General features: G+C 40.4%; 1 protein-coding gene across 2 annotated transcripts; it reads right to left on the reverse strand.

Moving 5' to 3' along the window:
* Positions 1-15,228: 15,228 nt before the first annotated feature.
* On the reverse strand, positions 15,229-35,639 carry SLC35B3 (solute carrier family 35 member B3). 2 transcript variants are annotated; one of them, XM_040249445.1, is made up of 11 exons: positions 35,538-35,625; positions 33,121-33,250; positions 31,118-31,411; positions 28,418-28,539; positions 24,515-24,669; positions 23,158-23,265; positions 21,783-21,880; positions 19,141-19,233; positions 18,610-18,721; positions 17,488-17,557; positions 15,229-15,911 (listed from the first exon to the last, which is right to left on the reverse strand). In XM_040249445.1, the coding sequence occupies exons 3-11, from the start codon at positions 31,316-31,318 to the stop codon at positions 15,761-15,763; spliced, it is 1,110 nt and encodes a 369-aa protein (XP_040105379.1). In that variant the 5' UTR covers positions 31,319-31,411; positions 33,121-33,250; positions 35,538-35,625; the 3' UTR covers positions 15,229-15,760. The 2 variants fall into 2 exon arrangements, with proteins under 2 accessions (XP_040105379.1, XP_040105378.1); XM_040249444.1 differs by lacking the exon at positions 33,121-33,250 and having other exon boundaries at positions 35,538-35,639.
* Positions 35,640-72,089: the final 36,450 nt, after the last annotated feature.

Genomic DNA, 72,089 nt, shown 5'->3' on the forward strand with positions numbered 1-72,089 from the left:
CCCAGGTATACACACAAATTAGACCTCTCCAACTCAGGAAAGGTAATTCTAAAGTCACTAGCAATAGTATCCCCAAAGGACTCAACCTATGAATATAAAAAACCATTTTGCTATCTCAAAAGCATTTACCTTATAATGTTTTATTTTCATCTGAGTAGAATCAGAAGGATTGCTACTTGAACATGTCAGGGTTTAGATGATTATACACAGTGAGTGAACTGAAGACAAGCAGAGTTTTAACCTCCAAGTTACAAGGTGTCTGAAACTGCTGTCTTTAAAAACGTAGCTAACATTTGTTTTCTCATTGAGAAAAAAAATAGAGTAGGTCTTTGATTAACTGGAAATTACTCATGGCAATCCACTCCAGCACTCTTGCCTGGAAAATCCCATGGACAGAGGAGCCTGATAGGCTACAGTCCATGGGGTCGCAAAGAGTCGGACATGACTGAGCGACTTCAATTTCACTTCACTTTCACTCATCATTATAGGCTAATATCGTAATGCTTTTCACTCCCTCTTTTATTCGTATTTAAAATTTTGTGTTTGTAATTATCATTTGCCTGATATTTTTAGGAAAAGAATATGTTTGGACAGATTTCCATTTATCTTAGACATGTAATTAACTGACCCTGATACATTTTCTTTTTAAATCAGAAGGCATTTTATAGCCAGTCTATAGCCATGATTCATTCTAGGGATGTTTTCAGTTTAATTTTCCTATTCTACAATGAGGAAGCACATGGAGAGATAATTTACAGTGGAGAGAGTTGACATAGCAAAGATTCATGGTTTATGCAAATGCTATGTTTAAAAAAATAGCTGTGATGAGTTGTAATGCAAATAATAAATTTAATTTGCCTTTATTTAGTATCTAATAAAAATATGGTTCAAGAACTACTGCCCAGGTGGCCCATATACTCCAATGTCCAGCTCTGGCATCCAGTGACTTACAGATGCCCTTCCTGCACTCTCTGTTTTACTGATGGCTCTTGACTAGAGTGCTCCGATTTCTTGAGTCAACCATTGAAGACCCGAGCACATGCTGGATTCAGACTTTGGCTAGACCGTAGGCTTCCTGAGGATCGAGACTGTGTATTTCCTTATTTGTGACTTCAGAGCTCAGCTTGGTGTCTGATGGACTGATGAAGATCTCTCAGCTTACAGGCTTCATTTTGATGAGTTTGAGATAACCAATCAATAATCACTTGTTGCTTCCCATCCCTTGTCCTCCCCTCAGTGAGGAGGTTATTACACAAACGTTGCCCGCTTGGTTGAGAACCAGGCTTACATCCTGGAGTGAATGCTGTTGTTGGGTTCAGTCGCTAAGTTGTGTCTGACTCTTTGAGACCCCATGGACTGCAGCATGCCAGGCTTCCTTGTCCTCCACCATTTTCTGGAGTTTGCTCAGACTCATGTCTATTGAGTTGGTGATGCCATTCCACCATCTCATTTTCTCCTTTTGTCTTCAATATTTCCCAGCATCAGGGTCTTTTCCAATGTGTAGCCTTCAGATTGTGAAGGAGTAAATGTCTGTAGTTGGAGCTGTCCAGTGTGGCCTTGGTTAGGGAAACTAATTCACGGTCTTTCCTGGTTTTATCTCAAGCAGTTTCTCCTCCAGTGTCCTGAGGAGGAGACTGGCCCGGGGCCCCACCCCTGCACAGCTACCTTGGGTGGATTTTTCTTCATCGTTCATATGCTGACATACATGCCATATGTCTTCCAGCATGCGCTCTGATTCTGGAGACTGGGAAGACTCCAGACAGTGCCATCTTATTTTCTTGTCAATACCACCTAATCAGTACATACATATGGATTGACTGGTTGTAGGAAGAATGCATTTCAGGGCTTCATATTCTCTGCCAAGTGTGCCAGATGTGTGTGCATAAGTCACTTCAGTCACGTCTGACTCTTTGCAACCCCACACACTATAACCTGCCAGGCTCCTCTGTCCATGGGATTCTCCAGGCAAGAATACCGGGGTGGTTGCCATGCCCTCCTCCAGGGGATCTTCCTGATCCAGGGATTGAACCTGCGTCTCTTGTGTCTCCTGCACTGGGAGGCAGAATTTTTTTTTTTTTTTTTTTTTTACCACTAACACCATCCAGTTGTTGGTTGTGTTAGGTAGCCCCACAATAATTCTTGTCCTTAGATAAGCAAAGCAGGTTTCACTGCAAGCCTGCGTTAGGCATATAGTGGTGCTAAGGCTTGTGGTTTAATACGGATGTTTGTAAATTCCATTTTGGGGATCCCAAACTGTGGCAACAAGTGAATCTTAAAAGACTTGCCTTTAAATTTGCTTTGAAAATGTTGAACTGCTTATTTTATTTGATCTCTCAGCCCTCTTCCATCCCAGTGGGGTAAGCAAAGATTTTGTTTTTCCTATTTGAAAGATTAAAAAATGAGGTTCAGAAAAGCCCTTAAACAGCTAGAAAAGCATACAGGAAGCTCCTGGGACACTGACCACCAAAATCGCAACTCACTCCAATATGCTTGTCTGGAGATTTCCATGGACAGAGGAGCCTGGTAGCCTACAGTCCACAGTGCTGCGAAGAGTCAGACACAGCTGAGCATGCGTGCACGCGCAGGTCCTGTGATGAAATCACCCCTGAGTAGTTTTCAAAGGAGGAACATCTTTTCTCTTACATTTCTCTTCACCCCTTAACAAAAGTCCCCACTGAAACATGCATGTGAACAAGCCAGAAACTTTCTCAGCTCTCTATGCCACAACTTCTTAGCTTTAGAACCAAAACTTGCATGTAATCTCTGTAGAATTTCTCTGGGGAGAAATGACCTACTTCGTTTCCTATGTTCTTCCTTGTAATCCCTCTGAGTCTTGGGAATTACCTTGTCCATGTATTTTTATTCAGAATGAATGCTTTAATATATTTCTTTAATCATCTGTTGCATCCGAGAATATTGTTTCATGCATATTAAAGACTTTGGGCATGTAATAGACCAGGGCTCTGACTAATAAAAGTACTCAAAGCATGTCACCAGTTCTTATTGCTTTTCTTGGCTTCAGGATAGATGTGTTTTATTTGGCAAATCAAAATAATAATAATGAAAACAATAATGATGATAATCATGCTTATATTAAACAAAGGGAATCATTTTATTTTGTAAGAGTGCTATGGCCTTATACAGATCACTATTCTTTTGAAGGGATTGACCTTCCAACCTATTTCCAGAGTGGAAATCAATCCGTGAGTATTAGGAACCTCCTATGGCCATATAGAGAGGCTTCTCAGGTGGTGCGGTGGTAAAGAATCTGCCTGCCAGTGCAGGAAATGCAAGAGACGTGGATTTGATCCCTGGGTCAGAAAGATCCCAGAGAAGGAAATGGAAACCCATTCAGTATTCTTGCCTGCAAAATTCCACGGATAGAGGAGCTTAGGGGAGTACACGACTGAGCACGCACACACACACACACACACACACACACACACACACCCCTCTACTAGAAGTAAAAAGTCTTCTAGTCTGGTTTGGGCCTATGGGACTTTCACAAAATAAATAGTTAAATGTACAAACCACATGCTCTAGGAAAACAGAGAAGGGAAAGTGTTTCCCAGGGGATGAGGTTTAAGTGTGGTTTTGAGGAGAGGAGAAAGAGCAAGATGACTGAGCAAAAGGAGAAGGGGATTTGGGGCAAGGGAGGAGAATTTAAAGGTAAACGCAAAGTTGGAATCACTGAATAAATGTTTGCTGTTCTACTCATTGTTCTAGGTGAGGCGGCCCCAAAGTTGAAAGATGCCGTCCTGATTCTAGACTTATGAGCAGAGAAGACCCTTGGAGGTGCTGGAGGCAGAGTGGGAAGTACCATGTTGGGTCTGAGCCAGGGATGCTCCCTGACCTCAGAGGAGGCTGCACCACACAGCTCGGGGAGAAACGAGAGGACATAGAAACCTTTCTCCGAGTTGGTAATGGCCAAGAAGAAACTTAAGGCATGAAGGAATTAGCCAGAGGAAGGATATTCCAGGCAGATGGAATCGTTTGGTGAGAGCAGGAGGGAAGAGAAGAGAGAGCTCATCACATGTCTTAGTTTGGCTGGAGGGGGCATGTGTGCCAGGAGAATAAATAGTGAGGCTGGGGGACCAGGGCGATTATAGTAAAGAATCCTGACTTTACCCTGAGAGCAGTCGGAACAAATGCCATATTGGTAGAACAGCTGGAAGAAAGAAGGTCCGATTAGAGCACAGCATTCTGCAGAGGTTAAAAAAAAAAAAAAAAAAGAAGGAAGAAAGAGTGTGGAAAGGGAATGAGAAGGAAGACTCCACTGTCTTTCAAGAGGTCAGGATTAGAGCCAGGAGTTTGTGTGGCCACTGCAGGCTCATGTTCTTGCTCTGGCATTTATTTCTGTGAGACCCATTTGATGTGACTTTCATGCGCGTGATAACACACAGTCAAAATAATCAGACCAGATTGTGTGAACAGGGGCCATCAACATCGTGCTGTCTGATTTAGCTAACATCATCTAATGATGACAGGTGGAAAATTACTGTTATGCCCTTCATAATCTCAATGAATGCCAATCTTTCTCAAATCATGTTTTGTCCCAATTTCTGATGTGTTGAAACTCCTTGTATAGAAGAGCATGTGCTAAAGTGGACCTGAACATCACAAAGGGTATATATTTCTTTCTTTATTCTTAATTCCTATTTGTAGATTCAAAAATCTTTGGGAGCAGGTTTACCTGGTCATGGTTTAGTTGCTAAGCCATGTCTGACTCTTGAAACCCCACAGAGTCTGCCAGGTTCCTCTGTCCATGGATTTCCCAGGCAAGAACACTAGAGTGGGTTCTCACTTCCTCTCCAGGGGATCTTCCCGACCCAGAGATGGAACCCGGGCTTCTGCATTCCAGCCAGAGTCTTTACTGACTGGGCCATCAGGGCAGACATAGTCTCCTTTCCTTGATCTCAATCAACCAAGTACGTTTGGATTGTCTTTTAACATTCAGGTAAAGGAAAATGGAAAAGTTCAAGAGAGACTAATAATGGAGTATTTCACCATGATCCTTTAGTAGGATTCTGAAAATAAATTCACACAATCTTGCTGTTCAGTTTACCAGCCAGTAAAATGTCCTTAACAGCTTTCCTACACAAATGCCCTGGGGATGGATGATGCAACTAATGGCAAATTTCTGTAAGACTTCAGGATTTATTGCTGAAAAGGGAATGCATTGTGATTCAGAGTCTTCCTGGAGTAAGTAACTATTGTCAGTATGTATCCGCCTATAATTTAGAAGTGGGGTCTTGATATGAGATGAGACAGGTAGTAGCTCTATAGTCCAACAGGCTTATGCAACAGACAGAAAAGCTCATTTTCAAAGAATATTAAAGGATCAAGGTTAAAATGAAATTAAACTGCTAAAAGTTTGGTGTAATGAAAATATAGGGTTTTATAAAACATAGAGGCCACTTTGAAGGAACTCTGAGATGTAATCTGGGAACCACTGTAATCTGAGAAGCAAAAAAAAAAAAAAAGGAGAAAAAACCCCAATAGGTCAGTATTCAAGTAAATGGCTTTATTTCCATGGCCCTGTTATGTAGTCAGTTCATTTATTTAAAAGTAATTTAATTTTAATTACCCCAGTACTGTTTCTGCAATGCTCACATTAAAAAGGACAGATTAAATTTCAACTCTGTGTTGGGAACAGAATGTTTTCTTTAAAAGCAACAGTTTCATTTAGCAAATGCAGTTCTTCATTTATTAGATAATTCAAAATAGGTACACTTCTATGGGACATGTGTCATCACAGAATGACATGGTATATGGCTAAAATTTGTACTTTTTAGATTTAATGTGTGACATCCAAATATGGCAGATGTCAATCAAATTGCATGCCTTACTCAATTTCTTTCTCAAAGGATCATCTCCCATAGGCACCACCAGTCACTATTAAGAGATGGTCACATGGACTGATTAGAGCCCATCTCGTAATCTGACCTGAGAACTGCTTAGTCTGGCATTGATTTGAGCTCCGGTGTTGTGCAGATGTAGTACCTGGATCTCCTTGAGGGGTTTTCTTGGGAGGGGCTGAGAAAGCTGCTTTGCAGGAAGAAAACCACACACACACAGAGAAGCCGGAAACAGCCACGTGGGCAGAAGGGACGGAGGAACTGCCTCGGGTCCTGGTGGCTTCCTTTATCCTTCTTGTCCCGTGGGAGGCCAGTTTGCATTTCCTGCTCTCGGGTTCTTCTAAGAGATAATTCGATGCCCTGGTAATAAATCCACTCCCACACTCTTGACAAACTACTTAAATATGACTTTGTAACACGTGTGCTCACCAATCCCTTTATCATCAAACTTTATCTTGGTGAGCCATCCTAGAATTTAACCACGTTTTTATTATTTTTTCAGCCAGTGTCCCCTTATTTGCTCCTCCCCTAAAGCGATTGTATATAAGTTGTTTAAATAGTTAGCAATATTGTGCTAATCTGGCCAAGCATGGCCATAGGCTGGATTTTAATGAGCTTCTAAGCCCAGTTAGTGCTTCCCAGGTGGCTCAGGTGGTAAAGAGTCAGCCTGCCGATGCAGGAGACACAGAAGGCGTGGGTTCCACCCCTGGGGAAGATCCCCTGGAGGAGGAAGTTGCAACCCACTCCAGTATTCTTGCCTGTAAAATCCCGTGGACAGAGAAGCCTGGTGGGCTACCGTCCATGAGGCCGCAAAGAGTCAGACACGACTGAGCACAAACACACACACAAACCCAGGTAGTAAATTTGGTACAATTTCCAACAAATGTATAACATTGGTTAAAAAGAAATCGTTAGGTTTTAGAAAAGACGTATCATTGCAAATCTATCAGTTGGAAATCCAACCGAAGATGCCTGATGCGCGTAAGTAAGTGTCAGTACGGGAAATGAATGATGCTCTTACCATGTCTGTCTTATCTATGAAAACATTTACATCCACAAATGCTTTACGGTTGATTCCTAAACCTCTGCAAGGTTAGAATTACCCAGGAACGCTTTGTAAACATTAATTCCTAGGTCTGTCCCAAAACTATAGAGTAACTATGTAGGGGACATGTGATCTGGAAATCTGTGTATTTACAGCTCTGTAGGTGATTCTAAGACTCAGCCAGCTTTGAGGATCACTGTTCTAGAAAACATATAATGTCTAGGGAGAAGCTTGCCATTGAAAATAAAACACCAATCAGTATAGAAAAAAATCAATTATATTTCTAGATATCAGCATTGAACAATTGCAAACTGAAATTTTAAAAATTGTAGTTTATAAGAGCACCCAAAACATGAAATACTTGGGTATAAACCTACTGACAAGTGCAAAATATATGTATTCTGAATGTTATTAAATACTCATGAAAGAAATCAAAGATCTAAATATATGAAAATAAGTACAATATTTATAGATTGGGAAATTTAATATGGTTAAGATATCGATTCTTCTAAATGGATCTGTTGTTCTGACTGAACACCAATTGAAATCCTAGCAGCAGGTGTAAGTTTCAGGTGTGCGTGTGTGCTAAGTTGCTTCAGTTGTGTTTGATTCTCCAGGCAAGAATACTGGAGTGGGTTGCCATGCCCTTCTCCAGGGGCTCTTCTCCACCCAGGGACTGAACCACTGTCTCCTTTATCTCCTGCAATTCTTTTTATTCTCTTTGCTTATCTCTTTTATTACAAATGAGTGTGTATGTATTGAACCCAACCTCCTAACTTATCCCGCCTCCCCTTTCCCACCTGGTATCCATGTGTTTGTTCCCTATGTCTGTGTCTCTCTTTTTGAATTTTTTAAGTTAGCTGTAGATTTTTTTTTCAAGAACCAGGTTGAATTCCTACTCCCATTAATGTACAGTGAATACATCGTGGGTCAACCCAAGCCATCGGTGGGAAAAAGGTCCTTGAGAATAAATGAGGGTCTAGACACACCCAGAAATGCCAAAGAGGGTCACTGGTTTCTCTTGTCTATAACCAAGTTGCAACCAGCTGTAGTGTCCCTTGACCACATTCTAGACATTTGATGAAAAATAATGTTCTATCATGGAAAGATAAGGAGTCCACATGGGATAAGATCAAAGTTAAAAGAGAAATTTCTGTTTAATGGATGAAAGCAAGATGTTTTGGCCAACTTTTTTTTTTTTTTTAATGGTAAACAAAAAGAGGAGTTGATGTTAGAAGCAGAGTGAATTGTGTGACCCATGGTTTGGAAGAGTGTGGCCAGCTGAAAGCTTAAAAAAATTAATACTTTGAGAGTGCTTTACAGTTTTTCGCTTTCTGTCATCATAGCTCCTTTTTTAAAATGTATTTTTTAATTGGAGGAAAATTGCTTTAAAACGTTGTGATGATTCTGCCATACAGCAAAGCAAATCAACCATAATTATACATATATCACCTCAATCTTGAGCCTATGCATTCTTATCAGATGTGTCGGTACTATAACTGTTTTAAGAGCATTTTAAGATTTTGCAAATATATTTCTGAGAGTAGTAGAGTGATCAGAAAAGATCCTGTGGTGACTATGTAATGGCTTTCTTCTTCTTTGCTTTAGTGAAATGCTTGAAAGCCTACTCTTTGTGCTGAAAGGATGATTTGCTATTTTAAAACTATTATAGACTCAGCGAGATGGAGTTTGCGCATGCATTTTAAATAACCAGGGCCGACTCACGTGGGACGAGGGTGGTGGATAAAATACATGATTCATGATAAGAAGCTGCTGCCTTGATCACTTCTTACCATAACACTGGCCACTTCATTAGAGTAGTAATTAGAAAGAAAGAAGGAAGGAAGGAAAAAAACAGACAAGGCCATTTGAGGGGGAAATTAGCGTTTAATTTCCAAGACTGTTTTATTTTAATGAATGCAACCCTGGCAGGATTTTGTACTTAAACTGGAAACTGAAGAATGATAAGGCTACTGTTTTAGATCTGTCTTCTAAATGGAAAACGCTTAATGAAGAATGTGATGAAAACGTATCTGATGAGTGAATTCATCCCTACAGTCAAATATAGTGTCTTTGAAGAAGGATTTAAGAAATAGATATATGTAGGTAGGCATGTGTGTGTAAGTCACATCCATTTAATCAGTTGCTACTGTCATTAGGCAAAGAAGGACTCTTTCAGGATACACCTTTAGCTTGCTAAAGGTACTGTTAGGTCAAACCTTGCGTATTTTTTTTGGCTGTGCTGTGTGGGGCGCGGGATCTTCTCCACAACCACTGCTTTGGGAGCACAGGGTCCTAACCACTGGACCTCCATTGGATTCCTAGATCAAGTCTTCTTAAGAGAAGACATTTCATTTGACTTCTTTACTTTAATGACAGATGTCAACATCAAGACAGTGCTGAGATTTTATCATTTTGTGCTGCTTAGCAGAGAGATTGCAGAGAAACATTCTATCAATTAGAATATAGTTAAAAACTAGAGAAAAATGATTACTTATCTTTATGAATCTTCTCTGAATATATGTACAAAATATATTCTTAACAGTTAGGATACGTATTGATAGTAATGGACATTTTCAGAAGGTACAAAAAAATCAGTCCCCAAATGGTCATACTCTGTTGAGTCAGATATGAAATTTCACCCAATGTACATTTGGTGGTTCAGATGGTAAAGAGTCTGCCTGCAATGCAGGAGACCTGGGTTCAATCCCTGGGTCAGGAAGATCCCCCAGGGAAAGAAATGGCAACCCACTTCAGTATTCTTGCCTGGAGAATTCCATGGACAGAGGAGCCTGGCGGCCTACAGTCCATGGAGTTGCAAAGAGTTGGGCACAACTGAGGGACTAACACTTCTATACACTTGTCATTCTTTCCTTTCACTGTAACTGGCATTAGGAGGGGAAAAAAAAGAGAGGGCAGTGAGATCTGAAGGAAATCTAGAGCAATCAGATGGCAAGGTCTCATTCTATCATTCTCTATCGTGAATAATTATCCACGTTTTACTTATTTCATCTATTTAAATCTTATCAATCATGTCAAACTGATTAAAATGGTCTAATTAATTATGTTTTAGAAATTTTGGGGGGTATCATAGGATTAAGACATTTAATAAAACACGTTTTGTGATTAAAGTCTCCGAAGAATCCCATAAGTGTTAAGCCCTACTTCCTGAGCCCCCTATAATGAATATACAGTTCATTCTGAAGCAGTGGTAAATCATTGCAGTAAACGTTTTCTTCATAATGTCACTGCAAAATAGCACAAAGAGTATTCTAACTACATGCCATGAAATTAAAACAAGAGACCATGACTGGTAGGAAATTATGGGTTTATCTTAACTTTTGTGAAGATTTTTAAACAAGCAATGTTTATGGAAAAAGTAATGAATATTAAATCTTTCATACACCTGCCATGATTAAAGAATTCTTTTCACTTATAACAGCAGTGACTTTGCAACATGGTAAGATTTCCATTCGGTTTGAACAAAGAGACTCAGACAAATTAAATAGGCTCAGGCCACACAGAACAGTGAGTCTGAAAAGCAAGCAGGAGTCCATCAGGTGAAAAGTATTCAAATAATTCCAGATGTCCTGATATTGAAAACATCCCGAGTCTGTAGCTAAGACCTCCACCCTGGAGTGTGGTCCGTGGACCAGCAGAACCAATGCCTCGTTGGTAAAATTTCAGGCCCCAAGCTAAATCTTACTGAATTAAAATCCTATTTTCAAAGAAAATGCTCAGGCGATTCATCTGCATACTCAAGTTTTATAAGCACTCCCGTTGTGGGGAATTATCAATTATCATTCAAGGCTAGTAAGATCTTCCTGGAAGGAAATCAACATAAGTTTATGTATTTTTATATAGTTTCTATATTTTTATGTAGACATTACAGCAGATCTTCTCTAGAATGGGTGTACCTTAAGAGGTTCTTTATGTGTGGAATCTAAAAGCAAATGATACAAATGAACTTCCAAAACAGAAAGAGACTCAGATTTAGAGAATGAACTTAAGGTTGCAGTGGGCAGAAGGGTGAGGACAAGGGGAGTTTGGGATGGACATGTTCACTGTGCTGTATTTAAAATGGATAACCAACAGGGATCTACTGTGTAGCACATGGAACTCAGCTCAATGTTATGTGGCAGTCTGGATGGGAGGGGAGTCTGGCGAAGAATGGATACATGCATATATGTGTGGCTGGGGCTTCCCTGGTGGCTCAGAGGGTAAAACATCCACCTGCAATGCAGGATACCCAGGTTCAGTCCCTGGGTTGGGAAGAAACCCTGGAGAAGGAAATGGTTTCCCACTCCAGCATTTTGCCTGGAGAATTCCTTGGACAAAGGAGCCTGATGAGCTGTAGTCCACGGGGCCGGACACCACTGAGCGACTCACACTTTCACTTTGGCACTTTCGCAAGTATGACTGAGTCCCTTTGCTGTTCACCTGAAACTATCACAGCATTGTCAGTCGGCTACACCCCAAATAAAATACACAGTGTTTTCCTGAAAAATGAGGGCTGTATTTGATTCTTTTTAATCCATGAAAACAGTGAAAGTGACAGTTGCTCAATCATGTAGGACTCTTTGCAACCCCATGGACTATACAGTCCAGGGAATTCTCCAGGCCAGAATACTGGAGTGGGTAGCCTATCCCTTCTCCAGCAGATCTTCCTGACCCAGGAATCAAACCGGGGTCTCCTGCATTGCAGGCAAATTGTTTACAAACTGAGCTATTTTTTTGGCTCACATTTGGTTCCCTGAGAGTGAATGAACAAATGCTGTTAAAATAAAAATAGAGCAGCCAAGGGATTTCCTTGGTGGTTTCCAGTGGTTATGACCCCGTGCTTTAACCACAGGGGGCGCAGGTTCAATTCCTGGTCAGGGAACTAAGATCCCTAAGATCACTCTTTGAGGTGTGGCAAAAAAAAAAAACAAAAACAGTCAAGTCAGTGATGTTACATTTGTTAAAAATGTTAGGATGGTTGGTTCAATGGACAAGTATTGATACAAGGACATTCCATGGGCATATGAGAAAAGCAGAATGTGTGCAAATGAGACAGTTGTGCTCAAATGAATAATGGAAACAGACCGTTATTTAATTAATTAGGAAGAAAGCACACAAATTTTGAGCATCACTCTGCTTCACCTGATAATTTGAAAACCATGTCATTTAAAGAGCAGTTGTGACACCAGGATGCATAAATATTTTTTCATCATGCCAAGTCATACTGTTGGTTCATAATCTTGGTCAAACTTTACTAGAATTCTGTGTTCTTTGACCAAGGAAAATCTAGAATGTAAAATGGGTTAAAGATAAAAATCACTACAGGAGGGAGTTCAAACCTGGTTCTCTGTGGCAACAGAGAGGGAGGGGATGGGGTGGGAGGCTCAAGAGGGAGCAGACATATGTATACTTAATAGCTGATTCATCTTGGTGTATGGCAGAAACTAACACAATATTTTAAAGTGATTATCCTCCAGTGGAAAAAAAAGACACACACACACAAAATCACTGTAGGAAATTAAGAGACTCAGATAACAGTCCAGAGAATGCTAGAAGTTATTTTCAAACATCTGTTAAGCCTGAAACCTGCAGGGTAGTCCTATCTATCTGCAGCAGGGTAAGTGTCACAGGTTAGGGGCGCGGCCCCCACAAGACTGCCCTTGCTTTAGAACCAGCTGCAAGCCCCGAGGACCCCAGGCCACCAACCAGTAATAAATGTGGGGAGTTTCCACTTCCCCCTCAGGTTCCGGACTTTGCTAGAACAACTCACAGACTTCAGGGAAGCACCATACATTCCATTGCAGTTTTATCACGAGTGTGCTGTTCTGCGCTCAGTCGGGTCCAACCCTTTGTGACCCCAAGGCTTGTAGCCCGCCAGGCTCCTCTGTCCACGGGATTCTCCAGGTAAGAATACTGGAGTGAGCAGGCGTGCACTCTTCCAGGGCAATCTTCCCAACCCAGGGATTGAATCTGAGTCTTTTATGTCTCTTGCACTGGCAGGCGGATTCTTTACCACTAGCACCACTTAATCATAAAGGGTACAAATTCAGAACAGACAAAAGCCCCGTGGAGTGAGGTCTGGCAGGATTACAAACACTAAGCTTCAGTGTCTACAGGAGCATCGCCCATGGCACATCCATCCATGGGTACCTCCAACCAGGAAGCAGTCCTAAGCCTCAGTGTCTAGGGGTTCTATTGGCTCTCATTACATAGCCACGATTCGTTGAATCACTGACCATACAATTGAACTCAATCTCCAAACCTCTTACTTTCCACAAAGATTGAGCTGATGTCCTGAGGCTCAAAACCCCGAATCGTAGAGTCACATGGTTAGTCTTTCCAGCATGGCCAGCCCTGCCTCTGGAAGCACCACGACTGGACCGCCAGGGAATTCCCTGGGAATTCCTGTAGTTAATATTTTAAATTCCCTTATTATTAATTTTTGGTAGTGAGGCTACATGATATAATATCTGAAAGATATTTTAAATCTGGCACAAAGTACACATTCAAAAGTTGATTTCCTTTCCTATAGAAATTAGTATGTATTTTACACTACCACTATTCCACGGATACAAGTGAGATAAAGTTTATCTCCTTCTGATGGTAGGTCAAAGAAGATGGGAATACAGAGTTAGCCTGACAAACTGACTTTCAAATAACATGCTGAACTGTTTAAAATTGGGGGTAGGGTGGGTGGGATGGGGAGTTTGTAACCGGCAGACAGTAAAAAAAATTAGAGAAGTATGGGGATAAAAGGATGGATAAGTTAAAACTGTAATATTTCATCAAGGATTTAGAAAAAAAAATTTTTTAAGCACAAATCCTTATTGTCTTAGAATTTAAGGCAGTAGTATAAAACAGAACAAATTAACCTTTCCCTTTAAAATATGAAAAGTTTCAAAATGATTACCATTTGGGGAAAAGAGAGACCCACATTATTTTATTTAACAAATGATACATGAGCCAACTCATTGGAAAAGACCCTGATGCTGGGAACGATTGAAGGCAGGAGGAGAAGGGGATGACAGAGGATGAGATGGTTGGATGGCATCACCGACTCGATGGACGGGAGTTTGAGCAAGCTCCAAGAGCTGGTGGTGGACAGGGGAGCCTGGCATGCAGCAGTCCATGGGGTCGCAGAGTCGAACACGACTGAGAGACTGAACTGAACTGAGGGAGGCCTGGCGTGTTGTAGTCCATGGGGTCACAGAGAGTCAAACGCGACTGAACAACATGAAAATGAGGCAGAATTTCTTGGGCTAGATCCTTAATTATCATGCATTCTGTTGTACCCATGTATCCATATAACAGGTTAAGGTCACCATCAGAATATGATGGAATTTTAAGAATGAAATTAAATATTCCAAGTATACTACACTCACAAAGTATAAATGATATTACTAAGAGCATGGATATCAAGCTGTTTTAGCCAGTATTACTTAGAGTGAAAATGAAGATTAATAGGATTTAATACAGTTAAAGCAATTCTAAAACTCAGGGCTAAAAAATTAGGGCCAAAATCCTTCTGAACTTAAGACTCAAAACTGTGCAAGCAACATACGTGCAAATCTGCTAAATCTACTTGTGCCCTCAAATTTATCTCGTTTCATCTTCAAGCTGCCAAATTAAATTTCACTTTTAAGAGAAACTATGATAATTTTATTATTATTTAAGAAAACAATTACTTTCCCTTTGGGATTCCCTGGTGGCTCAATGGTAAAGAATCCTGCCAATGCAGGAGACATAGGTTTGAATCCTGGGTCAGGAAGATCCCCTGGAGCAGGAAATGGCAACTCACTCCAGTATTCTTACCTGGAGAATCTCATGGACAGTGAAGCCTGGGAGGCTACACTCCACAGGGTTGCAAAAGAGTTGGACGTGACTCAGAGACTAAACAACATTTTCCCTTCACTTTAAAAATTCAGATCAGGACGTTTCCCAGCACCTTTGGTGAATAATAGGAAATCTGTCTTGTGATATATATACTTATAGGACACCGGATGACAACTCTTCCTCTATCCCCTATATTCCACAGAAAAATTAAAGCACATTTTATTTAGTTCCCTGGTGGCTCAGACAGTAAAGCGTCTGCCTACAATGCCTACCACGTGGGAGACCCGGGTTCAATCCCTGGGTCAGGAAGATCTTCTGGAGAAGGAAATGGCAACCCACTCCAGTCTTCTTGCCCAGAAAATCCCATGGATGATGGAACCTGGTAGGCTACAGTCCATGGGGTCTCAGAGTCAGACATGACTGAGCAACTTCACTTCAAATGATCAGAGAAAAGCCTAAGGTTTAAAGTTTAAGTATACTTCACTTTCCCTCTTCATAACAAAATCCAACCTTTATTCCCCCTCTTTATAACAAGATTTCATCAAACACATTCTTTAAAAAAAAAAAATCACAGAATAATTTTTATTTATAATGAAGTTATTCTCTCTGGACTTTAAATCATCAGGTCACTCTTACAACAGAGATTCAATTTAAATAAGACCGCCAAAATGGAATGGAAAAAGGAAAACAGTCTATTTTTACATATCAATTTCTTTGATATGTCATAATGATACACAATCAGTCTTGCAACATGGTCCATTTCCAGTGAAATTCTCAACAGACTGTAAGCACTGAGTCCTTCCTGTTGACATTTCAGTCCAAGCTGTGCCAGGCGAGGCCCTCTTGATTGCTCTGGAGGTTAGACAAACAGGGTTCTGAAGAAAGGCCAACTTCATACATAATCCATCCACAAATGGATAGCATGCCTTCAGAGCCTTTGGTTTTTGTAAGTCCCTTTGGAAAGTTAATTGATTGATGAATTAATTCTATTTTACAAATAGAATTTTACAAAACGAATCACTGCCTATACAGTTTGTGCCAACGTCCTTGACTTCCTTAGGTCCACCATTTTGTTTATCAGATCATATGGTGACGGCAGTCTTATTTTATCCATATTTTTGCTGTAAACATTGAGAAATATACCAAGGACAACTAAGAAACCAGACCACACATACCTAAGAGAAAGAAATAAGGGGAAAAAAGATTAATGTCAGAGTAACAATTTATCATTAAACAGAGTTTGATGGATTTCACAAAAATTCTTCAATAAAATATTTTGCTACTGGATACCTAAAGTAATCTAAAATAGTACTTATTTTAGGTTAATCTAAAATAGCACTAAAATAGTATTTATTTTATTTTACAAATAATATTTAGGTCATAGTAGATGGAATTCTGTATTTTTAATGTTAAGTATGTATGTCGGAAAAGTATTTTACAGAATTTTAAATATAGTGCACTTGAATTTTGAGGATAATAGTAAATCCAAAGTCCAACATCTGCCAGAAGGCTCATTAAGTATGTTTAGAGCACTGGACACGTAAATCTGTCGGGGAATTTGACGCAGCGGCCCAGCTAGTCACCCCGGAGGGGCTAGAATTTGCAGACAGAAAGGGGTGCGTCCTGAGAAGGCAGAACGGCGTGGTCAACACAAGGAGCACCTGAGCCCCGCAGACGGGAAGCGCCGATGGGAGACAAGCCCACAGCCGCCCTGCCGCCAGCAGGGCACCGGCCCCAGACCAGCCCTCCACCCAGAGGGCATGCCGATCTGCGGAGGCCAAGGTCTTTTATATAAAGTGGATTTGCATATGTGCACAACCGTGCGTGTACTGTAAATCATCTCAATTATTATAAGACCTAACACGATGAATCTGCCATGCAAATTCAAACTGCACCTTTTGCAACTTTCCGGAATTTTTTTCTCTTGAATATTTGTGCTCTGCCGTTGGTCGAGCCTGCAGGTACCTGCGGATACGGAAGACCGACTGGACAGGGATGGTGGTTTGTTGTGTGGTTACCTTTATGCTTATACACCTGACACTTGAACAACACAGGTTTGAAAAGCACAGGTCCACTTATATGTGTGTTTTTTTAAATAAATACACAGTCGGTCCTGTGTGTGCATATGTGGAATCCATGGATGCAAAGGGCTGACTGAAAGGGATGTCAGCATCCTTGGATTTCAGTCTTTCGGGTCCTGGACTGGTACTCTGTGGATTCGGAGGGATGACTGTACAATGACCGTGTCTAAGTCTGAATCTTCTCAATTACCAACCAGTATAAGTTTAAATGATGCTAATTTCAAATACATACCAGACAGTAAAGAAAACAGTCAGTGCTTCTACCAGAAGCCAGAAATTGAGAAAACCATTAGGGCACAACTTACAGAATATTTCTCTACCTCAAATCCTTTGTAGGAAAAGGCAGCAAATAACCTTAAGAACCATCTATGTAGATATTTATAATTTATATATCTGCACCAGGGCAAGGGGAATCCCTTAATCTCACCACATCATTCACATTCATTTATACGAGAAACAGGGTCACAAGTGCATTGGGACTGGTTAGGCAATTTAAGTGTACAAAATGATTTCTTCAAAATAATTACATACATTTCTGAAACAGCAGAAGACACATCCATAAATGTGGGTCAAGATGAAAAGGTTTCTTTACAGAGAAATTAAGGCTGTTTAAGAGGAAATGTAAAAGTACCTAAAGGTAGAGAGACGTGTTGAATTGAGAAGTACTTACTGGAATGTGAATGGTTTGGCAAAGAATATAAATGAAAGAACAATGGTCATTGCTTTTCTCCCTGTTGTCACTGTAGGGAGAAAAAGGTTGGTTTTAGAAGGTGCCTCCTAGCTTGGTAAAACTTTGGAAGTCATCTATTTGACAAATCTTTACAGAGCCGACTGTGCACCAAGATCGACACGAGGTGTCAAGGAAACAAATTAAAAAAACAACAACAGAAAGTCACTGCTCCTGCAACCATGGAGTTCACAATCAAGCAGGTTACAGACATTAAATAAGAAGGCTAAATTTTACAGTGCAACTGTAGTAAGTACTTGACGGAGGCCATGTTGCTATGGAGCTTCACCATCTTTTAGAGAGACATTCTTATTCTGGCAAGAAATACTTCTCCAAGGAAGACAGGATTAGGTAGACGGGGGATATTCTTTGAAAGTGACAATCTACAGGACATCCTAACACTCTAACGGTGGGCACAGCCGGATAAAACCATGAACATCTTTCCTGTCCTCTGTTCACTGTCCTTCAGGGGTTATGGCCGGAAACGTTCCTCCCTGGTCCCACCCAGGGGGAGACAGGAACTCCGCACGTGGCTCCAGGACACCTTCCTCCACTGGACTGTGCTCTGCTCAGCTCTTCTCTTACTGGTCCTCCATTCCCATACTATAGTTGCTGGTACTTAAACGTTCAAAGCATGAATGAATGAATACCAGAACTATTTTGGAAATACGTGTCAGAACCTGACTCCCCAAATCTATTTTTCCTTCTACCTTAGTAAAAGGATCCCATTTTTTAACCAGGACACCTGCCCAGCCTCTCCTACAGTTGCTGTGGTCATGGAACTGGGTTTAGTCAACCAAGTGTCAATTTAAGTGTCAGCAGAAGTGCTATCTCTAGGAGTGTGATTTCTAGGGAGTTTACATAAAGAGACGGATGTGTCTCATGTTCTCTCCACCTTCCTGCCTGGAAGAAGGACGAAGATGGCACAGCAGAGAGACAGAGGGACTGGATTCCCAAGGAGCTGGAGCCACCATGCCAGCTTGGGTGGCGCAGGGCCTATGGCTAAGAGGACAGGCCTGGAGTCACATGCTTATTACATAATCTAATTAAGCACATCATTCTTACCTGTTACAGCAAGAAGTGCACCGAAAATTTTAATCAAAGCCAGAACAAAAGAGATTCCAAAATACCCAGTGAGGGAAAAAAGGAAAGCATAACCATAGGTCCGAATTGGATCCTGTAACATATAAAAAAGCCTTTTCTAACGAAAAATGCAAAACAAACTCTGAGGTATTATAAATGAAATAAAATTACAGATTTTAACCAACTTCTTGAGCAATAACAAGCCAATCAACAATGCAGTTAAGCAAAGATTCTTATTTAGTTCTGATTTAATGGAAAAATAATGCGAAATTAAAAATCCCCAACTTATACATTATGAATAGTTTAAAAGTTAACTTATAGAAAAGAGCAAGGACAAAATAAATTTACATATAAATCATTTCATTTCTAAAATAATTTCTGATCTACATATACTGCATTAAAGGAGCCGTCAAGCTAAACAAAATACAGTCTTTTTGAACAAGGAGAATCAGAAATACAGAGGAAACTATTTAATGGAAGATGTTTATTTTAAAAAATGTGATTAGTGTTTACCTTTGAACAAAATGTTACTGCAGGGCCTAATCCACTAGTGCATGTCAATCCCAATAAAATGTACACAAAACCGATTGAATACGAATACAAAACCTAGAGAAGAGAAAAATAAAGTTGAAAAATGTGCTATTTAACCAAAGGTGGACATGAATAGTTTTCAATATGTGGGTCACTTAATCTATTCAATTAAATGTATAGAAGAAACCATTTTAAAAGTAACATCAATGTTTCAATATGGCCTAATTTTCTGGAAACGATGGTTGATCCTGTTTATAAGTTTTAGGTACAACATAACTTGTACAACAGAGAAGGCAATGGCACCCCACTCCTGTACTCTTGCCTAGAAAATCCCATGGACGGAGGGGCCTGGTAGGCTGCAGTCCACGGGGTCACTACGAGTCGGGCACAACTGAGTGACTTCACTTTCCCTCTTCACTTTCATGCATTAGAGAAGGGAATGGCAACCCACTCCAGTGTTCTTGCATGGAGAATCCCAGGGACAGAGGAGCCTACTGGGCTGCCGTCTATGGGGTCGCACAGAGTCGGACACGACTGAAGTGACTTAGCAGTAGCAGCAGCAACTTGTATATGAGAACTCAGCAGTACTAATCCTTTCATACATGACTACCTAATTATTCATTTTTTGCTTAGCTTAATTACTGAATTCAAACCAGATTTTAGTGTTGGGATCCTAAAACATACACAAAGATACTCTGAAAACTACTTATTAAATATGAAAAACCCAAACATTAAGCTTGCAAAGACTATTAAACTATAATGAAAATAAGCAGTAGATGGCATATTTATTATTTAATTTCTCAGTTTTCCTACCAATCTTTCTATCCTGGTTTATTATGCTCCTTATAAGCAGAATCAGCGTTACTGGCAAACTTCAAAACCTGCTATGTGTCAGGTACTGTGCTAATGATGCTCTATATAGATTAATCCTTTTTATTTCTCACAACCAGCTCAAGAGACAGGCATGCTTTTTTTTTTCAGGCTATATATATATATATATATTTTTTTTTTTTTTAAATCTTTTAATTTTGCATTGGGGTATAGCCGATTAGTTTCAGGCGAGCAGTGAAGGGACGTGGCCATACACACACAGGTATCCACTCCCCCTCATCATCCAGGCTGCCACATAACACTGAGCAGAGTTCTCTGCGCTGTCCAGTAGGTGAGTCAGGCACTCTTGACCATCATTTCCTACCAGTGTGTGGATGGGAAAACTAAAACTTAAGAGATGGTAAGTCATCTTCCCGAAAGAGGAGAGCTAGTACAGTGAGGATATAAACCAAGGCTATCTTAGATCACAGTGTACGTTTTAACCACTGTATTGCACTAACTTTCTAGTTACCTACAGTTCCTTAATTCTCCGCTCTTCCCCTTATCTAGGAAGAGTGGTGATGATCAAGGAAACTCCTGACCAAGATTAAGTCCCGTTCTCAGGGACTCCGCACAGATGCCGACTCTGCTCCCAAAGTAACCAGCCCTCTGTATCCTTAACGCAGTGAGCTCTGTCTGTCTAGCAAGGTGGTCGGCTGTAAAACTAAACCAAACACACATATAACGTATTTACTGGATACAAATACCAACCAGTTAGAAGACACATGGGAAGAAAAGGTATTTACAGTAATAAGCGTAAAAAGATGAAACACCTAACAATAATTTCAATTAAAAAAAATACCTGGATTTATACAAAGAAAACTTTATAAAGTCTAAGGGACATTAAAAGGAAACACTTGAATAAAAGGAAACTCATACCTCATTCTTGGACTGAAAGAATCAAGTGTATAGATGCCATTCTCCCTAAATTAATTTGTAATTCAATACCATACCAATCACAAAACCAGTGGGATTTCTAGTTTATCTGGGGATATGGACACCCAAGAGTAACTACCGGTAGTAAAATTCTGAAAAACAAAAGGAGCGACAGTGGCTAGTCCAAACAGATGGTAAACGTCTGGTGATAAAGCTGCTGTCATACGGGTCCAGTGCAGAAATAAACTGGAAAAGATAAAATTCTAAACTCTGCATCAGAACATTAGAGGATGAAAGAAGATATTTAAAATAAAAGTTGGGAAAGTGAACTATTCAATAAGTGATACTAGGGCAAGTGGATAGTCATGTGGAAGAAAATTTTCAGAAAGCTTTGGCTGGATCGAAGATTTAATAAATAAGGAGATTATAAAACTAGGAGGCTACTAGCATAAAATTCTTAAAATTTGAGAGTTGGAAAAGCCCTTTTCAATAATAATGCACAGCCATAAGCCATGAAGCAAAAGATAAGCTAAACTACATGCAAATTACAAACTGCTAGATGGAAGATAATACCAGATACAAAGAGAGAACAGACATGATGCAACGGAGAAGATTTTTTACCATGCCCCAAACCCCATGAATCAGAGGAGAAAGACGATCAAATGCTTATCATACGGTATTAGTGGTGGTAATGGTATTTTACTTTTTACCTTCGTATGACACTTGAGCATGCTATTTTTATGAAAACAGTGATGATAAACCAGTTTAAAATGCAATGCAAAAATGCAAGTCTTCAGTACTATAGTTATGTCATAAAACTAAGGACATCCTCATTTTTGAGTCTGTCTGATGTGATGAAAAAGCACAAGAACATTTACCATTTCTGAATTAGAAGCATTATGCAGCTTCATAACTTTCTCTTGGACATTCCCAATGACAGCATCTGCACACAGGGCCAGCGAGATGAGGACCACACCTTCAAGAAGGCATAAGAAAAAAATAACCTCCTCATTCAAATGTATGAACAGTAAACAAGACTTATGAGGAATTTGGGCTAAAAAAACAGCAGCCCTTAAATTACACTTGCTCAGTAGAGTACTTTTATCCACATCCAGCTGTAACAGGCATGTAGACGATATTATTTAAGAAACAAAACTAGTACTAATAATTGCATTGATGCCATCACCTTATTGTGTTTAATAATCACGTCAAATAATAGTTTTATGTTTAAAGTACTGATTTTTAATAGGACTTGAGATCATTATTTTGAACAGTTATCCTGGATTTTATATGTGAAGTAGCTGACATACACAGTTTTGTTTTAAAAGGCTCTTTTGGAAAGGCTCATAATGCACAGAAATGAAGTCAGGCTGTTTAAGAACTTTAGTGATTAGGTTACAAGTCTGAAAGAAACACTGTACTAAACAAATATGGTGAGAAGTTACAGAGCCACTGAAACCGCCTTTCCTCCTCCTCGTCATCACCCACACCCCCATGTGCAGGCGCTTTCACATCCACTACTTCAGCATCTCATTTCTACGCTCCCACTACCTTCGTGTGAGGCAAGCTATTATCTCTTTTTTACGTGAACCACTCCTATCCCTGGTGGCTCAGACGGTATAAAGAACCTGTCTGCAAGGCAGGAGACACAGGTTTGATCCCAGGGTTGGGAAGATCTCCTGGAGGAGGAAATGGCAATCCACTTCAGTATTCTTCCCTGAGATACTGCATGGATGGAGGAGACTGGAGGGCTAAAATCCACGGGGTTGCAAAAGAGACACAACTTAGCGACTAAGCACGCACACGCCTCTAAAATGACTTTTCCCCTCAGTCTCCAAATATAATCTTCCTTTTGCAGGTGCGGACACAATGAAGCTAAAACAATGAAAAGTAATTGTGCACGTTCCTTTTTTCTTTTTCAAAAAAATAACAATTACTACTGTGGTTCTGTAACTTGTGTGTATAGTTCCAACTCAGTCCTTAAAAGACTGATCTATCAAGTACTTGAAAACAGGAGATTTTAACGAGGCAAACAGCCTCCTGTCATGCCCAAATACAAGAGTACTGAAAACAATGGTTATGTTTCAGAGTTGTGACACTTTTACTACATCTTATATGAGAGTCCAAAAACTTTATGCTAGATATGAGAACCACAGATGTCACACCATCATGTAAAACCCTAATAAAACTGTAAAAATTCTTACTCTGAACTGAAATGCTGACAAAATCCAAGAAGACAAATAAATTCCTTACCTGTCAGGTTGAAATTTGGCGCAACCGTGCTGTCGGCTAGCGTAAACCATATCAGGCCAAGGCTCATACATAAGGCAGCAGACACGTCTACAACGTTGTAACGCTTTCCTGTGTGTAACAAAGGGTAAGTGAACCTCATTATGCAATCACCCACTCAGCAGAGTGCTGGATCTAGGTGTCTAACAAGCTCAGCAGGGGTTGCTTCTTATACACAATGTCAGAAATTATCAAGAACATTTTAATCAAGGCATGGGATAGTCACAGAAGGGTTTCTGAAAATTAAATTATCCTGTGAGCACCAAAATGTCCTTAAAATTAGACACAAAATCCTTCTTTCATCTGCTATGATAGTGATTAAATTAGAACATTTAAAAGGTTTGTGGAATTAGTGCTTCTTTTATTTTATAACATAAGCCTATGAATTCTTTTATAGTTTGTAAGTTTACAAAATAACCAGAATAGTTATTCAGGCTATATATAAGTTTGCAAATACTACAGTCAGATAACTTCTAAATTGGTGAGGTTTAACTTATTTCAGTACATCTACATTTAAATAAGGAAATTACACAGTGTAACTTTTTAGAAGGATTGTAATGAAATATTCTTACACCGGTTAAGTCATTCACAAAGTTAAATGTGATTTTTAATAGGAATTGAGATCATTATTTTTTCCTATGTGAACAGTTATCCTGAAATTATACGTTTCAGTTGACATACATATTTTCATTTTAAAGGGCTCTTTTGGGAAGGCTTATAATGCATAAAATGAAGTCAGGGCTGTATGAGGAACCTCGTGTTATCCAAACAGGAATGTTCCTCATGACACTCATATGAGCGTGCTCCACAGCTTGCCACTATCACTGCTTCCTCTCTTACTCCTGCCTTCATAGGCCTGTAACTTAGTTGGGGCTCAGCAAAGTGGGTTAAAGAACACTTTTGCTCAGCTTAAGCTTTACTTCATCATGAGAATTATCCATTTGCACAACAGAGGTGGACAGTGGAGCCCTGGAGAGTAGGAAAATCAAAGAGTTGAAAACAGCTTTCCAGGTACTTCTGAGGTAAGCCTTCAATATGTGAATATGGCCTTTTGGCAATGTAGTAGACTCCAGGCAAAAAGAATAAAACAAAATACTATTTTGATTTTCCCCAAGTCCAAAGATTTCAGATCCTGAGGTGTATCAGGGAAGTATCAGTGTTTTTATAGTATCTTATTTATATTAGATTATCACTCAGAATTGTTACAATACCTAGAATGTTCATTAAAGATATTAATCGGAGTTTAATGTTTTTCCTAATGCTAGATGTCACAGCATATCCTGTTAGCTTCAAACAGTATGAAAACATATCATTACTATACCTTGAATAAAAACTCCTCCTAGCATAACAGGAATCAATTTGCAGCACTTGAAGATGACTTGGGTAGGATAATTCAGGTAGCCCAAGGAAGTGTTTGATAACCCCATAGTACCCACAGTTAGAAAAGCTATTATCATGTAGGTTTTTCCTGGTATTCTGTAAAAGACAATTTTCAAAATCTTCATTTTGGGACCCAATTATACTACTGTAAGAGAATGTGCTTACAATGTGTAAATTCCTAATTAATCTTCTAATTTCTGTTTAATACTTCTAGAAATATTGGTAAAATATCACTATTCTTAAAGGTATAGTACTGCTTACTTGTACAAGAGAATGCAGTAAAGTTAACAGTTCACCCTTATTTAATGGACTGTAAGTGAGGACTCTCAACTGTGTGAAATAGTAGTACATTAGAGTTACTTAGATTCTTACTGAAAATATAAATGTTTGTTACATTTAAGAGTTTTTTTTAACAGTAGTTACAGTTACATACAAAAACCATCTTGACTAAATGCAGAAAATAAGAGTTGATTTTTAAGAAATATTGGTTTCTAAAATGGTAAAAGAGCAGCTTGCTGTTGCTGCTGTTGTCACGAAGTTGTGTCCAACTCTTTTGCAGCCCCATGGACTGTAGCCCACCACGATCCTCAGTCCATGGGATTCTCCAGGCAAGAAGACTGGAGTGATTGCCATTTCCTTCTCCAGGGGATCTTCCTGACCCAGGGATCCCACCTGGGTCGCCTGCACTGCAGGCAGATTCTTTACCATCCGAGCCCCCAGGGAAGCCTTTGTTAACGTTCAGCTCCTTTTAACTCCTAACTGCTGTTCTATTTCCTAATGTTTCCATCTAGCATTAGGAAAAATATATCTGTCCATTCTGCTCGAATAATCAGAGCAGAATTTCTCTAGGAAGTCCATGGTGGTTTAAAACCCTGCTGCTGCTGCTGCTTTTTATTACCATAATGTCTTATGCCTTATCTCTAATGCTATTAATTCTATAAATTGTTAAAACAACCAACTTTCAGATGAGGAGTCCAGCTCTCTCATGATCCCAGATGTTTTACTTTGGGTTCTAATTGGACTTCCTAAAGGAGATTCTTAATATGGTACCTTCAGAATTTTGAGCTATTCTTGGGAGCATATGTTTACTTTGAAGAGATACTCAATGGTCTAAAATAATAACCTTGTACATCCACATAGTTCTAGTATGTTGCATTTTTAGATTTATGTTGCAGATTTAAATCTAGTTTTCATTTGGGGATTTGGGCTCACCTTTAAATCAAGGCAACAAAATTCCACATTTTTTTTTTTACATGGCTATGCATAAGACAAAATAATTTACCAGAAAAGTTCAATTAAAATGTATCATTTCCAATTCCGTTTTGAGATCTTTGCTTATATTTAACTACGAACACAGTGGTCAATGTTCAGAACCCACGAGGAAATAACTGGGCCTGCCCATATGCATCAGTTGACAGCGTCCGTAGTGTTTAACCCTCAGTGGGGGTTACAGCGAAGGGGGCACAGCACGACTTCTCCAGGAGATGACAGCAGTCAGAAGGGGCAAATTTCCTCACTCATAAATTTGCAAACAGTGGCCAGAAAGTTCAAGTCAGGAGAATCACAAGATTAGAAAAGCAGTGCAGTAAAGGAGAAGGAAAACCAGCCTGCAACTCACGAAACCTAAATTCAGAAGGTTCCAGCGTGGGGCATGAGCTCATAGAAATCCCAGCTCTCCTCCAGGCCTGCTTTCTTACTGGTGAAACGAGGCTAGATTTCACCATCTTGCCTCTAGGACTCTCAGCCGTTTCTACTTGAATACCCCAACTACTTACTACTTTAGATATGATAGTGAAGCTGTAACTTTGAAAAGTCCTTTGAAAAGCAATTTGACAGATCTCCTTTACTGAAAACTCAGTAAAGTAATTAACACCAAAAGCTACAAGGTCATCTTCGCTGAAATAACAAGGCGTATATTTAAGGTATTCTAGACTGTGAGATGTAATACCACACATCGCCATAGTTTATCTTCAACATGAAACTTCCCTGAGGAATTGACAGAACTAACAGGAGGCTCAAAAACACATTTTCTAACTCCAAAATCTGTACTCTTACAAGCTCACGGCTATTCATATAAATATAGGAAGGGAGAAAAAGCTAAGCAAAGAATTCGACCAATTAGAGGTCTAAAGAGCAGTGCCACTTAAATAAATTCAGAGATAGATACATATACTTGGAAATAAATTCAGAAATATGCGATTGGGCATGTTTTCACTGTAATACACCTTTAAAGATCTTTTTTTTTTTCTAAAAAGGGTTTTAATGTGCCTTGGAATGAAAAGGTTTCAATTCATAATTACATTTTCTTATAGGCCTATAAATTCTTCTACCTAATTTCTTCACCTGTGTTTACATCAAACACAAACGACTTTATCTTTAAATGTGTTATGGGCATGTGATTCGAAGGCTGGGAAAAACATGACTGATGGCTCACTCTCTATCTTTTGGTAGCTGAGAAGGAGCTGTATCTTTTTAAAATTTACCACTTAGGAGGATGCGTCATCTTGTGTTTTTTTTATCTAATAAATACAGCATTGTGATTTTTCACTTTAAAAGCAATCAGAGGTTCAGCAGTTTGCAATATATAATAAATCATCAAGCTTCCACGTGTGTTAGTCCTGACAGATGCATTTACTTACTTTCTATTCTATCTATGGCTGAGCTAAGTCTTGTGGAGTTTCAGAGCACGAAAATAATAAAGATGATCTTGGAATCAAACATTTTTAAAATTGCTGCCATAATAATTTATTGGCAATATAGAGGTTGAGAGGTAAAATTAGACCAATGATACTGATGTTGCTCATTTAAATATTTAAAATTTTATAGTCATGTTCATACAAACATCAAAAACACTTATTTAAGAAAAAAAGTAGCTATGAGAATTTTTTATTTTTACTTGAAGATTAAACATTTATATCCATGAAGATAATGTCAACACTGTTATCTCCTTGGCACACTTAAACTATCCAATATATGCATGAAATACTCACATTTTAGGGTCTGGCATGACAGGATAACCACACTTAAACTTACCCAGAAAATACTATATTCAAATTCCCCACCCCCTTCTGATAGAAGAGACGAGGTTTTCATTGCATATTGTTCACTGTGCCAGGAAAAATATTTCAAGATATTACTCAAACCTAGGTGGTCATTAATTTAAAAGATACTGTCATATAAACTCTTAAGTTTTGATGGGAAGGAATATTATGAAATTTCTCTAATGTCCATGAATATAATCCCTACTGCTGGTCATTACAAATGTGATAAGTGGAACACATCCCACAAAACAAAGTATTAACTATCCATTTCAAAAAACCAGTATAAAAATAGGTATTGACATTTCATATCAAGGCCACTCTTAGGTAAAATTTTCAGTAATCACACCTATTTCCATTATAAGAACATGTATGTACATCTGAATACGTTCTGTTTTAAGAAAATCTATTTTATTATTGAGTGTAAACAACATTTTGTTTTTGGCTGCACTGTGGCTTGCGGGATTTCAGTTGCCTGACCAGGGATTGCACCAGGGCCCCTGCAGTTAAGTGCAGAGTCCTGACCACCGTACCATCAGGAAATTCCTTCAACAATTTTTTGGTAACATTACACTTCAGGGGATATTACTTCTTTCAACATACAATGGAAATATCAAATTTACCATTTTTAATACATTGACAACCCTAATGAAAATTCTTGGATATTAAATGTTTTATTAACGTAAAACATATATTTCACATATAACATACTCCATGAGCCCAAAATAATAAAACAAAAAAAATAACTACTAGTCATGTACTTAACTGCCAAAAAAAAAAAAAGCAAAAACAAGCAATCCACATACCTCCTCCTTTTGTCCTGAATTAGCTGAAGTTCTATTAGGCCAAATATGGAGTAAAATGCAAACTGCACTAGAGTAAGATACCATCCATAGGGCTTAAAACCCTCCACTGAGAATATTAATTCCTGTTAAGAGATACATGGAACACTGTTAAGTTCAGCGGTGCCGATCTCCTCACAGTGAATTCATGTAAGCACAGCATTTTAATAGAAACCAAGCGTCACCCCTCAAAACAGCAAAATGAACCAAAAAGCATCCAAACGTAAGGCTTCTGAGAGGTAGAATCAGAGAGGCTCAGAGGCCTTTAAAAAGACACGCCGGCAGACATCCAGCAGCACAGCAGGAGCGGGGGAAGAGCTAGGAAGTGAGCACGCCACGTGCTTAAAAGAGCCAGACTAGGAGAGCTGCCCACAGCAAGGAGGGAGGCCGCTGACTCAAGAACTCACGTGCTTTTTAAAAAGCAAGTCTCATTACAAGTCTACTACCTCAAGCCTGTTTTCCTGTATTAACATAATCATTCAACTCACTAAGTAATGGTTTTTTTTAGAAGTCCTGCGCCATGGATTACATAAAAAACTTTCCCTTAGAGAAGAATGGTTACTCTTCCTAAACATAATGTTATATCATGAAAAATATTTGTTAATTATTAATAAGCCATTCTTAATCTCATTAAGTAGTAGTCTAATAAAGTTATCTGGCTTAACTGAATAAATCATCTACCACATAGATAAATACTGAATAATATATAGTATAAATAATATATATTTCAGCTATAAATAAATTTTAAAAAGATGAAACTGATGGATAAATTTATGTTCAAAGAAAAACTAAACATAGGCTCTAAAAAAATCCTGAACTGATTTTGTCCATTTAGGATTCTGTGCAATTTGTCAAATTTAGATTTCATGTTTAAGTAAGTCTGTGAGTTATTTAGTAGGAGTTGTCTGGTTTATAAAAACATAAAAAATATCTTTATTAATATCCTGACACTAGGTAAATATTTCACTTTCTATATTGCTAAATTTACTACAAAACCCCATTTTCTTTAAACTATTTTAATATGGAGTTTTATGGAAGAGTTAGTAGCAATGTCAGTTCTCACAAAAAGTAATGTTACAATTTAATCAGTTTATCTAATTTTAAAAGAAACTTCGAACATACTAGTTTTTAGTTAAGATCCCTGATCATTTATCAAGTAGAAAAAAAGTTAACGAAATCTGTAAATTTCTAATTCATTTTCCATTACAATGGCTAACTTTGCTTCCAAGCTATTTGGTAACAATGGTATTTCAAAGGAGAAAAAAATGCTTCTCAAGAAGAAATTCCAGAATCTGATAAAAGTTACCATTTTGTGTTGTTCTTCATTGTTATACCTGAATTTTTATATCATCTTCAAGTAGAAAAATCAGTTAGCAATATAAATATTAAGATTTAAAAATTCATGTTGTTTTACACTAAGACACCTTATATAGCACTTTTAGAAGCAAAGGAATAGTCACAATTCTATTTTCTATTTTTAAACTTACTTTTATATTTTATTTCTATAAGATAAAGGAAAAGCAAAGAATAATTTTTAAGATCACTCTGATTATAAAGAATATCAGAAATATTATCTACATTTAAGAAAATGCATCACTTTCCTTTTCTTGAATTATAAAGATTTCTCATGAAGGGAACTGCAAAGAAAAAGCAAGTTGGTAAAGGCTGAAAATATCCACTAATGAACTGATAACTGAGAATATGTCTGCTGTTTACACTAGCCTGGACTGTCATCCATCCACCTCACGTCTTTGAAGGTCAGGACTTTGCTGGTCAGATGTATACAACTATCCCATAAAACAACACAAATACAAGACAAATTGTGGCAATGCTAGACATTTTTTGCAGAGGTAAAAATCACAGAAAAATAAGGTTCTGGCAAAGCTGGCTTCCCTTATAGCTCAGCCAATAAAGAGTCTGCCTGCAATGTAGGAGACTCAGGTGCGATTCCTGGGTAGGGAAGATCCCCCGGAGAACCCACTGGCAACCCACTCCACTATTCTTGCCTGGAGAATCCCATGGACAGAGGAGCCTGGCAGTCTACAGTCTATGGGACTGCAAGAGTTGGACACAACTAAGCAGTAAGCACAAAGTTAGTTTATAAGAGGAAACCACCAAGGATGAGAACACCTCAGATGCTTAAATAATGATTCAAATAGTATAGGCTTAAAGACACACCCTTGGAAAAATATTAAACATCCAGATATATTCTTGCAAAATGACCTCTTACTGAGCTCCAGGAATTAAAAAATGAATGGGAATATGGCTTTTGTGCTGTTGTTCAATTTTATGTGAAAACTGTGTTCCAAAATACTAATCAATACTTGAATCATTTTCTTTCAAATAACACATGGTTATAATTACTTGTTATACATTTTCCAAAACATAACACTTCATATTTTTTCTTAACTTTAGTTTTTAAAAATTGTCTCCGGCTTCCCTTCCCCCATGTAAAATACTTCACTCTAAAATTTGGATCCCTGTTTCCAGCCAATTTTATCTTAAGTAGCCTTTTTCTACTAGTATACTAAGAAACTCAAATTTGTGAATCAACTTGCTATCCTATGAAGGGAAGTCTCTTGGACAAAACTGTTGGTAGTACCCATAATGAGCTCAACTATTACAAATAATTAACATATTATAAACAAATAACTAATTTTTTACCTGTAAATATCCATAAATTAGGTAAAATACAAAAACTCCAGCAACACATATGAAAAACTGAGTCAGTTTGTTGAATCTGCTGAGATTTATGCCAAGCACGACAATGTCATCTATAGACTTGATGTGTGGTGACATTGCTTGGGTTTTGGATGGAACAGTGATGGAAATGTATTTCCTGGAGCTGTTGAACTTGAGATCCATTGTTCTTATTTTGCCGCATTCAGTGCTACCAAAGTTATCTTTGTTGATTTCCTCTCCTTTGTTCAGTCCTCCTTCTGCCTGCTGAGCCAAGTCCTACAGAAGGAAATAAACAATTCAAGCAAAACATTTAGACCATCAAGTAAAGTGCTATGCTCCAAATACTATCTCAGATCACATTTTGAAATTTATATAGCTAAGAGTCATTCTCTCTGGATTTTAATACATTAATTCTCTTCCTCAAGCTTCCAATCGACCAAAATAGGTTTACTCTCCAAACAATTTACCTTCACCTGATAAAGACCAATATATCACTAAATGCACACCATTCTTATCTCCACAGCAACAAATCAAAAGCTAACCTTGTATTTATTTCAAAGTAGTAAAGAAGTAAGGGTGCCTTTATTATGCTTCTATTTGTAGTGAGGATATAATTTTTAAAGCCCACAACAGTATATGCAGAACGTCTGCAACATTAAAGTCAATCTCTAATTGTAGAAAAAGAGTAAAGAACAGCCCAAACTCCTACAGCTGCTAAGCCATCGGTAAAATTTATTTGCTAATGACACTGTAAAATAAAGTCAAACATATGTAAGTTATGTAAAAATCCAGATTTATCTGAGATTATAGAAAAGATACTATGCTTTAGCAACAGCATCTCTTGAGTTAAAAGGAAATGTTTTCTTCCTTTGAAAACATTATTGTAATTTAAAAAGTCTTTGGTATAGTTGTTCAGTGGGTATAAAGCTTCAATGACACCAGCTAACTCTGGTCCTAGACATCACCTGTTGCGGAGACCCTATAACACAGTGCCTATGGTTAACTATGTGGGGCTGTGCACTCAATCATTTGTTAAGCAGGTAGATCTCAAGTAAAGCATTCTTAACAGCAACACACACACACACTCACACCCAGGGGACACAAGGCACTTCCGGTGGGGACAGATCTGTCTATAGATGGGATCACAGGTGTGTGCTTATGCCCAAACTCATCCAATTCTACCTATTAAACATGTGTATTTCTTGTATGTATCAATTATACTCCAATAAAGCTGTTTAGAAAAAAGAAATAAAAAATAAAAAAAGTTCTTGGGTTTGTAAAAAGTGAAAAAAACATCACTTTTTGTTAGTTTGTGAAAAAAAAAAAAAATCATGAAAGCTCCACAGATGACTGTCAATTTCTTTTTGGATTAATAGAAACTGGAAAATAAACTATGTAAAAGTTGACGAGATAGTGCAGAAGTATGACAAAGTACAGAACAAACTTATTAAGAAAAAATTACTTTCCTACAAGAGACTGTTACAATCCCAGAGGAACTAAAACATAGACTCTACTTGAAGGAAGAGGATAATAATAATTTTGACAGTGAATTATCCAGAAATCTTAAAAGAAAAAACAAAACAAACCCCCACCCCCTGCAACATGGAAGTTTAAAACCACAATAATTAGTTACTTCTTCAAGATCCCTTCTAATCTGCTCAGTTACAGAGATTAAGTAGGGCCCTTTCTGCAATTTAAACTTGGGGTCAAGGCTCTGAATACAACTTGTAACTAACAGTAATACACAGGCATTGAAGAATGTTTGTTGAACAAGCTACCTGCCATGTTTCTGGAAAGAAAAATGTGTAATTTTAAGAAATATGTGTAATTTTAAGTTTTTACTGTATTTCCTTTCCATGTTTTACACACGTTCTTATTTCCCACATGCTTAATCAACGTCATCTCTGTTTAGACTTTTAAAGTCATCTTGCAGGATCCCCTTCAGATATGACTTTCATTATAAAGCATGCCTTAAAAGACCTTACCTAAATGTTGTGTTTGACTGTAGAAGAAACAAAAAAGTTAGCAACTATTTTCCATACGTTTTGGCCTGGGTGTAGAGCACCATTCAAATAAATCTGTTCTTGTGTAGGTTTTTTAAAATCCTCTCCCTTCCTGGAATTGAGAATGCAATGTTTTATTAAACAGAACATCACTGGTTTAGATTATGTGACTGATGAAGGAGGACACTGAGCTCTGATCGCCAATAACTGTGATCCTGATGGCCATATTCCTTCCATTAAAGGCATTAGTGACTGATATTAATCACATTTGGAATAAAAAAGCAGCATTTCCAGCACATATTGAAATTTAAAAATAAATGCATGGTGAAAACACTGATTTAAAATGATCTACTGAAATAAAATTTAATTTCTTAATCTCTTTCTTAACCTTTAGAAGAAAAGTCTCCCACTACAAAAAGGTAGACTATAAGGAAAATATGCTACTATGATGTGAATAACCTAAAAAAAACCCCGATTCTGTATTTTGCCACACTATGCTTTACAATTAAAAGACTCTTGCCATTTTTAGCTAGATTAACTGGACTCTGGATATTAATCATGACCTGTGGGGTATAATTATAAAACAGAGAAAAACAAGATTCTGTGCTATTTCATAGAACACACTTCACTGCACAAAGTTCAAGAAACTGTGTGCTCATTTTTAAAGGTTACTCTTTTTCAGATTGCTGGGAGAAATATCAATAACCTTAGACACGCAGATGACAGCACCCTTATGGCAGAAAGTGAAGACGAACTTTAGAGCCTCTTGATCAAAGTGAGAGAGGAGAGTGAAAAAGCTGGTTTAAAATTCAACATACAAAAAACTAAGATCATGGCATCCGGTCCGATCACTTCATGGGAAATAGATGGGGAAACAATGGAAACAGTGAGAGGCTTTATTTTTCTGGGCTCCAAAATCACTGCACATGGTGACTGCAGCCATGAAATTAAAAGATGCTTGCTTCCTGGAAAGAAAGCTATGACCAAACTAGGCAGCTTATTAAAAAGCAGAAACATTACTTTGCCAACAAAGGTCCGTCTAGTCAAAGTTATGGTTTTTCTAGTAGTCATGTATGGATGTGAGAGTTGGACTATAAAGAAAGCTGAGCGCCAAAGAATTGATGCTTTTGAACTGTGGTGTTGGAGAGTCCCTTGGACTGCAAGGAGATCCAACCAGTCAGTCCTAAAGGAAATCAGTCCTGAATATTCATTGGAAGGACTGATGCTGAAGCTGAAGCTCCAATACTGTGGCCACCTGATGTGAAGAACTAACTCACTGGAAAAGACCCTGATGCTGGGAAAGATTAAAGGCAGGAGAAGGGGGTGACAGAGGATGAGATGGTTGGATGGCATCACCAACTCGATGGACATGAGTCTGAGCAAGCTGCAGGAACTGGTGATGGACAGGGAGGCCTGGTGTGCTCCAGTCCATGAGGTTGCAAAGAGACACGACTGAGCAACTGAACTGACTCTTTTTTCTCCAAGGGAGAAAACTAAAATTAGGATTGAACAGGTATATTAAAAAATTAAGTACAAATAAAAGTGTTAGTTGCTCAGTCCTCTTGGACTGCAGCCTGAGAAGTTCCTCTGTCCATGGGATTCGCCAGGCAAGAATACCGGAGTGGGTTGCCATTTCCTCCTCCAGGGGATTTTCCTGACCTAGGGATTGACCCCGTGTCCTCTGCAGTGCAATCAGAGTCTTAACGCTGACCCACCTGGGAAGCCCTAAGTACAAATAACACTTATCTAAATTATTTTCAAAGGCTGTTTCTCTCTTCCGAATCCCAAACTATGTCAATTAGAAAAACGTCCATCCAATAAATAGTTCTAGACGTCTGATATCTTACTGCAGAAGAAATGCATACTCAATACTTGAGTCTGCAGAGGTAAGAGTGGAAGGTCACGACACGAACTTGACACCCCGATGAGGACAATCACCTTGGTGGACAGCTGAGTGCCACACAGTGCCCAGCTGAACGCAGAACCGGGAAGGAGCTGTCAACTCTAAACGCTGTCGTGGCTGAGACAGGAGGAGGCTGACCGGTCCAGAGGCCCGGGGGAATAGCCTAGCAGACCAGACCCTCCCAGAGGCCGGCGGGTCCACACACCCGCCCGAGCGAGCTCTCGCCAGCCGGAAGGCACCAGAGGAGACCGTGTCAGCAGGTTTCCGTTAAGCCAGGCCCCAGCGCCCTGTCTCCCGACCTCGTCCCGCTCCCTCACGAGGACGCAGGTGGGCCGTGTCCCGGTTCTCCGGGGGGAAGGGGAGGGCTGGGTCCCAAACACGGCGAAAGGCCCGGGGGTGCGGGGGGGGCTCTGGGTCACCTGGAAGCGGGACCCCAGCCCAGGGGCCGCCTCAGCCAGACGCAGCGTCTCCCCCTCCCCAGGTCCGTCGCCATCACCTCCTGCGTCTCCTTCTCGCCCACTCCGGCACTTGCCACCTCAGCTGCCGCTGCCGCTGCCGCCTCCTCGCCAGGTGCTCGCATCCCCGGCGCCCGCGCGCCACTTCCGCTTATGTGTCCGCCTGCGCATGCGCAGTCGCGAGGCCCCGCCCCCTCGCCAGCCCCGAGCCTCCGCCGGCGGGGGCGCGGCTACGTCTCGCGCACGCGCCCTCTGCCCCGGCGCTCGCTGGCCCAGTGCCGCTGTGGTCCAGAGGTGATGCTGCGAGTGCGCTGCTCTGCTCGTTAAACGTAGCGTCCGGGGGCGAGTGACTGTCGGATGGAGAGCTCTCCTCCTCCGAGCTGTGCTGCTAGTGTTTCTAGTCTTCGAGCCTCTGAGCCCGTGCAGCTCCTCTGGCTGCAGGGCGGGGGACTCTGGGCCCCGTGGGCTCCCACGCAGGTGGCCTTGCCCTGGAATTTGAGAAGGAAGCCGACTGGAGAATGTTGCACCCCGATACAGACGCCCCAGGGGTTCCCTCTTACCTCTGCTCGATCCAAATGAGATGGGGTAAACTCACAATACCTTTCTCTACTTCCATATTCTACCTGCTTTCTGGAGGAGGTGAACCCAAGTAATGCTTGGGTTGCCTCTGACGGAATAATTCAGCTTTTGACTACGGCAACCCCGGTCCTTTTCGCGAAAATTAGCGTCGTTGTGACGGTGCCACTTGCACCGTCAGAATGTGTAAATCCCACAGCTCTTGCCAGCCCCCAAACTAAACGTTTACAGGAAATGGTAACCCGCTCCAGTGTTCTTGCCTGGAGAATCCCAGGGACGGGGGAGCCTGGTGGGCTGCGGTGTATGGGGTCGCACAGAGTCGGACACGACGGAAGCGACTTAGCAGCAGCAGCAGGGCTGTAGGTGCAGTGATGATTGGTTTGGGGGTAACACTAAAATGATGCAGATTACTGTAAGGAAGGAACATTTTTGAGAGCATGCTTTAGATACCCAAGAAAGAAATGAATTGGGTTAATATATAGGTTGCAATCCAGTTGTGCGCAGCTTTCAGAGTTTCACAGGCATTGTTCACCGAGCAGCGATTGAATTTTGTGTAGGGCAGACGGCGAAGGTTTATACTGAAGCACAGCAGGCATCTCCTGTTGTAAGCGGTGGGTCTGCTAGGCATTTCCATTTAATACGTGTTAGGTTGAATTTTCCACAGTTTGGAAAATTCTGAAGGAGATGGGAATACCAGACCACCTGACCTGCCTCTTGAGAAACCTATATGCAGGTCAGGAAGCAAAAGTTAGAGCTGGACATGGAACAACTGACTAGTTCCAAATAGGAAAAGGAGTATGTCAAGGCTGTATATTCTCACCCTGCTTGTTGAACTTATATGCAGAGTACATCATGAGAAACACAAGCTGGAATCAAGATTGCTGGGAGAAATATCAATTACCTCAGATATGCAGATGACACCACCCTTATGGCAGAAAGTGAAGAGGAACTAAAAAGCCTCTTGATGAAAGTGAAAGAGGAGAGTGAAGAAGTTGGCTTAAAGCTCAACATTCAGAAAACTAAGATCATGGCATCTGGTCTCATACATCATGGGAAATAGATGGGGAAACAGTGTCAGACTTTATTTTGGGGGGGCTCCAAAATCACTGCAGATGGTGACTGCAGCCATGAAATTAAAAGACACTTACTCCTTGGAAGGAAAGTGATGAGCAACCTAGATAGCATATTCAAAAGCAGAGACATTACTTTGCCAACAAAGGTCCATCTAGTCAAGGCTATGGTTTTTCCAGTGGTCATGTATGGATGTGAAAGTTGGACTGTGAAGAAAGCTGAGCACTGAAGAATTGATGCTTTTGAACTGTGGTGTTGGAGAAGACTCTTGAGAGTCCCATGGACTGCAAGGAGATCCAACCAGACCATCCTAAAGGAGATCAGTCCTGGGTGTTCATTGGAAGGACTGATGTTGAAGCTGAAACTCCAATACTTTGGCCACCTCATGCAAAGAGTTGACTCATTGGAAAAGACCCTGATGCTGGGAGGGATTGGGGGCAGGAGGAGAAGGGGACGACAGAGGATGAGATGGCTGGATGGCATCACCGACTCGATGGACGTGAGTTTGAGTGAACTCCAGGAGGTGGTCATGGACAGGGAGGCCTGGCGTGCTGCGATTCACGGGGTCACAGAGTCAGACACAACTGAACGACTGAATTGACTGACGGACTGAGGTTGAATTTTACAAATGTTGACTATGGCTTAGACAATTTAAATGTCCTCAAGAAGTAGTAAATGATAGGCTTCCAATGATGCCATTCTGTATTTGGATAATGTGGATTTAAGTCTGTTGTTAGGTGTGTATACAGCATGGGCCATGCACATTATACATAAATTAGAAATGTAAGCTCTCTGACGGCAAGGAGTTAGAGGTACACAGGAAAGGGTAAATGTTGGCATGAAACAACTTACAAGAGGTGTCCTGAGTTACCATTACTTGTACCTGTACAATTGCAATAGTCTTCTAGCCAGTCTTTCTGCTTCCCCTTTATTTCTCTACATCCCAGTTCCCTTTAGCAGCTGGAATGATCCTTTTGGAACCTGCGACAGAATATACCATTCCTCTGCTCAGAACCCATTTTACTCAGATTCAAACTCAAAAGCTTTATGTTCTAAGTTCAGAAGTTCCTCCTAAGAAGAAAACTCGATCTGGATGAGCCACACCCACAGCTGCTATTTAAAGCCCGTCTCACCCTGTCCAGCCACCCTGGGCAGCAGCCCCCAGGACTCACTGTTCCTTCTGCACAGACCACTGCCCTCCCAGCTACCCACGGAATGAGTGCCCTCACTTTCCAACATAGCGGCTCAAATGTACCTTGGTCTGAGAGTTCTTCCCTGACTGTTCCATCCAGGAGAGCTAACCGCCACCTGCCCCAACCGCCCACATGCACACTCACACACTGTCCTTACTCAGCTTCATGTGACTGCATAGCACTTGTGATGACTTCCCACACACGTGTCATTTATATCTCCCTCACCTCCTTCAGTTCAGTTGCTCAGCTGTGTCCAGCTCTGCGAGCCCATGGATTGCAGCACTCCAGGCTTCCCTGTCCATCACCAACTCCCAGAGTTTACTCGAACTCATGTCCATTGAGTCAGTGATGCCATCCACTCATCTCATCCTCTCTTGTCTCCTTCTCCTCCCGCCTTCAGTCTTTCCCAGCATCAGGGTCTTTTCCAGTGAGTCAGTTCTTCGCATCAGGTGGCCAAAGTATTGGAGTTTCAGCTTCAGCATCGGTCCTTCCAGTGAATATTCAGGACTGATTTCCTTTAGGATGGACTGGTTGGATCTCACCTCTTTGGCTCTGCTGAAACGTTCCATGAGAGCAGGACTTTGGTCTGATTTATTCACAGCGCTAATGCCGTCATCTAGAACTGAGTGCTCAGCCCACAGGCTACACTCAGTAATTAGTTGGTGAGCGAATGACTCAGTGCCAAATGAGTGTGAGAATAGTAATAAGGAAATTCAGGAGAAATAAAATATTGACTGGAGTGGTTTGTGAAAGCTTCCTTTAGAAGGCAGAATCTAAAGGACGAGGAGGATTCTCATTGGGTGAATGGGGGCTTTTTAGAAAGCAGGAAAGGGGAGTGAGGGGTGGTCAGAACGGAGTCAACCAAAACAAAGACACTGGACAAGGCAGTCTTTGAGTCTGCAGTCATTCTTAGTGACAGCCTCGAAAAGTATAACCAAAATGGGAAGCTGCTAATGACACATGCGTGAAAATTCACTTTGCCTCATCAAGGCTGGTTTCTTTCCCTCTTTACTGGCAAATCCTAGCCTTCCTAGATTGTATCCATCAGATACTGTCAATTCCAGACTGACAAGGAAATACATTTAGAGAACAATTGAGTTTAAGTCATGAAAAAGAAAATACTGAAAATAACATAGAATTAAATGTTTAAATAAAGCATCAGTGATGCACACACATATAAAAATTTCTCCTGTACCTGAAAGACAAAGAAAATAATATGGCGCAAAATAACCAGCTGGATTAAATGTCCCTGTAATTCTCTCTGGAAGTCCAAAGGTATTTCTTATATATGAAGAAAGAAGAAAATCAAACAGTTTCATTTTCTAAAATTGTCCCCATTTCAACTATGACACTGCTTCATTATAAAGTTATGTTAATTTAATTCTTTGCCATAAGGTTTTAAATCACTTTATATCTATCAATCAAACAAGATATAAACAAAATTATATAAATATGTGTGTACTAGTCATCAGTAATTTTCATAATCCTAATCATGAACATAAGCATGACTTTGCCTTTTTGATAATCAGAGAGTTTGTTTACGATAGGAGTTACTCTTTAGGAATCTAGGGTAACTTTTATATTAAATCAAATGAGCAGTACTTTAATTAAATATTATAAATACTTTTTAAATGTAAAAGTCAATATCACAGGCTGTGTTGTGTCTCCCACAAAATTCCTATGTTGAAGTCCTAGCCTCTAGTACCCTAGAATGGGACTGCATTTGAAGATAAGGTCTTTAAATATGTAACTAAGTTAAAATGAAGTCAAGAGGGTGGACTCTAATCCAGTTTTGACTGGTTACCCCGTAAAAAGAGGAAATGTGGATATAGACACACACAGAGGGAAGACTATGTGAAGACACAGCGCTTGATCTTGAACTTCGAGCCTCTGCAAATGGTGGGCTGCCGTCTATGGGGTCGCACGGAGTCGGACACGACTGAAGCGACTTAGCAGCAGCAGCAGCAGCAAGCCACCGATCCGTGGTATTTTGCTAAGGCAGTCTTGGCAGAGTAACACAGTCAGTGACGTATTTTTACAGGTCAAATATAAGCTGTGTGAGAAGCAGTCTGGATTCATACTTGTTACAGAGAAGGCATTTAACCAATACTGACTGCGGAACGCTGCCGCCCATTTACCCTGTGAGAACCCTTGTGGTCCCACAAAATTAAAGATGTGCAGCTATGAATTGGTAATAGCGTCTAAGAAATTGACTGTCCTGTGTGTCAAAAGCCTTCAGTGTCCTGACCTGTATTCTCGGCGTCCCTTCTAGCGTCTGACTAGCTGGGGAACAGTCTTACACAAGCTTCCACTCTTTTCCCCGACAGCTTCTCTGCATTTGCCAGGCTGCCTGAAGCTCTTCTGACTTTGCCAGCCCCCGAGGCCAGTGCTAGCTCTCTCAGCTCATGCCCTGCCCGCTTCTGAAGCATTGGTGAGTTAACACTCCTGGGTCCGCCTTCAACCAGGCAACAGTAGCCAGTGGATAAAGGTTCTTGTCTCTCCCCCTTAGCAAGATAGGTTGGCAAGAGCGTTCTCTGCGCTTCTTAAGAGGTCCTGGGGAAATGGAGCTTCGATCGCCTATAGCACCAACTTCAGTAATACACTCTCGTATCATCTTCTATATGTTTCTCCTTATCCTCTTTCTGCTTCTAACTAGGAACACCTCCCAAGTGACCTGGCCACACACAAGTAGTTGTCTTAGGTGATGCTTTCGGGGGAAACCAAGCTAGGAAGTTTTGTGTAAGAAGAAAGTCTCAGCTGAAGCCTTTCGGGTGTCTAGAATTGCTGTTGCTCACCAGTCAGATGACAACAGGGCTATCTCCTAGTGTGCTTGGCATCAGGGCTACTAAGGCACTTCCTACCTGTCATGGGTAGAAGATGAATCATTCATCTTCCTGATCGCTCTGTCATTTAAATGGGAAAGGGGCAGTGGTACTTCTAAGTATAGGGGATTTTATTTTTTAATCATCATGATTAGCAAGCTGTCAACTCAGGGCTCACCATGAGAACTGGTTGTGGACCCCATATCAATATTTAACTATGGATATGTATGATTAATATTGGAATTGCAGTGCCTGGTAGTATTAAAAATTTAGTTAATATTAAAAATTCATGTTAGTATTTTTAAAATTTAGCCCAAACATACTGTTGACAAAATATAAAAAGGGACAAAATTGGGTCAGTTGTGATGTGGATGAAACTAGAGTCTGTCATACAGAGTGAAGTAAGTCAGAAAGAGAAAAGTGAACATTGTATATTAACACACACACATATATAGAATCTAGAAAAATGGTACAGATGAACCTATTCACAGGGCAGTAGTCGACACAGTTGCAGAGAATGGACTTGTGGACACAGGGGTCAGGGAGGGGAGAGGGTGGATGAATTGAGAGAGGAGCATTGTTGTGTATATACTTTGTTGTTGTGTTGTGAAGTCACATCCGACTCTTGCGACCCTCTGCAGTGTAACCCAGGAGGCTCCTCTGTTGACAGGATTTCCCAGACAAGAGTGCCGGAATGGGTAGTGATTTCCTTCTTCAGGGGATCTTCCTGACCCAGGCATTGAACCCAGGTCTCCGACATTGCAGGTGGATTCTTTTCTACTGAGCCACCAAGGAAGCAGGTGTATGCACTACCGTGTGTAAATAGACGGCTAGTAGGAAGCTGCTGTATAGTACAGGGCGCTCAGCGCGGAGCTTTGTGATGACCTAGAGGGGTGGGATGGGGCAGGGAGGGGGGCTCATGAGGGAGGGGCTATAGGTATACTTAGAGCTGATTCACATTGTTCTACAGCAGAAACTAACACGACATGGTAAAACAGTTATCCTGCAACTAAAAAACATTAAAAATAGGTGTTGGCACAGAAGAGGGAGTAGACAGGAATACTAAGCAGTCTTGTAGAAAGGTCATATTATGTGAGTAAAGGTTGATGGTATGTGAACAATAGTGATGAATCAGAAAACTGACATTTCATAATGTGGAATAAATTTCATTTTCTCTAGAATGTTAATTCCTTTAACCAACATTTATTGACTAGATCAGGAAAAATATATCATTTCTGGAATTAAAAAAGTATCATACAGAGTCGTTTCACTGCCCCCAAAATCCCCTGCACCTCACCTAGTCATCTGTCCCTCTCTCCCCACGTGTCCCTGGAAACCACTGATCTTCACTGTTTTCCTTTTTCCAGAAGTCATATGGTTGAAATGCACAGTATGTAGCCTTTTCAGATTGACTTATTTTGTTTAGCAGTATGCATTTAACGTTCTTTCAGACCTCTTCATGTCTTGATAACTCACTTCTTTTTATTGCTGAATCATATTCTACTGTATGAATGTACCACAGTTTATCTATTCACATTTTGAAGGTCATTGATGCTATTTTCTAAAGATTATTTTTTACTTTATATGAGGTTTAAAAGATTAAATGCAGAAATTTATTATTTCCAGAAATAAAAGATATTAGAAAATATACCTCATGGTAAAACATTCAATTAAAATCTCTTTAGCTCTGAAATCAATATTTCATCAATATAGAACAAAATTTAGATTCTGAAAATAGACATGCTCTTTTTGTAATTACAAGAACAGTCATTTAAAAATTTCATCTTCTTCATAATCAAATCTCCAACAGCATGAGAGGGTAGACAGAAGTCTTTTCTTATTAATGTTTATCTCATTATTATGTCTCAAAAATCTTTTTAGTAGGAAAATTTTTAATGTATATTTTGTTAAGGCTTATATTATAGAAAATTCTTCTATACTATGGAAAATTCTTCAAGAGATGGGAATACCAGACCACCTTACCAGCCTCCTGAGAAATCTCTCTGTAGGTCAAATAGCAACGGTTAGAACTGGACATGGAACAACAGACTGGTTCCAAATCGGGAAAGGAGCACATCAAGGCTGTATATTGTCACTCTGTTTATTTAACTTATATGCAGAGTACATCATGTGAAATGCTGGGCTGAATGAAGCACAAGCTGAAATTAAGATTGCCAAGAAAAATATCAATAACCTCAGTTATGCAGATGACATCGCCCTTATGGCAGAAAGTGAAGAGGAACTAAAGAGCCTCTCAATGAAAGTGAAAGAGGAGAGTGAAAAAGCTGGCTTAAAACTCAGCATTCAAAAAACCAAGATCATGGCATCTGGTCCCATCACTTTATGTCAAATAGATGGGGAAACAGTGGAAACAGCAACATACTTTATTTTAGGGGGCTCCAAAATCACTGCAGATGGTGACTGCAGCCATGAAATCAAAAGATTTCAAATGAAATCATGTCCTCGCTTCTTGGAAGTAAAGCTCTGACCAACCTAGACAGCATATTTAAAAGCAGAGACATTACTTTGCCAACAAAGGCCCGTCTAGTCAAAGCTATTGTTTATCCAGTAGTCATGTATGGATGTAAGAGTTGGAGTATAAAGACAGCTGAGCCCTGAAGAATTGATGCTTTTGAACTGTGGTGTTGGAGCAGACTCTTGAGAGTCCTTTGGGCTGCTAGGAGATCCAGCCAGTCAATCCTAAAGGAAATCAGTCCAGAATATTCATTGGAAGGGCTGATGCTGAAGCTGAATTCCAAGACTTTGGCCACCTGATGTGAAGAGGTACTCACTGGAAAAGACCCTTATGCTGGGCAAGATTGAGGGCAGGAGGAGAAGGGGATGACAGAGGATGAGATGGTTGGATGGCATCACTGACTTGATGGACAAGAGTTTGAGTAAGCTCTGGGAATTGGTGATGGACAGGGAATCCTGATGTGCTGCAGCCCATGGGGTTGCAAAGAGTTGGACACGACTGAGCAACTGAACTGAACTGATACTATAGAGTCCTAGAATGTACAGAGGGAGTTTAGAGTCATCTGGTTCAATTTGAATTTCTTCTTTGACAGTGAGGGCAGGTAGTCTCAGAGCATATGTTTAAATGATAGGAAGGTTACGCTTATAGATCAGTAAGTTTTAGTTTTCTAGATAACTCTAAACATCCCTTCATGGCAAATAGAAGGGGAAAAAGTGGAAGCAGTGACAGATTTTATTTTTGGGGGCTCCAGAATCACTGTGGATGGTTACTGCAGCTGTGAAATTAAGAGATACTTGCTCCTTGGAAGGAAAGCTATGACAAACCTAGACAGTATATTAAAAAGCAAAGTCATCGCTTTGCTGACAAAGATGTGTCTAGTCAAAGTTATGGTTTTTCCAGTAGTCATGTTTGGATGTGAGACTTGGGCCATACAGAAGGCTGAGCACTGAAGAACTGATGCTTTCAGACTGTTGTGTTGGAGAAGACTCTTGAGAGTCTCTTGGACTGCAAGGTGATCAAACCAGTCAATCCTAAAGGAAATCAGCCCTGAATATTCATTGGAAAGACTCATACTGAAGCTGAAGCTCCAATTATTTGGCCACTTGATACGAAGAGCTGACTCACTGGAAAAGACCCTGATGCTGGGAAAGATTGAAGGTGGGAGTGTTGTAGCCACGCGCTCTGGGAAACAAACTCACTCAGAAGGACAATGCAGACAGTGGAGTGCAGTTTATTATACTGGCGGGCCCAAGGCAGAGTCTCCTCTTAGCCAAGGACCCCGACCAGTTTTTATGAAAACCTTATATACCCTAAGTGTACGTGCCCAAACCCACCTCCCCAAATTCCCTGAAACTAGTCTGAACAAAGGAAGAGAAAGAGACAATCAAAGTTAACCCGTGATTCATATGCCTTAAGCCTAGGTAGTTAACAGTGGACAATTAATAGGCCTATGGTCATATCCCAATAAGCATAATAGAATTTATGATTCTATTTGGTTACACAGATAATTAGGGTATTCTTTTAGGCAATGGAGAGTCTAGGTATGAGCCCTGGGGTTCTTCCATCCAGGGGGCCTGTTTTTCCAGTTGGTATGTCGTTTCCATAGATACTGGGCTTATAGCTCAAAGTCCACAGTCCTGCCCAAGATGGAGTCCTGCTTTGAAGATGGAGCCTGTTCTGCCTGTTTCCTCCTTCAGGAGGAGAAGGGGACGACAGAGGATGAGATGGTTGGATGGCATCACCGACTCAATGGACATGAGTTTGAACAAACCCCAGGAGATAGTGACGGACAAGGAAGCCTTGGAATCACAGAGTCGAACGTGACTTAGTGGCTGAACAACAACAGTCATTAGAAGAGTCTACCTTTTATTGAACTAAAGTGTGTTTTACCATAATTTCTACCCATTCATTCTAATTCTACTCCATGAATCATAAAGAAGAGATTTAATCTTCTTTTCCAATGATAGTCTCTTGAATATTCAAAAAGCAGCTATGAGATCTTTGCATATTGAACTTCCTGAGCTTCTTTATCATCTTACATATCGCCCTCTGAATTGTTGTTCTAATGCTGTTGTTCAAAAACATTTTGTGGATGCATCGCCCAAGTTTTTCTTGTTTATTCATTTGCTGTATCTTCAGTGCGTGCTTCCTGATCGACTCTGTTAGGCTCTGGGAATGTAATGGTAAACAGGACAAAAGATGAAACATACTTCTGGACTTCCCTGGTGGTCCAGTGGCTAAGCCTCTGCTTTCCTACTGCAGAGGCTGCAGTTTGAGTTGCTGGCCGGGAAACTAAGATTCAATGTGCTGCACAGCATGGCAAGAAAAAAAAAAGAAAAAGATGAGATATACTTCCAAGGGCTGAATTGTGTTGTTTTTAGTCGCTAAGTCATGTGACTCTTCTGAGACCCCATGGACTGCAGCCTGCCAGGCTCCTCTGTCCTTGGGATTCTCCAGGCAAGAACACTGGAGTGGGTTGCCATTTCCTTCTCCAGGGAATCTTCCCCACCCAGGGATTGGACCTATGTCTCCTGCATTGGCAGGTGGATTCTTTACCACCGACCCACTAGGGAAGCCCAAACGGTGAATGCAGACCAACAAAAGGAAAAAGGAAGTGACGGGAAATCAAACAATGATAAATTGTGAACAGTGTAATGAAGGGGAGAGTCGAGGAGTCAAGCAAGAAATGGGTGCAATTGGGGGAAGCAACTGTTGAAGGTGTTTGGGGAAGACTCCCCTGAAGGAGAGAGGAAATGCAAAGGAGGAGTGTTCTAGGTAGTTGTGGTCACATGTGCTAGAGCTCTGAGGTGGAGAGGACTTCAAATTCTAGAAAATGAAGGCCCACTGGGACTAGAATGCACTGAGAAAAAGTGCACTTGGTTTTAAAATATATCAGCGTACCTTTCCCCAAGATGGAGGCTCATTTCTGCCCCTAAATCTGGGCTGGACTTGGCGGCTCTCTTTTGATGAAAGGAAGGGGGCTGATGCTCTGTGACTTCTGATGCATGGTCATTGAAAAAAAACGGATTCCACTAGGCTCGCTCAGTCTTGGCTCCTCATTCAGAGAGAGGTCGGTCCCACGTGGTGCCCTAGAAGCCTGTGGAAAAGCCCACGTGGGAGGGACCTGGGGACCCACTGATGGCAGGCAGCAGGCCCGTGGATGGCCCGTGAGGATGAGCCATTTGGGAAGTGGATCCACCTGTCCCCTCAAGCCTCCCAATACATCATATCGACAACCTCCCGAGAGACCCTCAAACCAGGGCCACCCAGCTAAGCCCCTGCTGAGTTCATGACGCACGGAAACTGCAGGACATACGGCATTTATTGCTGTTCTGAACCACTGAATGTTGAGACAATTTGTTATGCAGAGAACTAGTTAGAGAAGGGGTGTGTCTTTCAGATTGCTTTTGACTTGAAATAACATAGTGCCATAGTGTGCCAAGCTGCATCTGACTCTTTACGACCCCGTGGACTGTAGCCCACCAGGCTCCTCTGTCCATGGGATTCTCCAGGCAAGAATACTGGAGTGGGTTGCCATGCCCTCCTCCAGGGGATCTTCCCGATCCGGGCACTGCACCCACGTGTCTTCCGTCTCCTGCATTGGCAGGTAGGTTCTTTGCCACTAGCGCCACCTGGGAAGCCCGGAAATAACCCAAGACGGACAGAAAGCCCCTTACAATGAGGAGTTTGTTGCAGACCTTACTAGGATGTCCAGAGGTGGGCAGCTCCGGGATTGGTCCGTGCTGAGGCACCACCACGCCCGCAGGTGCTTCTCTGTTGTCTGTGCCTCACCAGTGATGTCCCCTCAGAGGACCACAAGACGGCAGCCGCGGTTTCAGCCACCGCTCGACGAGTGAGGCATTTCCTCCTGAGTGTGTTTGTACAGATAAGGAAAATCTTTCCCTCACAGTTGGTGGCCAGAACTGAATTTAAAAAAAATCTCATGTGCACCAGAATCTGGCAGATGAGATGGAGAGAGCCAAGCGGGGGCTTTGGATGACGCCTCGATTTCTGGCTTCTACCGCTAACTAGAATGCCCTCTCTGTTGTTGTTGCTGCTGTTTTCCTTTTTATTTTGCTTGTGTGGGGAAATCAAGAGTTCCCTTTTGTATCTGTTAAATCTGAGATGCTATAGGACATATACATTGCGACGTCAGGGAGCAGTGGGCTGTTTACAGTTGGAGTGAAAAGAGGAGAGAAACATGTAAGCATTATCTGCCAAAAGATGGCTTTTGCCTCCATGCAGCCGATGATGTGACCACAGGGGAGTGGCTGGGGGGCGGTGGGAGGTCCATAGTCCAGTCTGAAGACCCTCGGCACCTCAGATCTGGGCACAAGAGGAGCCAGTGGAGGGAAACCCAGGCAAGTAGGAGGGAGGGGGGCGGGCAGAGGATGGCATCCTGGAGGCCATAGAGGTGCCTTTTTTCAAGGAGGGCGTGGTTAGCTGTGTCATTTTTCCTGAAAGGTTGAACAAAATGAAGATGTAAAAGTGACCTTTGGGTTTAGCACAGGATGCTGAGCAAGGAGGCAGATTCATAAGAAGCTGAAGGATTCATGGGGTGTGAGCGAGTAGAGACGGCCCATGAATACAGCTCCTGGAGGAGTTTGGTCCTGAGAGGGTGATGGTAGCTTTAAGAGGATGTAAGGTCAGGGAGGTGGAGGCTTGTCAGAAGACTCCAGAGCGCATCTCAGTGCTACTGGAAACTTTCCCTCATAGAAAAGGGGAATGATTGACAATACAGAGACAGCCCAAGGTGTACAGTCCCCGAAAGGGACATACATGTAAGCACATTCCTGTATAACTTGAAAATTAATTATGAGCATAGAAGTAGAATATCCATTGTTTGGGGAAAGTGATTTAAACAGTATGTTGGATCCATTAACTACTTTTGCTGAAACGGTTTTGCAAAGTGGCTAAGAGTCCAAACTGCTAGATCTAAGTGGCTAAGAATCTTGATCTGCTAGAGAGAGATCTTTGTGGTTTCAAGCTGTGTGACCTTGAGGAATTTACTTAACCTCTCTGTGCTCCCTAGTTTTTATAAAATGGAGATAGTAATAAAAGCCCACCCTCCTAGGGCTGTCATCAAGGTCGCCTCGGTTAATGTATGTAAAGCATTTAGACCAGGTCATCGTCCATGGTAGATGCTCTGTGTCCCAGGCATGTGCTTGCTAGTATTTGCTGGATCAGGTTCTACTAAGTGATTTAGGCTAAAAGTACTGTTATCAGGAAAAAAAATATTGATTTAAATTTTATTACTATTTTTTACATGAGTTCGGGGTTATGTGTAGAAAAGTGTCCTATATTGAAATGCAACCTCAAAGAAGAAAGTGAAATTGACACCGTAAACAGTAGTTATCCTAGCATTTACCAATATCAATTGGTTAGTCTCTGCTACATATTATTTTCTTCTTGTAGGAAGTCTTGCAATATAAAAATTCAAAAAGAATCACTAGACGTTCATCAGAAGGCATCCAAAGAAATACTGATGGGAGCAGTGAAGGTGCTGAGTTAAACAGTGTGGCCCAGAGTGTGAGATGGATTCGTATCTTGTTCTAGGCACAACAGCACTTTTCTTCCTCCCTCACCGAAGCTTAATTCCCACCCTAGACTGTCTAGCTGCTTGCAGGAATCTGCAAAAGATAGAGCATTGATAGGAATTAATGCCTGGTGGGTTTCCAACAGGGAGACCCCCGAAGAACTGAAAAAGCATGAATAAATGTATTCCAATTACAGGAGAACGTGGGAGCAAGTCGACTGGCGCTTAGAGGTCTGGATCGGCTCGCCGGCGATGTGGGCATTATGGAGTGATTTTTACTTTACTGCCTTTTCCATCAGATCATCCCCTTCCTTTCACACACAAGGTTAATTCACTTCTTGATCACATTATTTCCTCGCTGCTCTTTGACAATATAAAAATTCTGAGTGGACAGCTCAATCCCTCTTCCATCTCAGATTTGATTGTTATGGTATTGCCTGGAGTCCCTCCGCGGCCTCCAGCAGCCCGCGCCGCACTTTATGACACTTAAATGGCTCGGCTACAATTTCTCCATCTATTCACGAAATGCTGTTAATAACTCATTTCCAAAGAGGCCCTTCTTTATGTCTTGGCATTAAAGGAATTTTTATTAGGTGCCAGGATAGGTGACCCACAGCCCCAGTAACCAAAGAGTTAATTAATCTGTTGAAATTTATTGCCTTTTATACTGCACTCAGTGTGACAGTCCCTAAGAGAAACAGATACTGTATTTACAACCCGGGTTGAAATATTCAGTAATATAGTCTGTATACTGACCTACTCCATCAGTGTATGCCTTCTGCTGGAACGTCCATTCATCACAGAAGATGAATTGGTGTAATCTATCTTCTTTCTTATTCTGAGATTCCAATAAATATTGAAATAATAATTTATTGATTACCTTGCAATATAAATGTGTAGTAAAGTCACCCAGGACGTTTGCATGGTAATGCGTTCTGGAAGTTCTTGGCGTTTGGTGGGAATGAAAGGCTAAACTGCAGTAGGAGTGACACGGAACTACTCTTGTAGGTAAAACACCAAACTTAATTTCATATTGTGTGTAGGGAAGTGGTGAGGCGGGGTGGTTTCTGGACTACCAGATGTTGAAACCACAGCCACGATGATTGTTCTCCAAAGTAAACATCACGAATATTTATTCTCACATCTGCACCTTGCCTTCTTTGGGTATTTATTGTTGTTATTGAGTCGCTAAGTTGTGTCTGACTCTTTGCGACCCCCTAGACTGTAGCCCACTAGGCTTCTCTGTCCATGGGATTTCCCAGGCAAGAATCCTGGAGTGGGTTGCCGTTTCCTTCTCCAGGGGATCTTCCCGACCCAGGGATGGAACCCGTGTCTCCTGCACTGGGAGGCAGATTTTTTACCGACTGAGCTACAAGGGAAGCCCTCTTTGTGTTTTACCCCCAGAATATTTTAGATCACAGATGCTTGCTTTGTATCACCTTCACTTGTGAACCCACTTCTTTCCTGCATGTAGTACAGGCAAAGATTAAAAGGATTTAGGAATGGTGGGTACCGTCTTCCATTTAATTCCAGTTATATCTTCTAGGACCGTTTTATAAATTCTCAGTCTGTATATTTCCTATGACTGTACTTTGGAGGGTCCTTTGAATTCTTGACCTAAATCTCAATTCCCTTCTACAGTTTTTTATGGGTTTTTGCTGTTACTTATGGGACAAATTTTTTGTCATGATTCTAGGATCATGATAATTTTTTGCATCAAATCTGATTTGGTAGAGAAACATGGGAGAAGTGTATGAAAGGTGTTGTAGAACATTGAGATGTCCTTGTGAATCAAGCACAATTATTGTTAAACAATTAGAAACTCTAAATGTCTTTATATCTGGATGTATTATGCTGTTTGGGTGAACGTGAGCTGAACAGCCAACATTTCTGTTCTGCATGAGGCCAACACCAGCAGCCTTAGACCTTAGGGTTGTTGTAGATGCAGGTCTAGTAGAATTCAGTCATGTTCAGTTAATGTAGCCTACCTCTGGTCTCCATAACAATTTATCTTGGTTTTGGGCAACTCTTTATAATCAAGATAACGCTTCAGAGTGGATGAAATTCTAGTGTGTGACGTTTGTTTTCTAGTGCTTCACTGATAAGGTTAACCAGATGGTGAAATGTAATAGCTTAAAAGATTCAGTTTTGATATACGGTCAATCAGTTCTGGAATAAGGAAAAAGCAAAAAGAATCAGAGCTTTTTAGATTCATTTTTTGGTCATGAAATTGAAAATATACTCTTTTGGAGGATAAAGAAGTATGTCGTCATAATTCTCCTGACATCTAAACCTCCTGGCTACATGTTTTTAAAAGAAGACAAAGTATGTCGAAAATTTTGTTGTAAAAGCTTTATATAGAATATATCACATTTTTCCAGGTGAAAAATTATGAAACTTTTTAATGGCACCTGAAAGTGTTTCTGATGTAGATTCCAAGTAAAATATATTTTCGTAAGTATTTTTAGTAACAGTCATACAAATTAAGTCGTATGTTTCTTCTGTCTATATTTTATTTTGCTGCTGTTCTCGTTCAGTCGCTCAGTTGTATTGGACTCTGAGGCCATGAACTGTAGCACCCTGGACTTTCATGCCCTTCCCTATCTCTCTGAGTTATTTTATTCCAATGAAACTTCAGGTAAGTGACTACCAGGATGTTATAGAATCATGCAGTCCCTGAAGCTTATTCTGCTGTAACACGTGCCACTCTGGCACAGATGTTATTCTTTGAAGGTGGACAATATATAGTTTTTTAATCAGGTTTGATTTCCACTGATTTGATTATTTTAATTCTCGATTGATTATGGATATCTATTTAAGTCTCTAACAAAAGAATTACGTTGATGCATTCGATTGTTTCTTCAGCGATTAGGTTTGCTATGAGATGGTAACCAGGTAATCACTGCGCTGCTCCTCTTATTATTATTATCATTTTTTGGTCCTTTTTATTCATTGACATCAATAGCGGCTCCTTGTTCTGCTCATGTAAAGTTACGCTCTGATTGAAGCTCTCCCTGGTGTTTGGCTAATTGGACTATTCATTTAAAGTGTATGATGTTTTATTACCTTATCTTCCGTGGTATTTTACATTTTGGATTGACTGATTCTAATTCCGATTTCAGAGTACTATAATTTCACAGTAGCATAACCTTGGGGACCCATTACATTTGGCCTTTAAAACACTGCTTTATTTTTCTCTACATAGTAGTGAAAATCTGTGGCATTTTCCAGCACCCACGTTGACTCCCTTTTTATAACAAAGCCACTTTCCGTTCCCCTCTTCATTTAAATCAGTGCAACACAATATACATTGATTAAGCACCACTTCCATGGCAGGCTTTCCTGGTGGCTCAGCTAGTAAAGAAACCGCCTGCAATGCGGGAGACCTGGGTTCGATCCCTGAGTTGAAAAGATCCCCTGGAGAAGGGAATGACTACCCACTCCAGTATTCTGCCCTGGAGCATTCCATGGACAGAGGAGCCTGGCGGGATACAGTCCATCGGGTCGCAAAGAGTTGGGCACGACTGAGTGACTTGCACTTTCATTTACATGGCAAATGCTGCGACAGGTACTGAGTACATGGGCTTGAATTGGCAAAAACACCACTCTCAAGCTGTTCAAAGACAGCCTGTTGACTGAGACAGAAAAGTGACAAACAAGGATTTTTAAAAGCCTTGTTTCTGCCTCGTCACACAAAGTCTTTCATTTCGGGAAATAGGAGTTGAATAATTTTGGAAGCCAGCCTTTTATTTGGCTTTCACCCAAGGGCAGGACTTCATTAAGCACTTGAAATGGATTGTTTTACTTAATCTGCACAAGTTGTTGTTGTTGCCATTCAGTTGCTAAGTTGAGTCCAACTCTTTGTGACCCCATGGACTGCAGCACGCCACGCTTCCCTGACCTTCACTGTTTCCTGGAGCTGGCTCAAACTCATGTCCATCGAGTCAGTGATGCCATCCAACCATCTCATCCTCTGTCCTCCCCTTCTCCTCCCACCTGCAATCTTTCCCAGCATCAGGGTCTTTTCCAGTGAGTCAGCTCTTCTCATCAGGTGGCAAACTATTGGAGCTTCAGCTTCAGCTGAAGGCTGTGTGTACAAGGCTTTGTGGCAAGTACCGTCATTGTGTCACCCCCATTTTACTGTTGGTTGGGTGAGTTATGGAGAGGCCAGGGCACCTCCCCAGGCCGTTACTCCTAGTATACCCCTGAGGGGATTGGAATGCTGCTACCAGAGTCCAGCGCCGGGACACCTGACCATTTCCTCTGCCAGTTCTGCAGGATAAGACACAGGTTATCCAGAGTAAGAACTGTCTACTCTTTTCTCTATTTATTGCTCTCCTCTGATTATTGAATTCTCTCCCCCAAATTTACAGTGTCCCTCCATCATATAAAAAGTTCCCACACATATACAAGACAATTTCTAGGCTCTGTCTTATTCCTGGGTAATTCATACTATTCTTTTGGATTGTCTATTTCTATTCTATTCCAACACTGTTTTAAATGCTATAGTTTTATAACAGTTTTACTGTCTGATTTGGTGAGTCTCTCTTTTTTTTTCTTATTTAAAAGGTGTCTTCTGTCCTGACTCCTTAAACTATTTTTTATTGTGGAATGTACAATGTTTTTTATCATGGAATGTATTATGCACACAAAAAATACATAAAAATTTATGTCCAGTGTAAAGAATAAAAATAAAAAGAGTCATCATGAATTTATTATCCAGGACAAGAAATAAAATATTAGTTTGATATAATTCTTGTTATGATGCTCCTTGATTTCATTCTTCTCCCAAGAGGTATTCATCTCCTTGCTTGTTTTTATACTTTTTCTATTTTTATCAATAATATCGTTTTACCTGTTTATGACACTTATATAATGAAAAAAAATTGTATATAATTATCTCTGCCTTTATTTTTGGAGACAGCAGTGGCACCCCACTCCAGTACTCTTGCCTGGAAAATCCCATGGACGGAGGAGTCTGGTGGGTTGCAGTCCATGGGGTCGCTAAGAGTCGGACACAACTGATCGACTTCACTTTCACTTCTTACTTTTATGCACTGGAGAAGGAAACGGCAACCCATTCCAGTGTTCTTGCCTGGAGAATCCCAGGGACGGGGGAGCCTGGTGGGCTGCCATCTATGGGGTCGCACAAAGTCGGACACGACTGAAGCGACTTAGCAGCAGCAGGCTTTATTTTATTCAAGGTTATGTTTTTTCACATTCATCCATGTTGATGTAAGTAGCTATAGTTGTTTTCACTGCTGTATAATATTCCATTGTATGAACCCAGGCAGTCTTCCCTAGTGGCTCAGATGGTAGATGGTAAAGTCTGCCTACAATGCAGGAGACCTGGGTTCAATCCCTGGATCGGAAAGATGCCCTGGAGAAGGGATTGGCAACCCACTCCAGTATTCTTGCCTGGAAAATCCCACGGACAGAGGAGCCTGGCGGGCCCCAATCCATGACGTCACTAAGAGTCAGACATGACTGAGCGACTAACACACACATATACCTTATATTTTATTATGTGTTAGTTGCTCAGTTGTGTCTGACTCTTTGTGACCCCATGAACTGTAGCTCACCAGGCTTCTCTGTCCATGGGATTCTCCAGGCAAGAGTACTGGAGTGGGTTGCCATTTCCTTTTCCAGGAGATCTTCCCAACCCAGGGATTGAACCCAGGTCTCCCGCATTGCAGGTGGATTCTTTACCATCCGAGCCCCCAGGGAAGCCCAGATGAGTTAGTCACACAGCCGTGTCTGACTCTTTGTGATCCCATGGACTGTAGCCCGCCTGGCTCCTCTGTCGGTGGGATTCTCCAGGCAAGAGTACTGGAGTGGGTTGCCATTTCCTTTTCCAGGAGATCTTCCCAACTCAGGGATTGGACCCAGGTCTCCTGCATTGCAGGCAGATTCTTTACCAAGTGAGCCATTTTATTACAGTTTGTTTTATTGCCATTCTCAGATACTGCTTTTTTTGTTGTTAATAAATGGAAGTTTTGTGGCAGTGCTGTGTTGAGCAAATCTCCTGGTGTCATTTTCCCACACTTTGCGTCTCTGTGTCACATTTTGGTAATTCTCATAGTATTTCAGACTTCTTCATTATTAATATATTTGGTTATGGTGATTTGTGATCAGTGATCTTTGATGTTACTACTGCAGAAAGATTACAAGTTGCTAAAGGATCTGATGATGATGACCATTTTTTGGAAATAAGATTTTAAAATTGTAGTATGTATATTGTTGTTTTAGACATAATGCTATTGCACACTTAATAGACTACAGTATAATGTAAACATAACTTTTAAATGCACTGGAAACTGAAATTCCTGTGACTCACTTGAATGTGATATTGGCTTTCTTGCTGTGGTCTGGAATTGACCCTGAAATATCTCTGAAGTATACCTATGTAACAAATTATTTTTCCATTCCACTGTTGATTGATATTACACCCTTTTCAAGTTTTGCAATTATGAATGATGGTGCCATAACCCTGCTCGTACATGCATTCTGGAATGTGTGTGCAGCAGTTTCTCTCAGGTATACACACATTAGTGGTGTTGCTGAGTCACAAGGTAGGCACATTGATCAAATAGATTAGGTTACGTCCAACTGTTTCCTAGAGTGGTGTGCCAGTATGTGGGAGTTTTTGTTGCTTTACGTTTTGCGGATGCTGTGTTGTCTATTATTCATATGGTTTAAAATTATGCATTGTGGGTAAGTTTTGTTTCTCTGATTACTAATAAACATATAAATGTATGTATATTTATATATATGTTATTTTTTTTTCTTCTGTAAAGTGCGTGTCAGCATCTTTTTATATTGTGTTGTTTCCTTTTGTCTCCTTGATTCACAGAAATTCTTTGTATGTTCTTGATAGCTTTTAGCTTAGCCCCTAAGATGATAGCTTATACCTTGTCTTGGGATCTGGATAATCCCCCAAGATGATTGATGAAAACTTACAGTGTTCCACCGGATTTGTGGTCTCCAAAGGAGAAGACTGGAGAAGGCAATGGCAACCCACTCCGGTACTCTTGCCTGGGAAATCCCATGGATGGAGGAGCCTGCTGGGCTACAGTCCATGGAGAAGAGTCGGACACGACTGAGCAACTTCATTTTCACTTTCACTTTCATGCATTGGAGAAGGAAATGGCAACCCACTCCAGTGTTCTTGCCTGGAGAATCCCAGGGACGGCGGAGCCTGGTGGGCTGCCATCTCTGGGGTCGCACTGAGTCAGACACGACTGAAGCAACTTAGCAGCAGCAGGAGCAGATTTAATTCTGGGACCAGAGAGAGTCTCAGTCTCTCAGAGCTTTGTGTAGTAGAAATTTTATTAAACTGATAGTGACAGCAAAAGCCTTCTGACACAGACATTAGAAGGAGCTAGAAAGATTACCCACCTTGCTAGTTTTAAGCAGGGCATTATATACTTTTCTGCTAGCTGCTGAGAATAGAAAAATACCTCAAGGCTGTGAAAATTTTGTCCAGACCCTTTCCTGTAGCAAACCCCCTGGGATGACATCAGCACAAATTTAGCCAGAGCTAGCCCAGAGTTAGCCAGAGTTTAGCCAGAGTTAACCCAGAGCTCATGGCTGTGGAAGTTTTACCCAGACCTTCTCTCTTAACATACATTCTGAACTCAAAAAAGCATGTCCTCGAGCAAGAGATACTGTTGCCTATGAGGCCTATGTGTCTGAGGCAAAAGAATATGGAAAAGAAAGAATGTTCACCTCCTCCTTAAGGGGGCCTTAGGCTTGGACTCTGTATCAATTTGCCTAAGTTAACTTTCTCATTCTCAGTATAAGTTCTTTTTCAGTTATGTGTGTTAAGATAGCTTCTCATAGCTAGGTATATCTTTTTTTATACAGGATATAATGTTTTGAATTTTAATCTTATTTGGCTATCTTTGTCTTTGATTTGGAGGATATAGTCCATTTATATTTATTGTACTATTTATATATTAAATGAATGAAAATGTAGTAAATCTCAGGAGAGCACTGTAAACTATGAAAAAGAACTAAATGGAACATCTAGAACAGAAAAATACCATATTGGAATTAAAAGTAATCCCTTAAGGATCTTAACAACATATATATGAATTAAAGCATATCAGCTGACTTGAAAAACTGCTTAACATAAATTATTTAATCTGCAACTCCGAACAAAAAAAGAAAAGAAAGAACAAGCCTTTATGGTGCTGTTGTGTGCATCATGAGATAACAGATGGACCCCTCCACCCCCGGTGTGGTTCAGATATCAAGATTGGTGATACTCCCCCCACCCCCATGCATAGCAGGAGGGTATGAAAAAGTTTATTACTCACAAAACACAGGTGTTTGGGAGAGCTGAGCAGTCCTCTCGATCTGATCTGAAAAGGGCTAAAGAGAATAAGGAAAGGTTAACGCTCTGCATCTCTTGCTGGTGTCAAGGGGAGCTTTCTTACCAGCTTTACCATCTGTAGGGCCGAAGGGGAAGAAGAAAGGACTTGGTTTGCAAGCTGTCAGCAGTCTACTATTATAAAATGAAGCCACAGTCATGTTACAGAAACAACATCAAAATGTCTAAAATATAAATAGCGTGTAGGACGCACAAGAGAAAGAGGATGTGGATGTGGCAGAAAAGACTTATTTGAAGATTTTATGGTTAAAAATGTCCAAATTTGCTGAAGACTCTTATTGTAGACTCAAGAAGCTTGCAAACTCCAGCAAGATAAGCACAAAGACAAACACAGCCAGTCAAATTTCTGAAAACCAAAATTTAAAAAATCTCGAAAGCTGCTGAATAAAATTACACATGTCTTTCATGAGACTGGGAGCAGGTGAACCAGTCATATTGTATATCAAGCAGGGCTCAGTCAGGAGAAGAAACTGTAGTAATTTGAGCTGTGGAAGTATAATATAAAGAATCATTAAGCTGTAATAGGAGAGGGACTGTACTGATATAAGAAGTGAAAAAGTTAAAGTGTTAGTCACTCAGTTGCGTCCAACTCTTCACAACCCCATGGCCTGTAGCCTGCCAGTTTCCTCTGTCCATGGAATTCTCCAGGCAAGAATACTGGAGTGGATTGCCATGCCCTCTTCCAGGGTATCTTCCTGACCCAGGGATCGAACCCAGGTCTCCTGCATTGCAGGCAGATTCTTTACTGTCTGAACCACCAGGGAAACCCATATCGATATAAAGAGAGCTCTAAAGGCTGGAGAAGGAAGTGGCAACCCACTCCAGTGTTCTTGCCTGAAGAATCCCAGGGATGGTGGAGCCTGGTGGGCTGCCATCTGTAGGGTCGCACAGAGTCGGACACGACTGAAGCAACTTAGCAGCAGCAGTAGCAGTAGCAGCAAAGGCTACTTCAGGACGGAGGAAGAATACCCACAAGATGATATGGTTGGAAGAGGGGGTGTTGTTGTTCAGTTGCTTGGTCCTGTCTGGTTCTTTGTGACCGCATGGACTGCAGCAAGCCAGGCTTCCTCGTCCTTCACCATCTCCTGGAGTTTGCTCAAACTCATGTCCATTGAGTCAGTGACGCCATCCAACTAACTCATCCTCTGTCGTCCCCTTCTCCTCCTGCCTTCAGTCTTTCCCAGCATCAGGGTCCTTTTCAATGAGTCAGCTCTTCGCATCAGGTGGCCAAAGCATTGGAGCTTCAGCTCCAACATCAGTCCTTCCAATGAATACTCAGGGTTGTCTCCCCAAAGCTGGAGTTAGTTCTCACTGGAGAAGGTATTGTTGTGGCCTACTGATAGGTGGAAAAGATCTCTGGGTTCCTGTGCCCAGAACTGGTTCATCGATGCCAGGCAAGCTGGAAACAGCGCTCTTCACGGCAAGCGAGCTGAAGATGGGGGCAGGTACACAGAGCAGGAGGATTGCTGTTGTGAGCACAAGGTCTTCAGAGCATGGGGTCCACATTAGGAGGGCCATGGCAAGATAGTAATTTGGCCCAGGCTGTTGCTAAGGGGTTGCATGTCCTGGGCATGCAGCTGGGGCAAATAGCACTAAATCGGGTGTTGATGGGTTGTGTGGCAAGAATAAACAAGACCACAGCGGACCCGAACCGTGAGGCCCCTTGTTCCTGCAGAGTTTCTCTAGCGCCCTCTACTGACCAAGCTTAACACTGGCTCATGGTAAAGGAGAAACGCTTAGAGAGCTGTCCGTTATTGCAGAGCAGGTTCTGAAGGATGAACTTGAAATTAGGAAGCAGGAAATTGATAACTAGCATGTGTGATAAGTATATGTTTAAATTCATAAAAAGTTGTACTTTTTTTTTCTGAAGTATCTGTGTCATTTTACATTCATACAAAAGTATATGAATGGAGTCCCAGATGGTCAATGTCCTCAATAATGCTTGGTATTGTCAGACTTTCAATTTTATCTGTGCTAATGTATGTGTAGTAGGATTAAATTATATTTGGATCTTCATGTCCCTAATTATTAATAGCATTGTTACATCCTCATTGAAATCTCACTATTAATGCTCACAGTTAAGATTTTTAAAAGGGAAAAGATACATTAAAGCAGCTGAGAGAAGATGTGTTAGGCAATTTCTGGGAGGATTCCAAGCATGAATATTCCATTGCCCTTAGGATATGTTACCCTTCTGATGTCAGTGTCTGGCAGTTCACATGGACACTGACATCCAGGGACGCTAACCCCAGCTTTTGTATTTTGTATCTGTTTCTTTGTGTTTAAAGTGACTTTCTTGTAGACAGCATATAAATAGAGCTTGTTTTTAAAGTCTAACCTGATAATCTCTACCTTTTATGTCTAATATTTAGACCATTTATATTTATTTTGATCAGTGTTTCTGTTAGATTCAAAGATGCCTTCTTTATGCTTGTTTTCTATTTGATAGAGCTATACTTTTGCCCCCTTTTGCCTCTTATTTGCCTCTTTTTGAATTAGTAAATATTTTTATCATTATAGCTCTCCCTAACACTGACTTATTGCCTTACTTTGTGTGTTTGTGGTTGCTTTTGAATTTATAGTACACATTTTAATGTATCTCATTTTATCTTTATATTAATATTACATCACTTTACATATAGTCTAAGAATCTTGCCACATTATTACTTCTATTTATACTCTATAGTCCTTTGTACTATTGTATAAACATTTTATTTCTACATATTATAAATCCTAAAAAATAAAAAATATTGGTACAGTGTTCTAACTCTGAAAAGGTAGAAATTATTGACCTAGACTAAAATTGATATTAAAATATTAGATTCATATCAGAATGCCTCATTTATACCTATATTTTTCCTCTCATAGTTTTTAGTCACAATGTGTTAAAGAAGAAAATGAATATAAATAATTGTTCTCAGATAGTTCCCCTTTCCAGGTGGCCTCTGCTGATACCATGGGGGAAATAAGGATTTACTAATGTTGGCCAGTGATGAAATTTTTGGCTCCCCAGTCAGAAATTCTAGCAGCATCCTGGCCTCATTACAGTTAAGTCAAGATGGAAGACGACTCAAAACCCTCAGCACTTGCTGAGGGTGAGCGTGGAGCTAATTTTTTCTGTCTTGTTTACCTAGAGTAGACGGGTTTGTACACAGGTGTTTTTGCTAGGCTGTCGCTTTCCCGACCCTTTAGCTAGAGAAAAAGGGCACTGTGTGTTGGCCTGCTGTTGCTGCTTTGTGTGCTTGCATTTATCGGCATTTCTGGTTTGCTGGCTTCTCCGTCACTTGGTCTTGTTATATTAAATAAAAGAAAAGCCTATGGTCTCTCTGGTGTATTATTCCTTAGGTCTCAAGCTGGTCTCCCTGCTTCCATCTGTTTCAAAATCTTCTTGTGTTTGCTTTATAAATAATGTTCAGGGTTTTAATTTAAGCTGTACCTAGTTGGAAAAATAGGAGGAAGTATCTATTATATCTTATCCCAGAACTGGAAAGCATGCCGATAATTTTTTATTGGATATTGGGCGGTATGAGTTTTGTGTTTTTTGATGTTGATTTTTAAAAATCTCTCATGAAATATTCCTGGGGTTTGTTCTGGGATGAAATTAAGTGACCTTTAAAGAGTTTTAGTATTTCTAGGCTTACCGTTGTGGTTTTTTAGCATTGGTCTAGATAAATCTTTGTTCAGGAGTTAATTTGCCCTAAATAATACTGTCCTAATGCAGTACCGTCTTTAGAATTTTACCTAATGTCTTGTGTATTGGGATGTCTTTCCCATGGGCGACTGAGGAAACGAACTGGTCCAAGCCCTCTGCTGGCTTCAGGGGATGGTCCTTCTATTCCTTCAGGTGAACCTTTCCCCGATCTGCCCAGCATTCTCACGCTTATCCTCAGATGATATCTCAGACAAAGTCTTTAGGGATCCTCCGATGATCTCTAGAGGGAGTGCTCTCTCTGTCTAGTTCCTTCTTTGGTATCAGAACCCCCACATGCTAACCTGCTTCTTCTTCCTGAGGTCTGCATAGTCTCAGGAACTCAATGAGGGCATGGGATTCTCTTTGGGGGTCTCCTCCTTATGCTGCAGCTTGGAAATTCTTAAGCTGTGAAAATTCTAAGATTCACCTCCTGTGTTTCCCACTCATACAATGTTTAAAACTATGTATCACACATTTTGTCTGATTTTCTAGCTGCTTAAGGTGGAAGGTAAATCCTCCCCTTTTTTAATTCACTAAGTTGGAAGCAGATGTCCTTGCTCTTTACACCATTGCTTTTCCCCTTCTGGTTTCAATTTTCTTTAGTTAATTTTTTCCAGTTACTTTTCAGTTACTAGTACTTTTAATCTTTATTAATCTATCATTTATCCTTCTGGGGTGTTTTTGCCAGAATGATATAGCCTAAGGGTTTGATTATTTGAAAATATCTTCATTAGGCCTCAACTCTTGGATGATATTTTAGGTGAGTTAAAGTTTAGAATTTCAATTATTTTATTGTAGCACTTTATATCATTTCATTCCATGAGATTTTAGCATTAATTGTTACCGATGAGATATCTGCTGTCAAGTAAACTTAGAATGTTTTACACAGGCCCACCATGTTTCAAATGTCAAGGTAATTTGTAACTTTGAAGATGTATTCTTGCCAATACAAGAATGAAGATGATGAAAATTAAGAGATCCGTGGAGGGGTCATGATATGAAAACACAGTCAGTGTATCTTAGAGCTATTTAAGGTAGTGTAAGTTTATAAATTGGGATTCCCTGGTGGCTCATTTGGTAAAGAATCCACCTGCACTGCCAGAGACTGCCTGTAATGCAGGAGACCTGGGTTCAATCCCTGGTTCAGGAAGATCCTCTGGAGAAGGAAATGGCAACTCACTCCAGTGTTCTTACCTGAGAAATCGTATGGGCAGAGGAGCCTGGCAGGCTCCAGTCCATGGTGTTGCAAGGGTCAGATAGAACTTCGTGACTAAACCACCACCAAGTTTACAAAATATGAAAGATAGTATAAGATGGAAAAATTTCTCTTCAAAAAGATTTAAACATAAATATAATATTGTTATAATGAAAATTTGACTTAAAAGTCTGACATAATGTTTATAAAGATTGAAACAAGTGGAGAGAAGATTTTTCAAATAGGAAGATTCGAACAAATTTCTTTATACTTGTGACTATGACAGGTAAACATAAGTTAAAATGCTTTGAAAATCTTAAGAATAAGAACTAACTAATCTTTCAAAAGAAATGACAAACAAAAAAGGGCACAAATACTGTCCATGTAGTAAACAAAACAGCAGGTAACCAGCAAAAGAAGCATGAAAACAGAAAACAAAACAAAACAAAACAGGACAAAGGACCAAATATAATATTTATAACAACAAAAATGGGTGCATTAAAACACAAAGACTCAAGTTGAATCAGGCACTGAAAGGAAGCAAAACAAGAAGAGAAATCAAGGCATGAAACATTAAAATCAGACAAAGGCCAGACAATTACATGGAATAAAGAGAGCCCCTTCACATTGCCAAAGTGAGCAATTCATGATGATAAATGTAACATTAATCTTTATGTGCTGAATACTCTATTATCAAAATATACAAAGTAAAACTATTAGAATATAATAAGGAAATGATAAAAAACATTTTGGTTAGAGATTTTAACTACCCTTCCCAGTCTGTGTTGTCAAATAAATATAGAGAGGATCAGGAGAATATTATTGATAAGATAATAGATACATATGAAATTTTGTGACCAAGAAAAGTAAGTTGTACGTGTTTCTATTCACTTGGTCATTCATAAGTTTGATAATTTATGAGGTCAGGAAAAATATCTTCATAAACTCCCCCAAGAATAAATGTTTTTTTATAAGATTAAAAATGAAAATTAATAACAAAGATTTAATTCCACTGGCAACTACAACTTAATCATTTAAAAATCAGCTTTGATGGTGCTTCTTAAACTTCAGTGTGCACATAGGTCACGTGGGGGGTCTTGTTAAAGTAAAGATTAGGCTGTGGTAGGTCTGGGGTAGTCAGTCACATTTCTGACAAGATTCCTAATGTTGCTGGTCCGTGGTCCACATGTTGAATCTGATAAGGACCCTTAGAATTTTAGTTTTTCTGATGCTGCAGATTTTGAACTTTCTAGCCTCAGTCACTGTGTGAACCAGTTCCTTAGAGTAAATACATACACACCTTCACACACACACACACACACACACACACACATTTTACTGTTGTTCAGTCGCTAAATCATGTCTGACTCTTTGCGACCCCGTGGACTGCAACATACCAGGCTTCCCTGTCCTTCACTATCTCCTGGAGTTTGCTCAGACTCATGTCCATTGAATCAGTGACGCTAACCATCTCATCCTCTGCCACCCCCATTCTCATTTTGCCTTCAATCTTTCCCAGCATCAGGGTCTTTTCCAGTGAGTCAGTTCTTCACATCAGGTGGCTAAAGTATTGGAGCTTCAGCATCAGTCCTTCCAGTGAATATTCAGGGTTGATTTCCTTTAGGATTGACTGGTTTGATCTCCTTGCTGTCCAAGGCAGCCTTAAGAGTCTCCTCCAGCACCACAATTTGAAAGCAACAATTCTTTGGTGCTCAACTTTCTTTGTGGTCCAAGTCTCACATCTGTACATGACTACTGGAAAAATCATAGCTCTGACTATATGGACCTTCGTTGACAAAGTGATACACACACACACACACACACACACACACACACACATCCTATTGAGTCTCTTGCTCTGAATAATAAACGGTGGCACTTTCCATGCTGTTTTGTTCCTTGGCTGCATCACTAGAAGCCAAGGTCTACAAAGATGATGAAAAAAAAAAAAAAAAAAAAAAAAAAAATGATGGAACCGCATGATGGACGTGTTTTGGGTCCCTTGGTCGCCACTGAAGCCAAAATGCCTGGTATCTTGTGACCTATATTAGCCTTTGTACAGGCTAGAAATAAATACTCTTTAGTTAAGTCACTGGGAAAAAAAATAAAGTTGTGTTCCTTTAATATAACACAATTGTAGTTTTTAAAAAGTCTCATTTCAATATGTTTACTGTTGGAATCCAGATGTCCTAGCTCATTCAACGTTAAAGTTCTCCCTCCTGTTCCTTTCATAACATAGTGGTGGAGCCTGGACATAACTCTTTCTTATAAAATTCTTTGTGTTTTTTTTTTAGAAACTTTTTGGCTACACTGTCCAGCATATAGGATCTTAGTTCCCTGACCAGGGATTGAACCCACTCCCCACTGAGGTGGAAGCGTGGAGTCTTCACTACCGGACAACCAGCGTGGAGTCTTCACTACCGGACAACCAGCGTGGATGAGTATCGGTTGTGTCTGACTCTTTGAGACCCCATGGGCTATAGCCCACCGGCCTCCTCTGTCCATGGGATTCTCCAGGCAAGAGTACTGGGGTGGGCTGTCATCTCCTCCTCCAGGGTATTTTCCTGGCCTGGAGATCGAATCCACATCTCTTGCGTCTCCTGCACTGGCAGGCAGATTCTTTACCACTGAGCCACATGGAAGCCCTTGGACCATCAGGGACGTCCCTTTTAAAAAGTTTTTATTGGAATTATTGTCAATTTACAGTGTTGTGTTATCTTATGGGGCTTTTGTACAGGAGACCTTCCTTCCTCTGATCTACACCTCACTGGAAATCTCTAGCCTGCAGTTCTTTCCACTGAGATTCTTTATTTCCTCCATCAAATTAGCTTTCCATGCAGTCACCTTTGAGATATAGTGGCCACCAAGGTTGGCTACCTTTTATCTGTGTCTTCAGTTCAGTTCAGTTCAGTCAGTCAGTTGTGTCCCATTCTTTGCGACCTCATGGACTGCAGCACGCCAGGCTTTCCTGTCCGTCACCAACGCCCAGAGCTTACTCAAACTCATGTCCATCGAGTTGGTGATGCCATCCAACCATCTCACCCTCTGTCATCCCCTTTTCCTCCCACCTTCAATCTTGCCCAGCATCAGGGTCTTTTCCAATGAGTCAGTTCTTCATATCAAGTGGCGAAAGTATTGGAGCTTCAGCTTCAGCTTCAGTCCTTCCAGTGAATATTCAGGACTGATTTCTTTTAGAATTGATTGGTTTGATCTCCTTGCTGTCCAAGAGACTCTCAAGAGTCTTCTCCAACACCACAGTTCAAAAGCATCAGTTCTTCCGCACTCAGCTTTCTTTATAGTCCCACTCACACATCCATACATACCTACTGGAAAAACCATAGCTTTCACTAGATGGACCGTTGTTGGCAAAGCAATGTGTCTGCTTTTTAATATGCTGTCCAAATTGCTCATAGCTTTTCTTCCAAAGAGCAAGCATCTTTTAATTTCATCGCTGCAGTCACCATCTGCAGTGATTTTGGAGCCCCCCAAAATAAAGTCTCTCACTGTACAGGAGACCTTCCTTGTTCCCCCATCTATTTGCCATGAAGTGATGGGACCAGATGTCATGATCTTGGTTTTCTGAATGTTGAGTTTTAAGCCAAATTTTTCAGTCTCCTATTTCACTTTCATCAAGAGGCTCTTTAGTTCTTCACTTCTGCCATAAGGGTGGTGTCATCTGCATATCTGCTGCTGCTGCTGCTAAGTCGCTTCAGTCATGTCCGACTCTATGCGACCCCACAGACGGCAGCCCACCAGGCTCCTCCGTCCATGTTATTGATATTTCTCCTGGCGATCTTGATGCTAGCTTGTGCTTCCTCCAGCCCAGCATTTCTCATGATGTACTCTGCATATAAGTTAAATAAGCAGGGTGACAATATACAGCCTTGATGTATTCCTTTGCTGATTTGGAACCAGTCTGTTGGTCCATGTCCAGCTCTAACTGTGTCTTAGGTGAGTCTAATCTGTGTCTTAGGTGAAGCTAATAGTCTCCGTTTTATTAGCAGTATTAGCTCCAGTATCTTTCTCCTGTGGTCTCTCCCCTCCAGGAGGATTTATTTAGGCAAAATCTAAGACTCCCTAGCCTGGCTGTGTTTCTTGAGTGGAACCCACCTGATCCACGGGAAAAACCTCATGCATCATTTGACTAGACAATTCATGGGAGGCCAGGCCATTCCCAGTGGAACAACTTTCTTTTGTCCAACCTCGGATTAGGTATCCAGTCATTGATTCTCACTTTAGATTTCTCAGGCTTACAGCAGACATGAGCCCACTGTGTCCCCCTCTCTCCGAATGGCCCCGCTGATGGGCCTCTTCCCTGGCTTTCGAGTGGGAGCACGCACACTGAATTTCAGCCCCTTTGGACAAGGTCACAGCACAGCTTCTCCAAGAAAACCTCTCTCTCAGTTCAAATTTAACCCAGTTTCTTGAGCGTTTTAGACTTTTAAAATCTCAGTTTTCAACCACCACTTTGCAAGTTCTGCATAGAGGATCTGCTAATGCGTTTCAGGTTGTGGGCGTGGCTGGTACACGCTTCTGCATACAGTGGACCTGCAGGAGCGCGATTCACCTCCTGGCCACTGTGGAGGTGATGGTTATGAGATCACTGTGGAGCTGATGGTTATGAGGCCACTGCGGAGGTGATGGTTATGAGACGGTGGTGACTTCTCATGACGGTATTTCTAAATGCTTTTTGTACAATTAAGAAAATATTGCTTTTTCCCTAATTTCACAACATTCTCTTCTGATCGAGTAGTAACTTATTTTGTCATTAGTTGTCTTGGGTCTTCAGAAAAACTGGGAAGTGCTGTGTTTTTAGGAGTATTTTAAAAAATTGAGTAGTTAAGTCTATAAAATGTGATGAGGGTAGCATATATAATATATTTTAATTCCTTGTTATTATCCCTTGAATACCAGTGAAATTTTCTATTTTTTAATCATTCCTTAGCTTATTCTGAGGACTTTCTAATTTTAGAAAAGAAAATATAAAATAGAATTATTTGAATTTTAGTTATTGTTTTTCTTCATCTATCCTGAAGTCAGGGTGTTCAGTTCCTTTAGCTGCTTTATATTTCTAACCAATATTTCAAAGCATATGTGTCTACAAATCTTAATTTTAATAGGATTATCATTCTATATAGAATGATATTTATCTATTAGATGGCTTTTATGCACACAGATTTTTAATTTTATAAGTGAGGCAAAGAACATTTTATGAGATACTTTTTCAGAGAGTTTATTCTCTCTTAAAATTTTCAGTAATATATTTTTTGTCCATGATATAAGGACCTAAAGGGAGACTTAAATTATTTAAATTATCCCAATTAAGGAAAATGTTATTGAGTTTATAAATCTGATGATTTAATCTTGTAGTTCCTTCCATAATATGTGTAAGTCTTAGAAACTGCATTTCATTGTAGAACCCATGGTACAAATCTCTAGAGTTTATCTTTGTGATTTCTCATTCTCCCCTGTAAGGACCAGCAATGCTCATTCCATCTATCTATGAATAATATTAGTTGACAATCAAAATATATTAACCCCAAGTGACCTCAGAGCAACCCATCGTTTCTTATTCTGAAGACTGTTTGGCAAACACATTTAAATCACTTATACACCATAAGAATTCTTACAAATGAAAAGCTCAATGGCCTCTCCTACAAGATAATTGTTAGATGTTGTAACCTATGATTTCGGAATTATATTGCCTTTTATCATGGTGATGGAAAGTGTAGTAAACTTTCACTGTATAAGACCCAATCTGAGAGTTGATTGTGAAGACAATTCTATTCAAATTCAACAGTAAAAATCAAATTTCCCTCCACCTTTGGCCAGAAGAGGGAAGCAGCTGACTGCATCTGAAGCATATGTGTAATAATTCTAATCAACTTTTTGCTTTAAATTAATTACCACTCAACAATTCAACAGTTAAAATAATGCATATCTCTTAAATGCCACCTTGTAAAATTATCAATAATGTATTTTCTCTTCATTTATTTACTCGTTGAAATTTTTGTTTCTCTTGAATTGTGTCTATTTGTGAAATTTAATGAATGCTTTCCAGTTCATGGTCAATCTCTGCATTAAGTCCAGATTTTACCAGTGGGTTTCATTATTGCAGATCAATAATGAAACAGTTGGAAGATCCGTGTTATTGTTTAGGGTGTAAACTTTTGCCTCTGATATAAGAGTATAATTTCTTGATTGCTTTGTACAATTAAATGCAAGCCCATGGCAACATAAGATTTTTTTTACCTCAAATATTGTTTCTATTACTATAAGTTTAAAGAATCTTTTTTATATTAGGAAGGAATCACTCCATTAAATTGATCTCTTTTACTGTTCTGTTTTTGCTCTATATCTGGTATATTTGGTAACACTTGAAGTTCATCTAATGTGTTTTCCTGAATTAGATTGTATTCCAATGGTTAGATGGAGTAGAGAATTGAGGAAAAAATTTCTGGATAATTCAATTAAAAAATAATAAGCACCTATTATTGAGTAAACATAGAAATTTACATATTTCTATATTGATGATTGCACATATTTCCTTTTATTTTTGCAGTTGATATTAGCTGTGTTTATATATCCCACATTTTCACTGTGACAATAAAATGCTAAGAATTTTATCTACTTGCCTTATGATACATGGTATTCAGTTAGGCCTTGCAAAAATAGATTTATCAACTGACTCATCCTGAATTTCTTCTTCACTCTTTGTTCAGTTACAGACCAGGTTTTAGGAGGCTATTAAGTTTCTTTACTGTCTTTTTTATTCTTGACTGTGTTTGATTTTTTTCTTTTCTTCTTTTCACTCTGATCTAACTTCCTAATTAGGAATGCTTTTGTAAAGAGCCTAAAAGAAAAATATGTACCTGAAGAAGCCTCAAAATATCACTAGCTCAAAATCTATACTCATTTTAAGTGAATAAACAATTTGAAGAACATTAAAGATGGCCCCACACTTTGATGTTCCTCTTATTGAGGCAAAGGGTCTTCGTTCCCTCCTCCTGAGACTCCCTGATTACTTTGGCCAGCAGCATAAAGTGGGGGTGAGGTGGTTTCTGACTGAGACTTTAGGAGACTAGCAGCTCCTGCTTCTTATTGCTTGGACTCTTTGCTCTTGGACTCCAGCTGCCATGCTGTGTGGAAGCCCAAGAAGCCCCATGGAGGTTCCCACGTGGAAAGTGGTCAAGGCTGACAGCCAACACCAGTTTGCCAGCTATGTGAATGAGCCACCTTGGAGGTAAGTATTCTCCAACCTCAGTCCAGCTGCCTTAGCTCTCACTGGATAGAGATAAGCTGTTTCTCCTGAACCCTGCTCAAACCACAACTTGTGAGCAAAAATAAATGTTTTATTTTTTTTTAAGCTTTCTTCAAGCCAGAAAGTTTTAGGGTGGTTTGTTGTACAGCAATACATAATTTTTTAAAAGTAAATATTATTTATTTGGCAGTTCTGCGTCTTAGTTGTGGCCTATAGGATCTAGTTCCGTGACCAGGGATCAAACCCAGGCCCTCTGCGTTGCGGGAAGGAGGCGGGAGGAGGGGGCGCTTCCCAGGTGGTTCGGTAGTAAAGAATCCACATGCCAGTGCAGGAGCTACAAGCGTCATGGGTTTGATCCCTGGGTCAGGAAGATCCCCTGGAGGGGGAATGATAACTCACTCCAGTACTCTTGCCTGGGAAATCCCATGGACATAGGAGCCTGGCGGGCTGCAGTCCATGGGGTTGCAAACAGCCAGATGTGACTGAGTGGCTGAGCACACTCGCATGCTCCTGCATTGTGAGTGCGGAGCCTTAACCTGTGCACCACCAGGGAAGGCCAGATATATAATTCTTCACACACAACTTGTTTTCAAAGAGATTCATTCCTAATAAATGATGCAAAGCAGACAGTTTGGTCTTCTAAAACTTTTCATGCTATTAGGAGGAAAGTAAAGCAATGTAGGCTTGCAAACAGCATTAGGGAAAAGAAGAAACTACTGTTAAATTTGAAGTCCTGTCCTCTGCAACACCACTTCAGGACTGTAATGTCAGCTACTTCCCTACTCTCGGACAGTGTGGGTAAGTTTATAGTTGGTGCAATGTCCCAAGTTTGTAATTGTGTCAGGACATTGCGTTTGTACTTTGTCCACTTACATGGGCAGCGGTGTCGGAATGGATTTTCGGAAGAATAAAGAAAGGTCTGACTGTGTAGTGATGCTCCAGGTTTGTTCACAATAACTTTAGTTAGGATACTACAACTAAGGCAAGGAGCAGCGAACGTGAAATAACGCCACTTTTCTTTTTCTGTTTGAAAGGAGTCTGCAGACTAAGAAGACTTAAAGAGATCTTTTTGATTCTTTTAGAAGGCACATTCTCATTTTCACACTGATTTATTTTTATAAAACAATTCTCTTTAGGGAGCAAAATATATTTTCTCCTTAAGGCAGTATTTCCAGTTTAACAGGTATCGGAATCATTTGGAAGGCTCGCTAAAACATTGACCATAGAGATTCAGCAGCAGAGTTTCTGAGTTTTTAGGTCTGGAGGAAGGTCCAAGAATTTATATTTCTTTCAAGTTTCTACTCATTGTCAATGTTGCTTACTATATGGTGTCAAACGCCCTGACTGTGTCATACATGAGTCTCAGACTTATCCTTCTTATAAGAGAACATTTCTACCCTTTTACTAAACTTTTTCTATTTCCCTCACAACCTCCCCAGCCCCTGGCAACCACCTTTCTGTTTTTTGAGAGTCTTTTTACCTCAGCTAGTGTTTAACTGAATATTAGCCTAAAACAGAAATGATGCTTCAAAATATAATTTTCAGTATCAAGAAATATAAAGTCATGTTAATTAACTTGAGTATAGTAATTACCAAAGTGTTAAATGTGTTAGTCTCTCAGTCGTGTCTGACTCTTTGTGACTCCACAGACTGTAGCCTGCCAGGCTCTTTTGTCCGTGAGGATTCCCCAGGCAAGAATACTGGAGTGGGTTGCCATGCCTTCCTCCAGGGGATCTTCCACCCCAAGGATTGAATCTGGGTCTCCCAAATTGCAGGCAGATTCTTTACCATCTGAGTCACCAGGGAAGCCCAGAGTAAATATCAAAATATTGATTAATTTTTGTCTAACTCAAAAGTACTTGGTGGGCAGTTGAGGAATAGTCATCACAGCTGCCACCCTGCCCTAAATATAACTGTTGCTTCATGTGAACGGCTTCCTAGTTCTTTTGTGATGGAGAAAATGATGGGTAAGTTTTCAAGGACCCAAACCAGAGGCACAGCTATTATATAAACAAATGTAGTTGGTCCTCTGTATTAATAAGTTCCCTAGCCACAGAGTCAACCAATCACAGGTGGAAGATATCTGAAAAAAATTTTCAGAAATTTCCAAAAAGCAAAATATGAATTTTCTGCCCATTGGCAACTATTTACACAGCAATTATATTGTATTAGGTATTATAAGTAATCTGTAGATGATTTAAAACACCCAGAGGATATGCATAGGTTATCCTCAAATACCACACCTTTTTATATAGGGGACTTGAGCATCTGAGGATTTTGGCATTTGAAGGGAGTCCTGGGACCAATCTCCATTGAATACATAGGGACAACTGTAATATGAAAATGACAAAACAAAAAAAAATGGGCACCTGGGGTT

Source organism: Oryx dammah, unplaced genomic scaffold (genome assembly GCF_014754425.2).
Source record: "Oryx dammah isolate SB20612 unplaced genomic scaffold, SCBI_Odam_1.1 HiC_scaffold_11, whole genome shotgun sequence".
Lineage (NCBI taxonomy): Eukaryota > Metazoa > Chordata > Mammalia > Artiodactyla > Bovidae > Oryx > Oryx dammah.

Coding starts and splice junctions, on each gene's coding strand:
- SLC35B3 (XM_040249444.1), bottom strand. CDS start 35,621: ATGCGAGCACCTGGCGAGGAGGCGGCAGCGGCAGCGGCAGCTGAGGTG. Junction 24,670..28,417: donor ATTCAGGACAAAAGGAGGAG/GTATGTGGATTG, acceptor TGTCTTTTACAG/AATACCAGGAAAAACCTACA. Junction 18,722..19,140: donor CAGTAACATTTTGTTCAAAG/GTAAACACTAAT, acceptor TATATGTTACAG/GATCCAATTCGGACCTATGG.